The sequence below is a fragment of the Choristoneura fumiferana genome, chromosome Z (assembly GCF_025370935.1).
Source record: "Choristoneura fumiferana chromosome Z, NRCan_CFum_1, whole genome shotgun sequence".
NCBI lineage: Eukaryota > Metazoa > Arthropoda > Insecta > Lepidoptera > Tortricidae > Choristoneura > Choristoneura fumiferana.
In genome coordinates, this window is record NC_133472.1 from 2809011 (window position 1) to 2875212 (window position 66202).

The 66202-nt window shown below is 38.8% G+C and overlaps 1 protein-coding gene across 1 annotated transcript; it reads right to left on the reverse strand.

The window, feature by feature from the left end:
• Positions 1–1461: 1461 nt before the first annotated feature.
• Positions 1462–39986, reverse strand: LOC141436835 (innexin inx1-like). Its single transcript, XM_074099945.1, has 8 exons — positions 39682–39986; positions 34167–34274; positions 29639–29794; positions 7647–7804; positions 6160–6354; positions 3890–4051; positions 2999–3105; positions 1462–2473 (listed from the first exon to the last, which is right to left on the reverse strand). The coding sequence occupies exons 1-7, from the start codon at positions 39928–39930 to the stop codon at positions 3048–3050; spliced, it is 1086 nt and encodes a 361-aa protein (XP_073956046.1). The 5' UTR covers positions 39931–39986; the 3' UTR covers positions 1462–2473; positions 2999–3047.
• Positions 39987–66202: the final 26216 nt, after the last annotated feature.

The window sequence follows — 66202 nt, forward strand, 5'->3', positions numbered from 1 at the left end:
CCGATTTGAATGCGGTTTTGGTTTTCTAGCGATGTTTCTTAGACATGTTTTCATCAAAATCGGTTCGGCCGGTTTGAGATATTGAGCTTTGAAGTGACAAAGTCGGGGTTTTCAAACTTTTTATTGGTTAGGTCATTTAAATTCTCAAATCATCCCTTTCTACTTAGCGGGTGCTGTACTTAACCAGTCTCTTTACTCTAAAATTTAGTAAGAAAGATAAATATCATTTCCTGTCGTACATGCTGTGCTAAAACAACCTTAAATCCTAGTACCGAAGGATTTTGTACAATGTGGCCACGCTAAAAAATCGACACATATATAATTACGATAAAACTATAGGAAATTTTGAACTGCGCATACACCCAACAGTTCTGAATAATCAGACATATTTTTCTACGAGACGTAAAACGCGATCGCTTTTAATCAACTTCAAAAAGGAAGAATCTCTCAATTCGGCTCAGTTTTTAGTACATCATTTTACATTAATATCTTTTTGTCGGTATAATATGTTAAGTTGTAGGGTAACTAGAGCCCCTAGTTACAGGCTGCAGGGACGCGTTGCGAGGAAAGTGCTTGTCATCAGCCAATAGAACGCTTAATCAGCTCAGCGGTCTATGCGGTTATATAAATAGAATTTATAAAAGTGTAAACAAACCGATTTCATAAAAAATCTTATATAACCCAAAGGATCGAATTAATAACACATTTATCTAATTACCGTCTTTAACTAGACGTCTAATCACTTTTTTCACCTTAATTTACTTGAATTCAATGTTTAATTTTTTATTTGAAAAATCTTCGTCGAAATCTGATTTCTTGAAATGTAACATGTGTATAATCTGTACTAGCATAGACAAGCGTAGAGATGGGTGGAAAATATGACATTTAAAAAATCGATTAATGCTCGATTGAATAAGCGATTTTTATTTACTTACCTTAAAATTATAAAAATAGTTATTGCTTTTATAATTGAATAAACAACCTTGGAACCAAATCAAGTACTGTTAATAATAAAATAGACAAAAATACTTTGAACTATTCAAATAATAAATTAATCGATTTCCTGAGCAGATTATTTATTCTGCAATAGGTTCTAGGTTTTCACATCACTAGTCTGTAGTCTTGTTAATGGCGTCTTTGTTTACACTTTTCATAAATTGAATTGAAACACAATATAGTGGAAGCAACTCAGCGGAGCGAGAACAGGTAATTGAAGCGTTTCTATTGGTCCATAACAAACACATCGATGGGTCCTACGTATAAGGGCTTAAGTGTAAAATCCTTACTTTACAGGACGGGCTTTCAAAGTCAAAAACTGTCGTAACTTAGAGATGGTGTATCCGAGACTTAAAAGTATCAAACGTTTTTACGTTAAAATTGCATCTAGTTCGGCCATTTTACGTCAATGAAAACTCGAAAAATAATTAAAAAACCTATAACGCACAAAACTCAAAATTGAAAAATAGGACCCATCGACATTCTAAAACCCCTTAGCGGTTGAAAACATGTTATTAATTAACTCGATCAAAAAAAGTGCCTGAAACTTCAAGATGCGTCCAAAGCTCGATAGAGCTTAAGAAAGAAACGCGACCACGGTTTAATTCCGTATAAAACATGTCCAACATACATCCATGATTTATTTCTCCACGCCCAATAGAGAATATTACTGCAATGTTCTGCCGTCAGAACGCAGCACTAGCGCAAAGCGTAAGCTATTTTTTAATGTCTTAAATGTCTTTAAAATGTCCATAGCATTCTATGCCATAATATAATAATATTTAATTTAACTTTTTGTTACTATCTATGTACATAACATATTTTATATATTTTAGTAACAAAATAACAAGTTATTTACATCGATAGTAACGTCGGGTGATCCGTCAGGGCCATAAACTATAAAGGGAACTGACGTGGTCATGGCGGTTTGTGCTGGTGTCGCCCCCTATGCAAAGTTTTGCGTAATATTCCCTATTGCTAGACTTTAATACTCGTACATTTCTCAACACGCACTTTCACGTGGTATAAAATTGAGCTCATTACATTATAAAATGCAAAAAATGCTGCAACACGAAGGCATTTTGGCAGACTGTCGAGTTTCTACATCTAATATTTAATTGCACCCATTAATTTTGACAATGGAAAAGTCCATTTCGAAATTCTAGGCTAAGTCTTTGAAAATTGTGTAGTTTTGATGTAGATGATACTTTGAAAAACGTTCGCGCGGTAGCCCTCGTTGTTTTAGTTCATTATTATGGACCACCGTAACGCCTGATTAATCACAAGTATTACGTTTTCAAGGTACTTGGGACAACACTACACATTTTTAAAGTCTAAGCCAGAAGGGAATGTATCAGTCTAGTAAAGAACTTGGACGCCCAAGTCCTAAGTTTACACTAAAGGAAAGCATAGACTTAACTTAGTCTTATTCTGTTCTGCAGTGCGTCGAGATGCGTTACTTCAATTGCGTAGTTTCCTGTGGAAAAAAAATATTTTTCACTTTTCATGCTCGTAAAGTAGTAAAGACATAAAATGGCTTTTTATGCTCTAGTGCATAAAGTAAAATCTTCCTCAAGACGTAAGGTAATAAGGTGGCAACAGCCACAAGCAAAAAACTTCTTACATATTTTTTTTATAATTTTTAATTTACATAAAACTAAAAATCAATCAAAAAACAAACCAATAAAACTAAAATAATGCACTGTTGCTATTTCATTTACTCGCAATCGAAATGAAAATCAGAATGTAGAACTCTAGCATTAAACCCATTTTTCCCTCGACGTCTCCATCCCACGCGAGGGCGAGGGCGCTTTATTCTGTTTTTAGTATTTGTTTACAGTAATACGTAATCTGTGAAAATTTTAAGTGTCAAGAGATAGAGCCCTGTGACAGACGGACGGACAGACAGACATCGGAGTCTCACCTCCTTTGGGTACGGGACGCTAAAAAACGCTTGCTTGCCTGTTCTCCATCAGAGAGCCAAGGTTCCATCAGTACTTACAAAGCCCTCGTGATCACACTCCTACGTAAGATATGGTGGGTGCCGGCTGTCACGCACGCGACGTCGGCTTCTCTTCCATTCGTTTTGACAGCTCCTCCAAGAACTCCCTGTAAATTATATATCTAGTATCAGTCAAATTGACGTATATGAACCATCTATCCCAGCCTATACTGTTTTTTTAGCATTAGAAAAAGGTAAGCGATCATGACGTGTCTTTTTATTAAAAAACACTTTTGAAAAATAAGTCACAGCAAACATGTAACAATTAGGGGCTGTTTCACCATCCATTGATTAGCGTTAACCGACGGTTAAATGTGATGCCGTCTCCGTCTATTCGAACAAAACAAATAGAGGCGGCATCACACCTAACCGCCAGTTAACACTAATCAATGGATGGTGAAACAGGCCCTAAGTATTACTTATAATACCGGCCGGCTCGGGTGGCTATATGAACCTCTTGGATAAAATGGCTCGTTTTATGCTCCTGTTGTACAATCTACTATTCTTTCTTTCTAAATCGCAAAAATATATTTTTTTTATTTGACTGGATGGCAAACGAGCAAATGGGTCTCCCGATGGCAAGAGATCACCACCGCCCATAAACACCTGCAACACCAGGTGTATTGCAGATGCGTTGCCAACCTAGAGGCCTAAGATGGGATACCTCAAGTGCCAGTAATTTCACCGGCTGTCTTTACTCTCTACGCCGAAACTCAACAGTGCAAGCAATGACTGCTGCCTTCACGGCAGGATTAGCGAGCAAGATGGTGGTAGCAATCCGGGCGGACCTTGCACAAGGTCCTACCACCTGCAAAACGAATATACTTTTTGAAGAATATATTTTTGACTGACACGGCCCTATTACGGCCATGATACGGGGTACGCTTTTACCTGTATATGATTGGGTCCATGTTGCGCGCGAGCATGTACAGCAACCACCAATCCCCGACGTCAAGATGGCGGCTGACCGCCCACGCTGTTTCCATGGCAACGGACCGGGACCTCGCGTGCAACAGCCGCGGGCGGATGCCAGGCACGCACATGATGATCATTCTATGGAGCAACGAGATTAAGGGGCTGTTTCCAGGGTTCGAGGATATATATCAATGGATATATATACACAGACCTTATATCGAGATAGACCTTAACAGCCTTATTCATAAAAAATCCTTAATGAGGTTTGATCGGTCTGTTACTTAGCAGACTGATTAAGCTTGTTAGACGGTTGTCGAGAAGTATGATTCATAAACGCTTGCTAGCAGTCTGCTAGTTGTTGAGCAGCTGATAGACGATTACTAATATGTTGATAGACGGATTAGACGCGTTATGTTGGCCATCTTGACATATCAAAGACAAAAAATGGCCTCAACGATAATTAAAAAAAAAGACAGCAGTGACAGCAATTAGCAGGAAAAAAAAGCGAGATGTTTGGTTTTCCCGCCATTTCCGATCCGCATGTTTATGTTTAAGTGCAAAAAGCCGTAATTATGTTAATCATCCTAATTTTATTTTTTTCATGTTTATTGTTAGTAAAGTAGTAAAGTAGCAGTAATTTTAGAGGATTTAGAGGAATTCCAGAAAATAATTTTTCCTGTTTTTTTTTTAATCTTTGCGTAACTTCACCCTTCACTAAAAAATCTTCGTATGGTTTTTTGCTCTTGTCAAAGTCAGCTGTTCAAACTTGTGGCGGCCATTTTGTGACTTAGCAGGGAGATAAAGGAGGGTCTACGGTCCTCTAACTTTAGCAGAACCTTGATCGACTGATTAGCCGCTAATCATTAGCGCTAACAGACGTTTATGAATCACGTTTCTTAGCATTGGGCCTTCAAGGAGCCTTCAAGGAAGCTCTAACTTTTTATTTACCTACCTTGCGTGTAAAAAGTTTGATCCACGGTCAAAGTTTTGTCTGTCCAAAATGCGCGTTGCGCTTTGAAAAAGCCTTTGAATCGGTCCCGCGCGCCTTTGAATCGGTACCGTGCGGTCTTGGTTTCCCATCACTAAATCATCGTAGGTACGAAAAATTCGACAAGCTTGGTTCTCATACAGTTTGCAGCGCTCTTTTCGTCTATCTCAATATAAGGTCTGTTGATATATATCATGATATATATCCGATATATATCAAATGATTTTTTATAATATCTAATATACAAAAATTGGTTTAAAAAATTGATATTATTAAGTAATTTTTGGCTAGTTTTTGACCTTTGTTACTGTATTTCTATCTCAAATGTACACGGCGTTGGAGTAGTTAAAAGAACCTACTGTTCTAATCCATTTATGGCAACACTTCTGCCGGATTAATGGCGTCAGTCGTGTCGTCGTATCAGAAAAAAACCTTTACGAAAGAGTAAATTTTTGTTTTATTTATTCTATTATTTTTTACAAAGAAAGTAATTGATAAAGTGCACAAACAATTTTACCTAATCTATTTTACAAATAATAATATGGCTTTCATACAAAATGGATATATATCAAACTTTTGATATATATCGGATATATATCATAAATATCCGATATTTTGATACTTATAATGAAACTTTTTTCGAAATTTCGAACTGCGAAAATGGTTTGGGAAGTAATTTGGATCAATTAATTTACACCAGGTGTGTTATTCCGAAACTACATCCGATAATCAAAATAATACGAATACCGCGTATGCAGATCAGGAGTAATCATAATTTATTTAAGTGTACATGTTTCGTCGGATTCCTGTTTCATCGCATTCCTGATTCGTCGGTTTGTTGTTTCGTCGGAATTAACTATATATAATTAAATCTATGATGCAGTAAACCAGTATTTACTGGAAAGGAAGATTCATCATCATCATCCCAGCCTATATACGTCCCACTGCTGGGCACAGGCCTCCTCTCAGAACAAGAGGGCTTCGGCCATAGTTCCCACGCGGGCCCAGTGCGGATTGGGAACTTCGCACGCACCATTGAATCGCTTCGCAGGTTTGTGCAGGTTTCCTCACGATGTTTTCCTTCACCGCAAGCTCGTGGTAAATATCAATGCGATTCGGGTTCGAACCCACGACCCTCTGCTTGAGAGGCATAGGTCAAACCACTAGGCCACCACGGCTAATTAATTAAAATGAAACATTATCTCGGCTTATTTCGCTGTTAATCTGGGAGTGCTAGAGTAGCATAGCAACAACTCACCTGTAGATAACGAGCAATGCCAACACAACAGCTAGTATCAAGTACCAGAACCACAAGAATATATACGTCTTCTCGTTCACCATGTTCAGAGGGAGCACACACAAACTGTCATGCGTCTGGATGCTGCCCGACGAACCGTACTTGTGGAAAGTACATTTGGTGACCCGCGGGAATATGTAGATCATCGGGTCGTACCTGGAAACACGGTGGGTTCAATTGTAACATACTTAAAATCAAAAAGTTTATTTGCATAGGTATTTCTTTTGGTAGATAAACAAAGGTAGAGTTAGGTAAGGTTAGGTAAGGTAGAGTTAGGTAAGGTTAGGTAAGGTAAAGTTAGGTAAGGTTAGGTAAGATAAGGTGAGATAAACGCTGCTTTGTCTACCTTAACAACATTAGACTTTAACAAAAAATTGCAAAAAAAACACGTTTGTTGTAGGGCAGCCCACCTTAAATATTTATTTTATTTTAATTTAACTATTTATTTTTATAGTAAAAAACAACTACCTGTTGCCGTTATTAATATCGATCAAAAAACGGCAAAAAACATGTTTGTTGTATGGGAGCCCCCCTTAAATAATATTATTCTGTTTTTAGTATTTAGTGTTATAGCGGGATCATGAAATACATCATCTGTAGAAATTTCAACTGTCTAGCTATCACGGTTCACAAATACAGCCTGGTGGGTGACAGACAGACAGTAAAGTCATAATAATAATTTATTGTGTGTCGAATTCAGGTGACAATTAATTACAGATTCTTAGCAATAGGGTTCCATTTTTAACCTTTGGGTACGGAACCCTAAAAAGTAACCCCAATCGCAAAGCAAGCAAGCCAAGTAGAAAATTCAGTTCGCAATAGCAATACATTACACTTCGCAGCAAACTTATAAACGTTAAAAAAAAACGCAAGCGAGAAACATTAAAACCAATACTTTTAATGCAACGCAAATCAATCAAAAGATACAGCCATTTAAAAGTGTTCCACGGTATTCTCGCAGAAATTGCCGCAACCGAAAAACATAGAGGGTACTTCCAGTTTTAGAAACGTTGCATTTTTGTTAGTTTTTCTCAATTATTCCATAAAAATTGAATGAAAATTAATAAGGTTGTCTGATAGAACACTTCTATAGAGCTACGCGGGTTTATTTATAATTAGAACAATTTTGTGAATATTTTGCATTACCTGAAATTAATTATGGCAATTATGCGTTACAGGGCAATGAATGTCTGTGTTTTGAGACAGTTTTGTCTTTCGGAAACTTTTGTCCTCCCTTTTTTTCCGAACAAAACGGGACTAAGCAACACTGTGGTTGCTGGATATTTTTATGGTACGGTTTTAAGGTGTATTAAATATGATTTTAATCTAAAGTTTGTTTTAACGCCCGTAATAACAGACTCTGAAAGCCACACGTGGCCACACTTAAAAACCTCACGCAACAGTGCGCCATCTAGTGAGACAGAAAACGATAGCCCTCATTGCCTTACCTCTTCTCCTGAGGAACGTCACTGTAGCCCAGGACCCTGGTGCCGTAGTTCAAGAACTCTCCCCCTAGGAAGCTGTCCATCATCCACATCTGGGCGAGGATGTTCCCCAGGCAGAGCATCTCGCAGCCGAAGTAGCGGAGCGCGTAGAGTTTGTGCTCCTGAAATAATTACATAATACATAAGAAACTTCTTTTGGGCAAGTCATTGTACTCTGTAAATAGATTGTACAACGAGAGAATAAAACGAGCTATTCTACCCAAGCCGTTCATAAAGCCACCGGAACCAGTACGGCGAGGGTGGATAGACACGTCGAGTGGAAAATGGGTTCAATGCTCGAGTTTTTATACACTTTTCACTTAGATTGCGAGGAAATGAAATAGCAACAGTGGAAACAATTGTTCACTTTCTAGGTATATTTTATTTTTCATGCACTATTAAAAAAATAACCTATATTTTTTTAGTTTTATTGATTTATTGATAGTTATATAAAATAAAAAATTAGGTATAAAAAAAAATTTAAACTTTTTTCTTTGTGGCTGTTGACACCCTGATTGCCTTGGTTTTAGACAAAGATTTTACTTTATGCACTAGAGCATAAAAAGTCATTTTATGTCGCCTAGATCCAGCATAAACACGAACATTACGAGCATGAGAAGTGAAAAGAGTATGAGTGAAGGTGTATGTTGGTAAAAAGCGGTGCTCTCTCCCTACAATCTGTCAATAGCCGCACCCAAAATTCCGGGCCCTGGTCATTAGCATAAAGATGACAGCAGAGTGTCGTCCATTGGGCAGTAGCGTCTCGAGCACTGGGACGTTTACCTTATACAAATATGTGAATGGTACCCGGCGATAAGGATTGCACATCAGTCTTCGGAAAAAAAGACAATTGGCTGTTCAGTGTTCACGCCGATTTCCGAACACTGTATTTATTAGTGACGTTTTATATCAAATATGGTCTTAATTGGAATTCGATTTTGCTATTTCTGTTTCTTTGGCTAGTTGAAATATAATTTTGATAGTGTTTTATGCGGCGATTAACCTTAACAGTGAACAGTGATCACGAAATTCTATATTGCTCTCGTGTCTGACATTTTTTAATGCGCAAGTTGTCTCCACGTGGTTTCTGGAATTTTACTATCAAGTTGTAAAAACTACAATCACCGTACAACGTCCCTCTCAAAGAGAGTTTACCTTGACACTGGCGAAATTGTCCTATTAATTAGGACAGAAAAGCCATATTTTAAAAGAGAAGAAGAAGGACTTAACTAGTTTACGTCAAATTAATGACATGTAAACTTCGCACAATAGAGAGCTGTTGCAACTACTAGAAAAAGGAAAGTTCCCTCTTTTTCCTAAAGATGCCATCGTACAATTTAAAGTTTTGGGGGGTTTCAACAACTCTTTATTATATATTAATCATCTAAATGCGTCCATACTCTATTGCACCTGTACGACTGACAAACGTCACATAAGTAGTGTGTGACAAACGCTCTACAGAGCCGAAATTAGCCGAGTCTCTTTCTAAAGACCGATGTGCAATCTTTATGGCTGGGTACTGTATTTTAGTTTTTAAAGTTGGCAATACCACAAAGCATCTTCAATCGAGTTACGCTCGTTCCATAACTTACCGGTTGGGTATCAATTGAGCTCTAGTTACTCATGCAGTCAGCCAATTGATCCTTTATAGGACCAAGTGGTGACCTTATCTTGAACTGGTCAAATGACTGGCTCCTTTGACTGATATGCACGGTTAGATGAGCCTTTAAGAGTCACTTGTTGGTTCGTATTGCACGGAATATTGGCCAAGATGGCTATCGTGTCAAGTCATTAGGTACATACTCGTACATCAGAATTATGTAGCTTTTAAACAGATGTAGTGAACAATCGGTTTTTATCGTAAAAATACGGCACGTGTGTACTACATGAACGTGTGGACTACTTCTGAATGCTACCGACATGATTTTAGAAAGAGAGACGTGACGTCACGTGCTCCTAGATGAGAAAACATGTCGAGCTAAAGTTGATTTAAGACGTGAGTTATCGGTTTTTTTTTTTCATTATATATCATTTTCATCACACTTGCTCTTAAACAGTGTCGTAACAGCAGGCTACCTTGGTTGCAACCCCCCAAATAAAACCCTCGACCTACATGTGCTTGTCATGAAACCCGTGGTCGGTAAATGAGTCATTGCGCGTACAATTTTTCTTGTCATGAAGCCCAAGGTCGGTAAATGAGTCAGTGCCCGTACTGATACTGCTGCGCACGCAGCAGCAGGGCCACATGCACACGCACGTCAGGCACATGCTGCGGGAGGGGGAGGGCGGCGCTGCCAAGTGCGCAGCCTAAAGCGTCGCCAATATTTGGAACAATTATATTTTTTCTTTTACAAAAATACAATTTTACTCGCAAATGTGATGAACTACTTTGTTTGTCGTACGGGCGGTACTAGAATTACGAACATCGACTCATTAAAACCCTCAGTCTTCGGCTTCGGGCTTCTAATAGACTCTCGTTCGTAAATTCTTATTTACCGCCCTTAAGACACAATGTAATATTAAAATTATTGTGTCAAAATAATAGATGCAGCGTCAGCGGCTTGCAAAGTACCATGACCTTATTAGAGTCTGGCCAGCGAAAGTTGTCCAACGCATTTTTTACGAAACTTTAATCTGGTATCATTTTTGAGACTGCCAAAATTGACATATTGTCATTCTAGCCCACCTTCACCCCACCTTAGATAATTAATACCTCTGCTATAAGAAATATTTTTTTTTTGTGTAATTCAACCTCCTACCATCCTCAAAATGCAAAATGTTATAAGATTATGTTAGACTTAAAATAGAAGATATATTTAATCCCAATCTGGTCAAAATGGTCCAAAAATGGATGCGTCTGGACTGTACGTAAATGGGCACTGGACAAAGGTCATAAAATTTACCAAGGAACTCCTAATGTGCATCATCAACTTTCACACATTACTACATGAATTTTGACGCAGCTTGAAGAGTCCCGAATATAATTTAAATCTGGAAAATGTAAATAATATCTAAGTATCAATATCGTTTAATCGTACAGCAAGTGTAGCTAGCCTCATTTTTTAATTTGCCGCGTTATCTCGTGGACAGCTTTCGCTGGCCAGAGTCTAGCTTATGATATGGACCTCCGCAGAGCTCCGTATTTTAATGCAATCTTTCTCAAGAAGGTACCCTCCAAAGTACCCGCACACAACAGACAAGTTAGGATATTAATGTAAATAAGGATTATGTAATATGCTACGCAAGCTCTAGTTAACCGCATGTGTGTAAAATTAATAAACAAGTACGGTAAACGTTATCAAATGACGCGTGATTACCGGATCATAGCAGCACGTGGGTCGGGTCGCAAGTTAAACTGCGACTTGTTGTTTGTCGGGAAAAGGTCGGTCAAATGTGACGCGACGTAAGACCGCTAGCAAATTGTGAATTAAGAGTGGGTAGAGATTGCGATTCTTTCCAGAAAAGAACGATAGTCGAATCGATTCCAATCGAGGCCTAAAAAAATGATTAACAAAAAATCGATGGCTAGGCCTACACGTCAGCAGTACAAAGAATACTTGAGCAAAGAACAGCTAATATAGGCACCTATCAGTTGGTTCCAACTTATTATTATTATTGCCCCGTGTGGTGTCGGGTTAGAATTACCTACACCACTCCATTTCTTCCGTAGATGTCGTAAGAGCCAAGAGGCGACGAGGATATAGGTTACGGTATACCGTAGGCGACAGGCTAGCAACCTGTCACTATTGTACCTTTTTTGTCAAACTTTAAGCCTAAAATCTTAGTGTGCTCTGCCTACCCCATTTGGGAATACACCCGTGATGTTTGTGTGTTGTGTGAGTATTACTATTGCTACCAACTGCCTGCCCGATAATTTTAACTTGTTTGAGTGTGGCAAACTCAATGCCTAGAACAGCAGGCGTTTTACTGCGATCAGATAGGAGACTCAGCTCTGACGTCGTGGTACTAATTTCGACGATTCAGTTTAGGTGCCTAAATTGAACTGCTCTGCGTTTGGATGTTTGTGTCATGGTACGCCTGCAGAGTCGTACTATTAATCCAATGACTAAGTACCTGTCCCTAACAAAAGATTAAGTTAATCACAATTCTAAGTTACACATCGTTAGTTAGTTTCATTAGGGAGCAGCGCCATCTATCGGTGCACTCCTGTACTACAAATTCTAATAATCTCTTTTCGATTTGCTTTTCGAGCTCGTATTTTCAATATAAAAACAAATGAAAAAGAAACCTTCAGGCTCCGTCCACGCAGAGAAGTGGGAGGATTTGTTGCGAGGAAAGTGTTCTTCATGAAGCAATAGTAACGCTTCGTTTACCTCGCCTCGCTCCGCACAGCTGGTTCCACTACAGATGTGCTGTGCGAGCGAGAAAGGTAAATGAAGCGTCTCTATTGGTTCATGACAAACACATTCCTCGCCACAAATCCTCGCACATCTCTGGTTGAAACGTAGCCTAATAATCGAAATTTGAAGTTCATAGCATACCTACCACTTACTCCCTTTAAATACTATTAGCGTGAGCGGGGCGGCACGACAGGAAGTTCTAATTTTGAAAAAATAAACAAAACCAAATCTCCTGTCTTTATGGCTCAAATATCGATTCACTGGATCGATTCAGTACTCTGAATCCATGTTCAGGTTGGTCGTCCCAGGTATCGCTGGAGGGACGAGGTCCTGAAAGACCTTTTGGGTTTCTTGGGTCAAAGGCTGGCAAGAGAGGGCCCAAGGTTGTAAAGCATGGAGGTCAAGAGCCACATCGGGTCACTGCGCCCGGATAGTAAGTACTTTATGCATTAACATGAATTTAAGAATAAGAATGGTTTATTAGCTGATAAAATAGATACACCATACAGAAACACTGACAAGAGTGGCCAGTACGCTCGCCGCTGATCGCATTTTCATACAGAAGTAGTTTCGTTCTAATTTACGAACAACACACTGAAACAAAGTAAAACTTTGCGACTATAATGAGAGCAGCTATTTTGATGTTTATAATTAGTGTTCGTTCATATTCAATGTAACAGAATAAAATCACATTAACTTTAAGTTTTGTGTGAGAAATGGAAATTCGTTTTTTTTTTCGTTACATTTTATTTTAACCAAAACTAATTATAAGCATCGCAATGGTTGCTCCCATTATAGTTGCTAAGTTGCGTTTTGTACTGCTTGTAAATTAGAACGAACGACTCTTAATATACACAAATGCATGCCTATTCCTACCAGACAAAATGGCCGCCGCTCAGCATGTGTCGCGAAAAAATCTGACGATAATATCGCGATGGTTTTCAGTGACGCCAGTTACATGACTGTCACCAGGGACATATCCCAGTAAGTACGAGTACCTACTGTCTAATTTAAGAATTCATTTTTATAAAACAAAACGAGGATTACGTTACAAACATTCAGTTACAGTTCGCATAATTAGAATTTAGACCTAAATACTATTACTTGTTTGAAGCTGTTTTAAACTAATATTCAAATGTCATATCAAACAGACATTCATAGCGCGGGTGGCCGACAATACAAGCCACGTCTCATCTTACAACGATCAGTCTGTTAGCCGACTAACAATGGACAGACAGAGTGTGCGGTCGTACCATTCAACCCGGTATTTTTATTAGCTGATAGAAATACGGTCTTTGACAATTCCTTGCCACATCCTATATATTATTACGAAAATATATACAAGCATCAATTGTTAAGTGATTTTTTTATTGTATCGTTTTGTCGGCATAGTTTACATACATCATCATCACCATGTCAGCCGAAAGACGTCCACTGCTGGACATAGGCCTCCCCCAAGGCTCTCCACTCAGACCGGTCTTGTGCTTTCCGCATCCACCGCGATCCCGCGATCTTAACCAAGTCGTCGCTCCATCTTGTTGGAGGCCTACCGACAGCTCGTCTCCCGGTCCGCGGACGCCATTCGAGAACCTTCTGACCCCATCGGCCATCAGTCCTGCGAGCAATGTGCCCCGCCCACTGCCACTTTAGTTTCGCAATTCTTCGGGCTATGTCGGTAACCTTAGTTTTACTGCGGATATCATCATTTCTAATTCAATCCCGCAGAGAAACCCCGAGCATAGCCCTCTCCATAGCCCTCTGAGTGACTTTGAGTTTTCTCATAAGGCCCATCGTTAGCGCCCACGTCTCAGATCCGTATGTCATCACTGGCAACACACACTGGTCAAAGACTTTTGACTTCAAACACTGCGGTAATTTGGACGAAAAGACACTGCGAAGCTTCCCGAACGCTGCCCAGCCGAGTCGGATTCGACGAGTGATCTCTTTCTCAAAGTTGGACCTACCTAACTGGACCGTTGTCCCAGGTATACATAGTCGTCAATAATTTCGACCGCAGAGTCTCCGACTACTACGGGAGTTGGTACAACATGGACATTAGACATGACTTTCGTCTTGTCCATGTTCATTTTCAGGCCAACTCGGTCGGAAACTCTACTGAGGTCAGCGAGCATAGCACCGAGGTCCTCCATGGTCTCAGCCATGACTACAATGTCGTCGGCGAATCGAAGATGAGTGAAGTACTCGCCATTAATGTTGATGCCTCGTCCTTTCCAGTTCAAAACCTTAAAAGCATCCTCCAATGCAGCGGTGAACAGTTTCGGAGAGATCACATCTCCTTGTCTGACTCCCCGCTGCAGAGGAATAGGCTTCGTGCCCTGATCCTGTAGTCGGACGGACATAGTGGCGTTTTCGTACAGACACTTCAACACTTCGATATTCCGATAGTCAACTTGGCACCGCTGGAGAGCCTGCAGCACAGCCCAAGTCTCGATCGAATCGAAGGCTTTCTCGTAGTCCACAAATGCAAGGCAAAGGGGGAGGTTATACTCTTCAGTCTTCTTACATACATATCCGTGCAAAATTACAGCTTTCTAGCATTGATAGTCCCTGAGCAAAGCCGCGGACGGACAGACAGACAGACAGACATGGCGAAACTATAAGGGTTCCGTTTTTGCCATTTCGGCTCCGGAACCCTAAAAATGGTTCACTTTTGGATAATGCATATGGGGGTTACAATTATCGCAAATAATCACCCCTACCACCCCCTAACAGGAATATACGTCGAATTACCAATAACCCTGTACACGCTCGACAAACCACCGTTTTTCATGCAGTCGGGTCGGGCTGCCACGCACAGTCGATACTTAGGGGCTGTTTCACCATCCATTCATTAGCGTTAACCGACTATTAAATGTGATGCCGTCTCCGTCTATTCGAACAAAACAAATAGAGACGGCGTCACACCTAACCGCCAGTTAAATTAATCAATGGATGGTGAAACAGCCCCTTAGTAAGTATAGTAATTTTGAAGTGCGTAACAAAAAGTTTAATTGGCAACGCCTTTCAAGTATTACTTCATTCATAGCATTTTGAAGTGGCACTCGAATGAAGTAGGCAGTTTTTAAAACTCCTACTGGTTGCACTTTTTCATTTGAGATATTCATAAGTGGCCCTGGCGATTGTTGTGACATAGAATGAAGTTGAAAATCCACACTGGGCTGGCGTGAAAACTATAGTCGTTCCAATCGTTTAACTTTTGACAGATCACGCACGTGAAGTTCTACAATAATTTTCGGTACAATGTACTACAGAGAATACCGTACTTCATGGACAGGTACCGCCCACTGAGTGATTTCCCATTCGTAATGAATGACAATAGACTATAAAAACCGTTTTGAAATAAATCGATTTTATAAATAAAACATACATTTAAAATTATTGTGATTATATTTTATATCAAAATCATTTAAAAATAATAAATACATTAATATGCCTTTAGGGATTAAAAAGTTAAAACAACTAAAATAGGCACTGTCATACTATTTTTAATTATAGTGACAACAAACTGGCGTCGCTGCCGCGTCCAGTTTTGCCGCTTCATAATTGTCAAAATACTAAATTACCGTCGGAGGTGATAAACATATTAACTTGACATAAATGGTTTATTTTAATATGTAAGATAAAGTAACTTAAACACTTGTGAATGTTTATAAAACGATGCAAAATGTTGAGCAAAAATAAAATATGAATGTGTTAAATCGATTAAAACTTCTTCATGAATAAAATCGATTGTTAAAAGAAAACGAATCAGTAACGCATCAGGGCATCACTATTTCAATTAGTACTCGAGCTGTCAAAAGTTGATGTTGTTGTTTCTTTAAAAAAATATGGCTCTGTCCATCGGAGGACAATTTTGCCAGTGTCTAGTAGTTTTTGCCGTTGTACGGTAAAAAAATTCTAGAAAACCTGTCAAAAGTTAAATAAACGATTGGAACAATTATAAATGACAACTACTGCCACTGTCAAAGTGTACCTAATATGTCAGATTAAAAAAGCCACGTGTAAGTTGTGAAGAATTTTAATCAAATTCAATCACGGGTCAGTTTTATGTTAACAAAAAGTACAATTTGGACCGTCGTAGATAGGTAGGTACGTCATAGTTTTCAATATCAAATGATTTATTTGTGTAATAAATTGAATACTATAATACTAAAATCAAATAACTAGGTACAGGAAACGGTTTATAATAAGCAATTATCTCGAAATGGTTTTCGATTCGCTATAATTACTATATATTTAAAAAAAATAGACAGCCGCAATTATGTCTATTAACTAGTTAATTTAATAACTGAAAACCAGTAAGTAGTTTGCTCAGAATTGAGAGTAGAATCGATAACCGTTTTGCTGTCAATGTGTGATTTTCTTCTAAAATCATAACTGTACCTACAGTTAGAAATGAAGAAGATAGAATTACTGACTTAGCAAAAAACACGAATATCTTTTAAAGTAATGAGGGTATTCAAAACTAAATGCAATCAGCCAACTTTAAATGAAAAAATATTTTTAGGGTGTCTGAGGTTTTAAGTTATTTAATTAACACCATGTATTTACTTAGTGCCAACCCCTTTTGAGATACTTCACATCTGTCGAATACATATCCTCATCTACCGATTTGACACAACTTGCGTGATTATTTCGTCATTCAACACTTCAATACTAATCCGAGGGGTGAAGCAGCCAGGTGCGGCATGAAAGGGACAAAGCATCTGCCGATGCCCCCTCATCTTATAGGGAGCCACACTACCCTATTCCGGTGGCCGTATTGTCTATCTAACGCGCTGACGTTTGCGAGCGCATTCTCCGTCTCTTTCTACCCTCGTCTTATACCGTGTGACAGAAAGAAATGGCGAAAACGATTGTGATTCCAAATACGTGACAATAAGGTCTCGGGATCACTTAGGGTCCCGTACCCTTGCAGGTAAAATGGGATTACAACGACCACAAAGTTGAATAGTGGGTCCAAATCAAATACAAAGTCAGCTTAAAAAAAACCGGCCAAGAGCGTGTCGGACACGCCCAAAATAGGGTTCCGTAGCCATTACGAAAAAATTAAGTAATATTTTTCTAAGGATTTCGTATTTTATACGGAATCTTCCAAGTTTAGGTATATTTTATACCTTTGTCTGCTATTTAAGAGTAAAACTACTATTAATTCTCAAGCAAACTTAGACGTTATAGTTTTCCTTGAAAGTTTGATATACTTACTACCATCCTGAATTTTTTCAAATTTTTCCACCCACCGGTTTAGATTTTAGAGGGGGGGGGACGCTCGATTTTAATGAAAAATTGCACTTTAAATATTTTTTGAAATAATTAGGGTATTTGCAAGTATATGCATTAATGATACAACAACAAGAATAAAAAAAAGGCAGCTGGGGCGTCTGTGGCTTTCAGTTGGTGACGTCTCTATCCTGTCCTCCAATCGAATGTCCAATAAACAGAGGGGATTCGCGCTGTCATCGTTCATCCACCATTACCAAGATTGTTTTAACCGTACAATGGCAAAACCTACTAGACACTGGCAAAATTGTAGGACACAAAAACAGTTAGCCAAATGATTTCAGAGTAACCAGTTAATATCCTTAAACTGCCCAATTACAGCTTTCTTCGGTTAAACGCGTGGCATTACCGTACGTATCACGAAGGAACAAGAACCATTTTACTTTAACAACTCGCATAGCCCCAAGGTATACGGTCTGGGCAAGTTTTTTTCACAATGAGGGCTATCGTTTTTTGTCTCACTGGATGGCGCACTGTTGCGTGAGGTTTTTAAGTATGACTTTCAAAGTCTGTTATTACGGGCGTGAAAACAAAGTTTAGATTAAAATCATATTTAATACACCTTAAAACCGTACCATAAAAATATCGAGCATGACACAGTGTTGCATAGTCCCCGTTTCGTTCGGAAAAAAGGGAGGACAAAGGTTTCCGAAAGACAAAACTGTCTCAAAACACAGACATTCATTGCCCCGGAACGCATATTTGTCATAATTAATTTCAGATATTGCAAAATATTCACAAAACTATTCTAATTATAAATAAACCCGCGTAGCTCACCCAAAAACTATGAGATTTGACATTTCGGAGACCTCACGCTACACTAGCGCCTCTAGTGGCGAATTCATACGCGATAGCCCTCATTGCTTCAATTGTCGAAACGTTGCAAGATATTTCCATATGCTCAAAATTGCATGTTATTCCTAAAGGTATAACTAAACTACCCAAATAAACTTTTTTCATTTTCATTTTCATTTTTCATTTGCATAACTGTCCTTATTGATTGGCTTAATGATTGGCGTAAGTTTGCTTTAAGGCATAACATAAAGCTTTATATATAGGTAATGCTAAGGCTATCGTGCATTTCGTTACATTGCGCGGTCATGTAACTAAGGCTTTATAACCCACGGTAACCCGCGGTAATGTATTGTATCTCACGTGATATTTCTCGCACCTTCGGAGGCTTTTTATCGCAGTTTTTTGCGCGTCTACTTATACTCGGTAATGTAGTATTCATTTAACGATGTAATCTATAATCTATAGATGAGGTCGGCGACCTTAGCCAGGCATAGGTACACCATACCAACATGTTGGGTTAGAAATAACTAAATCAGTCTTGGCAATAGTGTACTGAGTAGTTGAATTTTGAACCGTAAAATGTGCTCTTGAAGTCGCATATTCACTTTTTTTTTGCCTTAATCTTCTCAACGGATTTTCGAATCGATTTTATTTATTTATTTATGGCTAATAGTACAATTTATCATTATAATCAACTGGACAGACAAGTGGTTATACTTGCTTTAGATAGGTATTTAACTAAATGTAAACAAACTACTTAGACTAGTGTATTTCAATTCAGAAATGTTTAGATAGTTTAATGGGGAAATTTCAATATTTTAGACACCAATTGACGTTGTTTTGTTTACATTTAGTTAAATACCTATCCAAATCAAGTATAGAGAAGCCGACTAGGAAGCTTGGGGTTCGATCCCCGTTGGGGCAGATGTATGTATAATATGAATTTATGTTCTATTTAAGTATGTATGTTTTTCTATATAAGCATGTTTATCCGTTGCCAAGCACAAGCTTTGATGTTTAGGACTAGATCAATTGTTGTAAATTGTCCCGTGATAGTTATTTATTACTTAATTATTATAACGTTCCGCAACATCTTATGGTAGCTACTCCTAAATACAAGGTACCGTACAACCCTCTCCTATTACGAGTATATACTGATAGCACAACTTGTCAACCCAAATGCTAAAATCACTAACGGTAAGCGTGTACGTGACAGAAATCACGTTCCCCGGATTGTGAGCGAGACGAAAGGATAACAAGGTTTATCTCTCTTTAACCGACTGCCCGAAAAACGGTTATATTTTTCGAGCGTAAGTATGTACTATCGGACCAACTGGATCGTGACCCAGTGCCGAACCTTTCCGTAGAAAGTCATAGTAACATCACATTGCTTGACAAGGGAATTCATTGTGACATTTACTGTACGAACGTTCTACGGTGGATCAGGAATATAATGGTTCGACTGGACTGTACAGTCACCAGCATTAATATCTGCCACAGCGGAGCGTGCAAAAATATCTGACACGTCCTTTCGGCCCTAGAAATAGAGTCGTATCAGATATTTATGCACGCTTGTTGTGTCAGATATTGGTGCTGGTGACTGTACGTAGCAAATAATACTTTGCCATTGTATTTTCTCGGGAACCGCACTAAAACCGACTGCCCTAAAACAAGTTTTAATAAAAGTAAAACACCGGCCAAGTGCGAGTCGGACTCGCGCACCGAGGGTTGCGTACAAATATTTTTATCATATGATTTAACTACAAATTTATGCTTATAGTCAAAATACCATAAACGGGACTTATCACGCTATTTTTACACGAGTAATATTTACCTCGACGTTTCGGCAACGTTACAGTTGCCGTGGTCGCGAGTAGACCACGGCAACTGTAACGTTGCCGAAACGTCGAGGTAAATATTACTCGTGTAAAAATAGCGTGATAAGTCCAGTTTATGGTATTTTGACTATGAGTGAGAATCACGTAAGTTTGAAACGTTAATTTATGCTTTTCGCGATTTTTCCTTTATCTGTGCTATAAGACGTTGCTTCGTACCTACCAAACTTCAAGAATCTGAGTTCACGGGAAGTATACCCTGAGGTTTTCATTCCCTTGCGAGTGTCGAAAATTTTCAGCATAAACGGCTGTATATTTTGATTGCGTTGGCTTAGAAGTTTGATTTTTTCATAGCTCCAAGGGACAGTAGACCTGAGTATTTAATAGAATTTTAGCTTGATACCTCCACGCGTTCCTGAGAAAAAGGGTCTTGACAGGCAGACAGACGGACAACAAAGTGATCCTATAAGGGTTCCGTTTTTTCCTTTTGAGGTACGCAACCCTAAAGAACGGTAAAACAAGTCTAGAACTCTGTTAAGTAACTTTTACTTCAGCAATCGGGATCCATAACTGTGTCATTCTTGTCTTTCTCTTTGTGTAGGCGTAAGATTTTATATTGTAATACGTATGTTGAGTAAAGATTTATTAATACATTTATTGATTTATTACTGGGAATAGCGAGCCGGTCAAAATATTGAAGGGGTTCTACCGCGACTAAATACCTACGGGGACTTCGCAAAAATATCCAAAAATACACCATAGTTTTCTTTAACGCGGCATAAAAAAAATTAAGTCTTAACTAGCTGAAAAAATCCTATTCTGCCTGTTGTCGGGGGTTAAAGCACCATTTTAATCGATGTTAAGTTGTCAAGACTCTTAAAAACACTCAAAAGAAACGGAAGCAAATTCCATTCGATTCGTTTCTAAGCACTTGGTTATAAAAAAGGCACCAACTAAAAAAACGTGCTTCCATAGACCCGTGAGTTAGACTTAGCCGGGTATCAGAGAAAGTGGTTTTTAAACAGTAACAAGTGGCACAGATCCTTTCGAGAGTTTTAAGCAATCTGGCGTCTTATCGTCAGTTATTTGACATTTCTTGAGTATGCCGTGGGGCCCCGGCGTTTGAATGTCCCTCTCTCCTCCCGTGGGCGCCGTAGAAACTGGCCGAGGGTTGATACGTGGATGATATCATAAGATGGGCAGCTGCGTCTTCTTGGTAACTTTAACATCCTATACTGCGCTCGCATCCGCTTGCCACGCGTAGCGAGCATTGGTTCACCCTCATGATGAGAAACTAGGGGTCTAAGGGGGAGGCCTATGGAGGCTTCGCACGCGTTAGCTATTCGATCTGGTAGTTGCCATTGAAATAACGGGATCTTACAAAATTCCCCTGGGAATTCTTAAAATTTATATCGTGGTCTTCATTGAGGTTGTGTTAAGAACAACTGTCCAAAATTTCATGACTCTAAGCCCAACGGTTGTTATTTCGAGATTTTATCCCTATCCCGTGGGAATATTGGGATAAAAAGTAGCCTATGTGTTATACCACACGTCCAGCTATCTACGAGCGAAATTTCATTCAAATGCGTCCAGCCGTTTCAGAGTGAAAGAGTAACAAACATGTACTCACTCACTCACAAAATTTCGCATAAGTAGGATTATTTCGGACACTATTGTCCATATCTGATTCGCCCGTAGGTACAATCAGCCAAATATATGGTCTACCACACTAAAGTTGATAATCGTTTGCATGTCATAAAACAATAATGCCAATAGACGTCTCTGTCAACTTGAAAGTTCGACTTTAATAGTAGATTATTGTCGTGGCCTGGAAGTAGGCAATTGCTGGCTGAGTATGAGTATTAAACGGACGAGCTTGCGAGTCCGTTTAACTAATACGAAGCCAGCAATTGCTATTCCAGCCGAGACTAATATAAAGCTTTTCTCAAAAATGGCGAATAATTTAATTTTATTCCAATATTTTTCTTATGCTTTCCCGCCTTTTTTCATTAAAAATAATACTACAGGTGTATTTTTCCACCGAAAACACCACAAGCTATTTCAGACCCAATAGAAAAAGTCCGGAGTTCCAACAAAATATCTGATACCGGCCATTAGACTTGGCTGTATACGACTTGTGCCATCATTTCCATGGCCTTTTTAACTTTAAAAAAAATGTGACTGATTGCAGGCGCGCTAATTCATTATTGTCGAGCTAGCGCGCCTGCAATCTTTTTAATTTTTCGCTGCCCATAAACTATGCACTTCACCTTCTGATATGTAAAGAATAATGTCAACTTTTACGGACATTTTTGAGAAAAGACATATTCATTTGACAGAAACTTGTTTTAAAATTGATAGACCACTTATTTGGCTGATGGTACAACCCTTATACCACCCGTAACATCTAAAGCCCGTACTTGACCAGTTTTATGTAGTTATTAGACAAAAACATCGGCAGATGTTGCTCCGGCCTCAAGGTCGCCACTTGTGGCAGTTGTGGCACCTGACAGGATGCGGTCCAGATGCCAATTCATGGCAAAAACACCATTCGTCAAGAGCCGCGTCAGATCAATAATGTGGATCAATGTCATAAGCAGGGGTCGGACAAAAAGTGCCGATGACGTAAAACCACTTATAGAATGATTTCAAATAGTATTTTTGATTTTTATTAAACGATATGAAATGTATTTTATTCACTGAATTCCATTGATTTATTTACGATTATTTTGTTACTTCATTAATGCTACTTTGATACTACATGTCACACGGAAGTTTAAATAAAAACATCATCTTGTGTGCATTCATCATCCGCACTTTGTCCGACACATGATCATGAGAAGTTTTTCCATGTCAGTCTTTATGGCATTGGCATATGATTGATTTTGACTTGGCCTGTGTAAAAACTTTTTTCACTACATCTATATCTCCGAGTGATTGTTTGTCCTATGTGCCGTTTTTTGTATTGTCGATTGTCCGAATTGTTTATATAATCGACGACCGAATGGCCGAGTGGTTAGAGAACCTGACTACGAAGCTTAAGGTCCCGGGTTCGAATCCCGGCCGGGGCAGATATTTGTATGAATAATACGAATGTTTGTTCTCGGGTCTTGGATGTTTAATATGTATTTAAGTATGTATTTATCTATATAAGTATGTTTATCCGTTGCCTAGTGTCCATAGTACAAGCTTTGCTTAGTTTGGGACTAGGTCAATTGGTGTCAAGTGTCCCATGATATTTATTATTTATTATTATTATTACTTATTATTAATCCTAAATCCTAGTTGTAATTTTTTGGTATATCCCCGAATTTCAATTCAAACGAACAATAAAGATAAACAACACAAAACAACAATAAACAGTACAAACAAACGCGAGCGAAAGAAGAAGAAAAAAATTGATCACACAAACTAACAGTTTTGAAGCAGTTATCTATCGGGTGAGCCTCGAACTAGGCCTTAGCCTGACCCTACACTACGAAATGAAAAATTCGAACTTCATATCTTGCCGTCCTGCTAACGCTAATATTATTCAATACGTGAGTGAGGGACGGTACGACACGAACATCGATTTTCGTATTTGTGTAGCCCCGTATCTTGGGGCACGTAGTAAAACTTATAAGTTAGCCGTGTTGAACTCGGATTAGCTTTATAGGGTTCTCACTAAGATATAAAGTACTCGTATTGCGTAACTAAGCCATTGACCGTGCCGGTATCCAATGCCGGCTGGCAACCGGCTGGGCCTGTCCTGACACAGGGCAACCGTCGATGGACAACTATTGCGTAAGAGGCAATGACCGGTAACAAAAATGCGTGTAACGATTGGTGTGGCTGTCACGATCTTGGTACCGGTTGGTATGCCTGTTGTTCAGCCAACAATGTTCTAAGGAATAAAGTTATTTTTCATACTTGCTTGTACTCGAATGTTGTAGTGTCGTTACTTGCAAGATAACTTGGTTGCAACCCCCCAAATAAAAGCCAAGGGCCTTTTTTAAGGTTCTGTACCTCGAAAAGAAGCAACGTTACCTTTATAGGATCACTTTGTTGCCCGTCCGTCGGTCTGTCAAGATCCTTTATCTCAGGAACATGTGGAGATATTGAGTTGAAATTAAAACCATATACTCAGGTCTACAGTCTCTTGAAGCTAATAAAAAAAAAAATCTAAGCTAACATAAAAGTTACGATTGGTTTTTTGGAGTCTTTTTGTATTTTTTATTTCAACTCCAAATTTGTTATTTTTACGGGTATCCCGTGAAACCATATCGAAAATACAAACTGAGACATGGATGCACAGAAAAACCAGAAAAAGAGACCAGCGCTGGGAATCGAACCCAGGTCCTCAGCAATCCGTGCTGCGTGCTATAACCCCTACACCACCGCTGGACAGGAATGTAGACACAGCAGCTACCTAGCACAGCACAGTAGCTAGTGCTGCTGCATAAGTAGCGTAGTAAAAATAAGCAACCTGAGATATGTATGCATAGGAAAAATTCGTGTCTAGATTCCTGTCCAGCGGTGGTGTAGGGGTTATAGCACGCAGCACGGATTGCTGAGGACCTGGGTTCGATTCCCAGCGCTGGTCTCTTTTTCTGGTTTTTCTGTGCATCCATGTCTCAGTTTGTATTTTCGATATAAAAGTTACGGCCACGATGTATATTTCGACTCGGGAATCAAAATTTGTAGGTTATTTTCCACTGACCTAGAACTATGTTTGGATTGGATATTCATAAATGCCTACAAATTTGTACGGAACCCTCTGTGCGCGAGTCGCACTTGGCCGGTTTTTTGCGTATTGCGCCTAACGGCGTAATGAGTTTGGTGTAGTACTGCGGAGCTACTCCGAAATTCGAAAATGGAAGTTTGTGTCGTTCCGTCCCGCTGACGCTTATACTATTTAATACGAGAGTGAAAGGGACGATACGATACGAACTTCGATTTTGAATCCTCTGGGCAAGAGATCAGACACACATATTATCGCGTTAAGATTGACTTTGGTATTAATGAAATCCAAAGGTTGTGCAATTATGAGTCACGCTTCCGTTTAAACTAAAGTATTTATATACGCGCTACTTATAATTCTTTGAATCTAAATGACTGGGCGTAAAGATTACCACTTGTCCTGGTAATACCCATTACTTCCTCTATCCTACATCCTCCTAAAGCTAAGGCTCCTCTAGGGGTTTCTTTGCAGCGTGCGTGCGTGCGTGCGTGTGTGTGTGTGTTTTTTTTTGGAATCTTTTTGTATATTTTATTTCAATTCCAATTTTTTTGTTACTTTTACGGTCATCCCGTAAAACCCATATAGAAAATACAAAAATATTCCAAAACCAATCTTAATTTGATTGCTTAATAACGACATCTCTTGTCCGGGTGAGCGGTTAGTTCCAATGGGGTGCTGAAAGTTTCTCGATGAGGGCTACAGCATACATGTCGCTAGTGTCGCTGCTTAAGTGACTAAATAATAAAACAAACAAGCTGAGATATGTAGCGCATAGGAGAAATTCGTGTCTGTATCACTGTCCAGTGATGGTGTAGTGGTATAGCACGTGACCGTAAAAGTAACAAAAAAATGGAATTGAAATAAAAAATACAATAAGATTCCAAAAAACCAATCTTAATCTAGTAAATCGTTTTTTTTAATACTTCATAAATCGTAAAGTAAAGAAAACTTTTATATTATGTTACTTGCTGCTACGGAACCCTTCATGGGCGAGTCCGACTTCCGCTTTTTAGTCCGCTTTTTAACACAGTACATTCTCTTTTTGAAGGGATTGCCAATGCGGATTCCTCCATTAATTATACAATATAGATAATGTCTTCTTGACAACGAGATATTTTGACTTTGTATTTGATTAATATTTAGTATGTTGGCAGTAGAGTCGTGTATAGTTTCGAGATTTACAGCCACGCATATTCTCCTGTTACCGACTGTACTGTACGAGGTAAGAATATATCACACGTAATGCATGGGAATATGCGTTGTATGTAAATTAGTTACATACACGTCTCGATGTCGGAGACTTCAAACTTAAAGTTAAGCAGAATTTTTGAAGGACAACGTCTTTTAGTAATATCAATTTATTTGGAAAAAAATATACATTTGTAGCCTAGGAGCAGCTTATAGACAATGTTAATTTGTTAATGTAATCCATACCAATATTATAAATGCGAAAGTGTGTGTGTTTGTATGTTTGTCTGTGTTTCACGTCGAAACGGAGCGACGGATCAACGTGATTTTTGCGTGAAAATCGAATCCCACGAGGGCCAAGCCACGGGCAAAAGCTAGTACTACATATATGATTTCAGAGACAGTATAATTTAAATAACAATAAAATGCCAGCTCGACATAGACGTCGACATCCCGAATGGATAGGTCAAGAAAGAAACCAATGAGGATCAACAAAAGACTGACAACACCCCACAGTCTAACGGAAGAATGCATGCTCCTCTCCCGGCTTTCCAAGTTGACATGGGTAATCTCGACTCCGACAAGGGATCTGATTCACTAAATCCAGCTCCGGTGTCGGTACCGAATCCGCTTATCAAAACTCCTTTATTGACTCCGGTTCTTTCGAGCGATTATTAAGTTATCTATGGCCGATCCGAGGTGCTGAAGTAACGATTCGTCCTAATGACTCTTTTGAATCTGTGAGTCACTTCGGATATACTTACTAACTGGCGAACCGGCTCCGGGGAGCGGCTCTGATATTGGTATCATGCTATCCCTCTTCCTCTTGTAATAAATGCTATTAGCGTGAGCGGGACGGCACATATCCGATCCGATCCGACGTGATTGAACAAACGAAAGTGAAGTGTGCTGAATCGCAGATCGCGTGTCGCTCGATCCAATAGGTTGGTCGGAGTTATTAACTCCTCGGAGTCGATAAGATTTGAAAGGAGTCAATAAGGGATTCGAATCCGCTTAAGGATCTGACTCTTTTGAATCTTCAGATCCGGATTTACTCATCTCTATTTCCAAGAAATGACTGAAGAAGTATGTGGGTATAGATAAAGAGACCCCTCCAACCCTCTCCTCTCCGTAGTAAGCTCCAGGAAGTTGAGGACGTGCAGCCGGGTTCATTAGAGTCCGGCACTCTCTGGGCCCTCCCTTCCACTATGGATTGTTCCCGACTGCACAACACCTCCTATAAAGCACCTCAAATAAAATTTAAAATACTAACCCCCCGTGTCACCATTCGTTGATTAAATTAATTTGAAGGATAAATGTGATACCGTCTCTGTTTGTTTTGTTCATATTAACAAGGAGAACTATTACGGCTAAGTCTGCTAAGAGAATTATTAAATCAGAGTAAAATAGACACAGTTAAACAACCTCATGGTAAAATAAGATCATCATCATCATCATTATCAGCCACAGGACGTCCACTGTTGGACATAGGCCTCCCCCATAGACCTCCAGTTGCCTCGGTTGGAAGCGGCTTGCATCCACCATGAACCCGCGACAACCAGGTCATCCGTCCATCTTGTTGGGTCCTACGCTGCGCTTGCCGATCCGCGGTCTCCACTCGAGAACCTTTCGGCCCCAACGACCAATCTGTTCTCCGTGCTATATGGCCTGCCCATTGCCACTTCAACGAGCTAATTCGCTTGGCTATATCGGTGACCCTTGTTCTTCTACGTATCTCCTCATTTCTGATTCGATCCTGTAGAGAAACCCCAAGCATAGCTCTCTCCCTCTCAAATAGCGAACATACTGTGTTTAAAATAAAGTTGTGTTAAATACTTGTGATGTATAGATATCATTTAATAATATTGTAAATTTGTTTAAAAAAATATCCCTCGTTGAGTTTCTTGCCGGATTCTTCTCAACAGAGGTTTTTCCGAACCGGTGGTAGATTTTTTTTGACATTCATATGTGCTTGTTATAGAATAAATTGAATAAAGATATTTTGACTTTGACTTTGAATTTGACTCCATATCTCGCTGAGCAACTCTGAGTCTATTTATAAGACCACCACGCACGTGAAGCACCACGTCTCGGATCCACATGTCATCACTGGCAACACATTGTTTAAAGACTTTCGTCTTAAGGGAAGTTAAAATAAGATATGCAATGTTTTTTCGTTTGTCGATATGCAACCCTGAAAATATAGACGTAGTGGACATTTTTGGCGGCCTGTGTTTTATAATGACGTAACAAGACTATAGCAAGACGTAATCGTGGTGAAATGTCTCCATAACAGTTGCAAAACTGTATTATGGAACTGTGTACTGTTGGCAACAAAATATTGTCTGTTACGAATAGATTAGAATAGCTATTGATGAACTATAGAAGTGAAAGTACACAGAAATGTATTCGTAACGTTTTCTTTGTATACATCGCACCTTTAGAATGAAACCGGCACAATTCGAAATATTCACAATACTAAAATAAAATTTGTATAAAACAAAACATGATTGAGTTTTATAATGAGAACATTTTGAATTATGTCAGGTTTCGTTCTAAATGTGCGACATACAACAAATAATTTATTGTAGATTTTTTTATTGTATAATATATATTTTTAGTATTATAAAATAATAAATTATTATTTTATTAATTTAGATTTTTTGACATTTTCTGGTAATTTATGATGTGTAATAAATAAAGTGATTGTTATATTAGTTTTCTTAAAATTAATAAGAGTATTCCAAGCCTATACCGACTAAAGAGACTATAGCCAACATAGCTTTGGGGTACTTAATCCTTGTAAAGTTTAATTTTTTTCTGTTTTGGAACCTTAAAATTGCGTCGGTTTTTCACTTAGCTAATTTGGGATCAAACTGCATATCCGTACCACAAGTCGGGACTATAACCATTGAGAAGTTCCCTCCTGCGGAGACGATCCTGGCAGGACCACCAAGATGTCACTACCACATTATTGTACGTCACCTTTACATAAGTATGCCAAATTTCAAGTCAATTAGACTGCTGGTAATGGGTCAAAAGCTTACAAGATTTGACTCAAACAAATAAACTCGAGTTAATAAATAAACAGGGCAAGGTAAAGAAAAGCTTGTATAAAACCACGAGAGTGTAAATGCAATATGAACTTTACTTTACTTTTTTTTATGACATCTCTTGTCTCGGTGAGCGGTTGGTTCCGAAAGAGTGCGAAGTCTCTCGATGAGAGCGGGACATAGATGTCGCTAGTGCTGCTGCATAAGTAGCGTAAAGTACAATTCAATAGAATCTGTCAATTTTCTACATATTTAAGACACCCTATCGTGGGCACACTTGATTATATATGTCCCTGTTGTTGCATTTATCATCTAAAAGGAATCAAAAAAGAATAATAGTCACATCACAAAGCCTTAGGCAGCCCGGTGTTTATATTAGTAGGCTGGAAGTGTCTACAGGATTGTCCGATTCTATTGAATTGGAGTTTAGTAGAAATAAGCAATCTGAGATATGTATGCATAGGAAAAATTCGTGTCTAGATTCCTGTCCAGCGGTGGTGTAGGGGTTATAGCACGCAGCACGGATTGCTGAGGACCTGGGTTCGATTCCTAGCGCTGGTCTCTTTTTCTGGTTTTTCTGTGCATCCATGTCTCAGTTTGTATTTTCGATATGGTTTCACGGGATACCCGTAAAAGTAACAAATTTGGAACTGAAATAAAAAATACAAAAAGACTCCAAAAACCAATCACAATATGAACTTACCCTCTTATACCGCAACAGGTAACCGATGAGCAGCTCCTTCTTTTTTTCCTTCTCCTTCCTGTTGCACACGCCGACATTCAAGCCCATCACTATGGTCCTCATCAGGCCGCCTTCGAATGCGTCCCATAGGAACTTAGGCGTGTAGCACATGATCGCCTGCCAATAAACGTTTATCATATCAATAGGGCCCAGAATTCTGGGACCCTAGTGAAAAGGGGGTTAAGTCTGCAAAAATTACATAGCTATTTTCTATTTTATGTGTAAAGAGGTTTAAGTCGAAATCAGCTGTTCAACTTCTGCAGAATTAACCCCTTTTTCACTAGGTCCCCAGAATTTTGCGAGCAGCTTTTGACAGATTGTAGGGAGAGAGCCACAGATATAGATTACACTAGATTACGCAAATGCATCTACTTCGCGTGTCCGAACCCTGACCAAACGTCGGGGTTGGCCCCATACACAGACGGACCGCTGAGTAATCATGACTAGTGGCTGACTCGAGCCCCACGGCGCGGGCAGGCGGCGCATTTGAATCGATTTTGCGCGGACATCGGGGAATTCACTTCGCTAATTCGCTCTTGAGACGTCACAGTAAATATAAAAAAGTGACACGGTTGGTTTTCATACAGATTAAGGTGTTAGCGTTATCTAGAGTAATCTATATCTGTGGAGACAGCACCGCTTTTCATCGATGTTATCGACAAATCGATAGTTTTATTTTAATTAAATAAAACCTCAAACTTTCCGATGATACGTACTTTTTTCAGCAGTCTATGATGAAAAAAAATTGAAATATTGGAAAGTTTAATCCGTTTAATTGCTTTATTGAAATCACTATAAATATCCCTCTGAGACCACTTAACGTCAGGTAGCTTGCTTGCCTACCCTTTCTGATAAGATAAAAGAGAAAATATTATTTTGTATTCCTTCAGTTCTTACCATAGCCAATATAAAGTGTTTTCTTTTTTAATGTTTATTTGGGTACAAACGGTAAAAATATGGCTAATTACAATGAAATCTTAGATTATACACCAACCAATACAGTTACCACAGGTATTATCCCTTGGAGTGGCAAGAGTTGCCCGAAATAAATGAATTTATTTAATAATAATATTCCAAGCAAAAATATATTTATAATTATACATATATTAAAAATACACCTTTTTTTTTTAACTATCGATTTGTCGATAACATCGATAAAAAGCAGTGCTCTCTCCCTACAATTTGTCAGTAGCCGCACGCAAAATTCCTTGCCCTACATATCAGTCACAAGCTTTGGCATCTGTTATAGCAGGGAAAGTGGGGTCCACGAACCCCTTAGGGGTCTGTAGCATGTGTATCAGGGGTCCGTAGGTCAGTCTGTAAACATATTTATTAGGAAATTAAAAAAAAAAATTTTTAGGGATCCTTGAAATTGTTTAAATTGTAATTCCCGTGGGAATTCCCAATACATCGCGGTTTTTATTGCCATTGTAGTTATAATTATTTGCTGCTGTAAAGGCCCGCCCGGTTAACAACGGATGAAATTTTTGAGGTTTTACCCCAATCCCGTACGAATTACGGGATGAAAAGTAGCCTATATGTTTTTACAGACGTCCAGCTATCTACATACCAAATTTCAGCCAAATCCGTCCAGCCGTTTTAAATAACTTGAAGGAGTAGGTAACAAAAATAAACACATTTTATGATGATCTTTCAATTTTTTTTCTTTCTCCGTGTATTTTAGTATCTCTCTCTCTCTTTGTCTCTCTCACTCACTTACAAACTTTCGCATTTATGTACAATTTCATAATACTAAGAATTATTGCAGCAGGCCCTAAGAGTTCAATCGATCTATCCAATGGAGCGTTGACCTCAAAGCACGATCTTTAAGGCAGCGAACGGTAGCCGGTCGAGCGTGGCTGTGAAACGCGCGACGTCGCCTGCGCAGGCTCCGACGTGGTAATTGACTCCTTGGGGCAACCTAGATTCGGCACGTGCCCCGTTGTCTTCGAATTCTTGATCATTTTTGTGATGGATCTTTAATTTATTGAATCGGCGTCACTTTGGCGCTTTGCTTTGATAAACCACACGGCGGCCACGACGTACAAAATACGCGTTCTTGAATCTACATACGCACGACGACGTCTGTACACGCGTCAATGTGTGCGTAAGATACACAGGGCTGACTATCGCAAAACCCTAGTACTATAAGTACGACCAATGAGATTTAAAGGTACTTATAATATGTAGGTATGGCTTAGATATGTGCAAATAAATGTAATCGTTAATCTTACCTATTAGTTTAAACCTACTTAAAATGTGTATTTAAGCATTATTATTTTAATTATAATAGATATACGACTACAAACTTAAACGAATTATTCGGTAGGTAGTTATAGTAGAGTGGTTCTTATTACAATGTCATTATGTCTAATTTTGACAAATTCACGCGTCTTCGTGAATGGCACTAGGATTTCATGTATTAATCGCGATAATTTTCAGAAATCATTATTTGTTTATAAAAGGAAGTACTAGGTAGGGTACCGTTACCATTTCGCAAAATTATTGCTCCCGAACTTAGTGCCGTGCGGCCGACATACATCGCGTTGCGCACCCGACTGCTTTGCTTTCCTGCGGTTTTCCTGCATTCTGCGCTTGAGGCACTTGTCCCACCGCCGACGATGAGCGAGAAGCGAGTAGAGCGAGTAACTAGAAACGAGTGGGCGAGCAGCGAGAAGCGAGTGTAGTTTTGTCGCTCGCTCCACTCGACTCGCTCGTGCGGGGCAGCCGCCAAGCTGACATCGCTGAGCGAGTATCTATAGCTCAGCGAGTTTTATAGCTCTTGTCGCTGCGACAAAAGATGTAAGTGCGAGTTCTCGCCGACAGTGTGAACAGCCAGCCTTTTACTCACACAGGATCTTATATCTTTTGTTCGCTTCTTGAGCGAGAACATAGTCGATAGCCAATCGTTTCCTCGCTGGCGGTGAGACAACTGCCTGAGGGGTGGGGTAACTCGAATCGGTGCGGGGCGGAGCGTGGCCATTCTGTACGTTAGTACTTATATATTCTGTGGATAAACTACCACTTGCTGAGCCTGTCTGGCAGCTCGGGATTGCAATCCAGCAAAACGGGATCAGGTATTCCGCGGGATCCCGCTGGTTTAAATAATCTGCTGGATTATATATTTTTTTTCTTATTGACTGTACTCTTTTCTGCCTTCATACAAAATTTCAAGTTTCTAGGACAGCCGCGAGTACCCTATTATTTTTCGGGTAAATTATGGCAACACCTTTTTTAATGACGGTATTTTTTGAAGTTTTTTTTTTCACAGCTTCAAGGGACTATAGACCTGAGTATATGGAATTAATTTCAACGCGATACTTCCACGCGTTCCCGAGATAAAAGGTCTTGACAGACATACAGACAGACGGATAGACGGACTGACGGACAAAAAAGTGATTCTATAAGGGTTCTGTTTTTGCATTTTGAGTCACGGAACCCTAAAAAAAACAGGTAGGTAATAAAGTAAAGGGGTAAAGGTCCAAATAGACCAGGTTATAACTGCCGGTTATATCTAAGAATATTTAATGAATCATAAGTTCATAAAAAACAGTTGCGCCAGTTCATTGAACCCGCGGAGCTGGTGACAGTGTCATGGCAGTCACGACTGTCAAATTATCACATGGGTGTCTGGGGCAACTGTAAACGTGTCAATTGGCGCTTCATAACATGCGGTAAAAATAGATGTAAATCGTGCACCATTGTCGTGAGCGAATATGTTTGCATAACAACAATTGTACTAATTTCACTTTTCATATATAAAAATGCATAGTCATTTTAAGAAAAATGCATAACAAACTACCAGATTTTTGGGAAAATAACAAACGGTTTACATAACTACTAATTGCATAATAAACCTTAAAAAAAATCTTAAAGTTTGTCAGTTGTATTTTGTTAATTTTCTATTGTACAATAAAGAGTTTACATACATACATACATACATACATAAACGAATAGTCTAATATTTCGATTGAATAATACTTAAAACGCATAATGTACTTTATACATAACGACGAAAAGTAAACAAAGTTGAGTTTCTTGCCGGATTCTTCTCAGCAGAGGTTTTTCCGAACCGGTGGTAGATTTTTTTTGACATTCATAAGGGCTTGTTATAGCCTAAATTGAATAAAGATATTTTGACTTTGACTTTGACATAATTATCTGATACGACTCCACCGGAAGGACGTGTCAGATATTAATGCTGGTGACTGTAGCTACCTATACATTTCGTTCCATTGCCATTATTCAAAATGGCATTATTCCATATAAACGTTACGGCAAAAGTTGTTATGCTAAATGAGTGCAAATATCATGACTCAAAACCAAGGAGTTGACTTCGGTATTTTAAACTCGTTTTTTTATTATAGTTTTTAAAGTGCCGTCAATAACAGTGAGGTGTCGAGGACACATACCTAACTCACTCTTGCCCCACTCACCTGAATGCCTTTCGAACCTCTATTTATCTCTTTCCTTGGTTTATAAGTCTTACCTGAAAGAAGAGGACGAAGCACACCCACTGGTAGTATGTGTAGTACTTCTTCTCCGACGATCCATCGTAGGGGTTCCGTACGCCAGGATGTGCCACGTCCGTGCCGACCTGTGAAAAAAGATTGTTATGTTGTTATTGAGAAGATAATGAATTTATTACAACAGAAAACAGTAACTAACAATTAAATTGTAGGTACCTATAGATATTTATCTACATGCATATCATAACTTCCCTATTATATGTTCAGAAACGACTATCAAATGGCCTTTATTAAGAAACCTGGTATCTGCGGGTGCATCTTAATGTTTACATTAAAGTATCGGTAATACTTTTTTTAACAATGCATATCTGTACATATTGTAGAAAACTTATGACATGCATGTAGATAATAATTCTTATTCAAAGTCAAAGTCAAAGTCAAAGTCAAGTCAAAGTCAAAGTCAAAGTCAAAGTCAAAATACAGGCCATATCTGAACATATTATAGAAAACTTATGATATGCATGAAGATAAAGTTATGTATGCGGCTATAGATACATAATTAGGCATTAAAACACTCGTGTGATCTTATTATGAAACTCGCCTTACACTCGTACTTTAATGCCACTCATTATGCACCAGCCACATAAATAACTATTACATAACACTATCCAAATCTTAAAACTCTTTAATACGAGTAGAAAAAAAACTTCTAACAAATTAGGTATTTAAAGCAGCCTCCTTAGCAAGGTTGTAACAGCGCGGCAGCGTTCCTTCTTTGAATAGCTAAGGTAATTTTTTGTCAGCTGGGTACTGACCAACGTTACGAGGTGAAATGTACATTCGCATCGAGCATGTTACGCATTGAGCATGTTCGCTGTGTTCCCAAAATCTGCGTAATGTTGCTCGTCAAAACTTGTGCTCCATATTCGCCAGCCACTCTCAGTAAAGATGGCTGACTTGTTACAGCGTACTGACTGAACCGCGTAACAGTCAAAGCATTCGCCAAAAAACCGACAGCCGGGTGGAGCACACAAAAGCGAGCAACGAGTTCCCCGTAACACTAAGTACTGACTGCACGAATGCTCGCTATGCAACATGTTACATTACACCTCGTAACGTTGGTCAGTACCCACCTGTCCGAGAAAGCTGCCAACTCTTCGGTGCCCTGTGACATCTACCAACTTCTTAGTCATTTCTTTGTAAAGTATTAAAGCCCCCACCTCTACTTCTGTGGCCCCCACGGACCGTGGGACAGACCGAACGGGACAAAGTCGCATTCGATACCTAGACTAAAACTAGATTTGGATAATTTCGCTTTTTCAGTTATTTCATATGCTGCACCAGCTCTGTTGCAGATTGCATGGAGATGAAAAGGAGCCAGCGAGTCAGTAGTAGCATCCCAATAAGCACTTGCTCGACCCATCTTCCATGGAATCAAATCCGTACCATCCCATCGGCACCGGCAGATTGTCTAAAACAGGGTTTCTCAAACTTATGGCTCCACGTACCCCTGTTAAAGTTTCTAGACGATGGCGAACCCCCCCCCCCTAAAGAAAGTAATAAAATTGACTGTTTTATTTCAATCATCATCATAATATAATGTATATTATTTATTTCAATAAAAGGTAACAAATATAGGTAAGAATCATCTTGCCAACGAAAATACAAACTGAAACAAACAACAACAAATAACAAACAAATAAGGAACAAATTTGGAGTTCAAATAAAAAAAAATCTAAAGGAATCCAAAAACCAATCTTATCATCTTGCTAGTCTTGCAGCCTGGTGGTTTTTGGAGTCACGTAAACCTTGTCGCGAACCCCCTACGGTCGAATAGCGAACCCCTAGGGGTTCGCTTACCCCACTTTGAGAAACCCTGGTCTAAAAGAAAGGTACCAGAGATCTACTTTGTCCGCTCGCACGAAGAACCAATCAAACGTCATTTAAATTGATCAAGAGAGCATTCCTTATGAATGCGCACGCAATCGCGAACCTTATTCCGCTGTAATAAGGTTTAGGTAAGTCTTGGGTGCTCTCAATTTATAAAGGCATTTCCTGCGCCCGCGCATATTAAAGCCACAATTACAACGGGAATATGCAATGTGAAAGATGTCTCGTGACGTCATAACCACAGTGGTCATGATGAACAAAGTGGTCATGTCCTATGGTAGGGAGGAGCGAAGTAGTCAGAGGCCTACTCTACAACACATGGAATCGCAATCGTTTTCTCCACTTCTTTCTGTCCTACGGCATAAGACTAGGTTAGAAAGAGACGGTGTATATGATCGCGAACGTCAGCGCATTAGATAACACAGTGTCAAGGATTGAAAATAAATATAATGGAGTCCGCCATTTTATGATGGCGGCCATCTTAAATTGGATTTGGATTTTCCTACAGTCAACTGTGTTCTATTAATCATGGCTTTATTGCATTTTACGACAGGGACAGGAAAAGTACGTCCGTACTATTAAAAAAAACCTGTCAACTAAATCTTCGAACATAAGAAGTTGGCTGAGTGGCTGACTGACATATCAACGCACAGCATATCTACCTATTGGGTCCGGGAGATTGACATTTTGTACAGGGACAGGGATACCTTTTATCACGTAGGCGAGCATCAAAAGTCAAGTTTTTGGCAATTCAACCTCTAAAAGGGTGAAATATGGGATCAAAAACACTTTGTAAATCAAGTGTTTTTGCTCTTATACAGGGGCTCATTTAGATCGGTCAGTATGGGAAAGTTTGAACCAGTCATAAATTCATAAATTTCAATAACAAGAAAAACTGCATTCATACATTTAAAAAGAACACTTTTACTTCGGATCATCAAAAATCTTGAACTCTTAGAGGTGATTAAGGGACGGAAAGTTGGCTCCGTAGTTTTTGTGATAAGGAGACGGGAGTTCTCTTCATCAAAGTTATATTCGTGTATAGCGGGGCCATACAGGCTGTTCCGCCGTCCATTGTTGTTCGTCATACGACACGCGGATCGCATTCCTAACGATGTCCCGGCTGCATATCAATATCAATGCAGGTGTGTGTGGATTAGCGGCCGTGTGTGTGAGATGGCGGAACGAAAATTCCTTTGCTAAACTGAGGTTTCCAAGCGAAATGGCTCGTTGAAGTGGCAATGGGCAGGCCATATAGCAGAGGCCGACACTTTGGGGCCGAAAAGTTCTCGAATGGAGACCGTACATGCTGAGCCTGAACCTTTCGCCTCATAGCTGGTCATGTATCTGCTCAATACCTAATATGGATGTGTTTTTATTTCATCATCATCATCATCTCAGCCGTAGGACGTCCACTGTTGGACATAGGCCTCCCCCACAGACCTCCAGTTGCTTCGGTTGGCAGCGGCCTGCATCCACCGTACACCTGCGGCTTTAACCAGGTCATCCGTCCATCTTGTTGGTGGACGTCCTACGCTGCGCTTGCGTGCTTGCGTTGCGCTTGTTTTTATTTACATGGGCAATAAATATTTTTTCTTTCTTTCTTTCTTCAGTACGTCTACCAACGAGATGGACCGTATTGTCTGATACGCTGACGTTCGCGATCGCACCATTCTTTCTACCCTCGTCTTGTACAGTCAACGTCATAAATAAGTGATCATTTCTGTACCTTGCAGTGCCGTAGCGTCAGATATTTCCGTGGTAAAGCCGAAGTAAAGATCGCCCACATCCTTCATAAATAATTTGCGTCCTGTTGTCGTATTTGGGCATTTTTACTTTAAATGACGCAACATAACTTTTTTTTCAGAAACTTTTTTTTTTTGGCACTTGAGGTATCCCATCTTAGGCCTCTAGGTTGGCAACGCATTTGCATTACCACTGGTGTTGCAGATTTTTATGGGCGGTGGTGATCTCTAACCATCAGGAGACCCACTTGCTCGTTTTCCATCCAGTCGAATAAAAAAATTAAAAATTAGGTTTTTCTGGATCCTCCTTAGTCAGAATCACGAGTGCTATTGATTTAAATGAAGAAAAAAGTGTCCCTAATTTTCTTGTCAGTTTTGTGACTTTTTTTCATATAGTTTACTATGGTCGTTACGAAATGGACACATAAAATATTTATGGAAAATTGGGGACGTCTTTTTTTCTTCGTCAAAATCAATAGTGCTCGTAATTCTGAGTAGGTACGGAGAACCCAGGATTACGCAATTCTGAAAAAAAAATAGGTTGCTTGCGTCATTTAAAGTAAAAATGCCCATTTTGTAAATATTGGGCAAGCCGGTAGGAATGGAGTTCTATGGCTTCGCCACTGGTACCTTGTCGCTTTCAGTCGTTACACAATTTCGTATGGCTTTTCAAACATGACGTTAATGTGACAAGGTACAAAAGTGATCTCTTACGCGACGTTTTTCAAACAATTGCAGATTTTTGTAAGTAAACATGTTTTTTCTGTAATTTAATAGATGCTGTACATGAATACATGCCATCCTACTCCTACGTAAGTTCAACCTATTAAACCGTGAAATATCTTGTTGGAAGTACGATTTTCTGGTAACGCCAGAGACAATTTTGGTAACGCAGGAGACGCCCAAAGTGTCGGTGAAATAGTTGATTGGCTCATTTATGACGTTGACTGTACCGTGTGGCAGACAGAAGTGGTGAAAGCGATTGTGATTCCAAGTATGTTGACAAGGCCAGAGGGCTGAAGCCACGGGCTCATGGTGAATGCAGGCCACTTACAACCGAAGCAACTGGAGGTCTATGGAGGAGGCATAAGTCCAACATTGGAAGTGGAGTGTAGCGATTTAGAATGACTGTTCACTTGTATTTGACTCCTGCTGACCCTAAACTTGATTGAGCGAGACTGATTCAATTCGCACTTCCTGATGACGTCTCAGCCTAACTTGGACTATACGTCCCACTGCAGGGCTTTCTCTCAGAATGAGAGGACTTGGTTAACAAATAACCTCATATGTTTAAGGACATCATGACTATAAATGTATTTATTATTGCACCGAGTGCCGATTGTGCCGAAAAGCACGAGGGAAATATAATTTTTTTAATGCGAATAATTTTATTTGATGTTTGTGATTACTGTATTTTATAATGTTTGTATTTGTATGTAAAGCCAGCATCAAAAGTAGCGGATCACTTTTTTACTCTGTCAAATTGACAATCTTGCAAGGCGTTTAGTACCTACGTGGCTATAAAACGACAAAGTAAGAAAGTGTACAGTTACTTTTTTTACTAAAATAAAAAGTAGACAATTGGTGTGCTGTTCCTGTACGATAATTTAACCTAAAACGTTCTGTATGGAAGTTGAGACATGTATGGAAATTTGAGAAGACTTTCAATTCATATAAACGATTTTCTTTGTTTTCCAATTTCAATTTTTTTCCACTTGTATCATACTCGTCACGTCATACATCCATAAGTAATCATTAGTCTTAATGTGTGCTAAATTATCGTACAGGTTTTTTTAACACCATCTATATACGAAATTGTTATTAACAACAGGGTAACCAAATCCTCACGAACAATAACTACTGACTTTCATAACCTAAGATATAGTATAGTCAGACTCACCTCTCTCGCAAAAGAATCCGGCATGGCGAAAGTGGACGTGATCCAGCAGAAAGTATTAACGACATGAGAGGGCACCCCACTCACTATACATTGTATCGGCTGCCCAACAAACTGGCTGGCGGTGATAATGACAGAGAAGGTCAGCAACAGCACGGTGGTGAAGATGTTGTGGAGACGGAAGACCGCATTGTCGGTCTTTATGTCCTGGTACTTGAAGTAGACGCTGAGGCCTCCTAGTAGCTTGAACATCTTGGTGGGGTCAGTGCGTCATTGGGTTGTGAGCTGCTTCGACAGTCTCCTTTGCCCTGGAACAAAGATCACCATCATTATTATTATCATAATAATCATCATCATCATCATCATCAACATCATCATCATAATAATCATCATCACAATCATCATCATTCATCATAGTGATCATCATCATCATCATCATCATAACCATCATCATCATCAACTAACTAACTAAATAACTAAATAACTTACTATTTTCGTATAATTATTTTTATTTATATACATTTGACATTTAATAATATTTTGACATAAACTTATTGTGAATAATAAAATGTAAGCATGTGATCTGTTAGAATTGATAATGTGTTTTTTTTAATATTTGTACGCCATACTATGGAATGGAACCTATGACATTATGTAAGACCAATTTATACCCTTGTTTATGCAAATAAAAATATTTGAATTTGAATTTGAATCATCATCGTCGTCATAATCATAATCATCATCATCATCGTAACCATCATCGACACACAATCAGCATCATGATCATTCATCAAAGCGATCATCATCATCATCACAATTATCATCGACATCATCATCATCACAATCATCATCATGACCATTCATCATCATCATCATTATAATCATCGTCATCATTTTTGAACGCAGAAATATTCAACGGGGTAACACTGAAGATATCGACATTTACTCTTAACAGCAATATTCACCAACTATGACGTTTATTCGTCAATAATTAGTGATGTAACTAAAATAAAACTATGTACCTTTTTTGAGTAGGTATTAAACAAATAACAATAATAAATTATGCAGAGAGGAGCCCAATTTATACTATTCAATGTTCTTTTTATTTATTATTTCCTCAGGTACATACCTCCTACTCGTAATGTATTTTTCTGTGTAAATAAGTTTCTATTTTTCTCTCTTTAAAAAATGAATTTTAAGGCAGTTTTAGGAGATTATAACAAAAAGAAGTACACATTTTTCACTTGTGACAGACATTTGACACTAAATAAAACAGTTCCATATTAATGGATACGAAAATGTCACTCATACAACAATTTGATCTTTTAAAAAAACTGGTATCTCAAAAGGGATAATTTTTCTGAGTGCACTTTATAACCATTAGGTCAAGGTTCAATTTTGTTGACGTATTGATTTGAGATACGAGATTTTTCAAAATAGTACATTATTGTATTCATTGTAATGTCATTGAGCGGAGCCATTCGAGAGAGAATAATGCGCCGGTGCCCATGACGTCAAACTCGAATCCAGGCCGTACTGTTATAACACTTAAACTTCACATCGTGCTTTACGACGCAACTGTCTGTGTAGGCCGCTGAAAGTGTTCAACGACAGTTTAAACAGAACTAATAGGAGGGCATATTCAAATAGCGCTTACCTTTTTTTCAGAATTAAGTAATTCTGGATCTCTTTACTCAGAATTACAAGCACTGTTGATTTAGACGAAGAAAAAAAGTTTATATGGGTCGTTACGAAATGGATTATTATTATTATTATTATGTATTTTTTTTCTTTAATTGTATAATATAGTTTTTAAGTATTTTATTTGTAATTATATTATTATGAAAAAATGACTTTCTGCCAAGTTTCTTGCGGCGCATTCTTCTTGGCAATGATGGTCTTTCCGAAAGCGCTGGTAGTTTAAAAAATGACGTGTAAAAGTGCCCATTGCGGCCTATTTACTGAATAAATCATTTGAATTTTTTTTTTTTTTTTTTATTTGAATTTGGACACAATTTATTTATGGAAAATTGGGGATATTTTTTTAGATGGGCGTGCCTTCAGTCAATTTTCAAATTTGACGTCATACCAATAAAGCTATTTTTACCCACGTTTACAGGTTATGTAAAAACTATTTTATTTGTATGACCTCAAAAATGAAAATTGACTGGAGGCACGCCCATCTGTCAAGTGTTAACTCTAACCCTACTGAAAAAAAAAGTGTTGCGCCATTTAAAGTTAAAATGCCCAAATTTTATGCTGTACAATTTTGTTATAAATGTTAACATCACTGGAGCCATCGAAATCGAGATAATCGCGAATAACTGACTTTTTTGACATTTGACCTTGAATAACTTACGACGCGGTCACAAGATTAAATGTGACTTTTGAGACAACATTTAGGAAACCAAAGTGAAGCTGTATCAAGCCTGGTCGATTGTTAAACTCTTCCTCATTTCATGTTTTGGTTCGTCTTAAAAATTCAATTCAAATTCAGCACTTTGTTTTTATGTCAAAATTCATTCTACGATCAGGAGCCGTACTATGAGGACGTGCTAAATATTTTTATTATTTTTTCTCAAACATGCTCGGAAATGTATGCGTTAATGTCACGAAATGGAGACATGAAGTTTCTCATTTATGGCTCCCTACCACCTCCCTACATGACTTCTTGGCATAGGTAGGCCATGAAGTATGTATGAAAATCCATTATTGTCCGCTGCTCTAACTTTTTAAATTTGCTTACTAACATTAAACTGACAAAGGAAAATTACGAACAGCCAACCACCACTACTCTGTAATGCGATGCGATTGCGATGCGACGATGCGATGCGATGCGATGCAATGCGATGCGATGGATGGATGGATGGATGGATGGAATATTTCCTCACATTGTTTGAGAAAAGCACTATACAAGCCTCGGCCAGAACAGGGATTGCTGGACTCGTTTTATCTACTCCTACCTCGTACGTATCATACGATACGACCACGAGAAATAGGGGGCTACAACGAAATTCGGAAACCGAAGTACGTATCCTACCGTCCCTTTCTCTCTCGTATTTGCACTTCGTAGTATACGGCCTAACACTCGACAGACAGCCTGACACACGAGGGTCCGTTTCTCTTTTTGAATTAAGGAACCATAAAAACACTTATATTGAATATTGTAACGGATAACACACGTCTTAAGTCGAGTTTAGTTCGACATGTTTCGGGCTTTTTCGCAGCCCTTCTTCAAGGAAGCACGCGACTCGGCGGCTGCCGCAACACGCGCACTGCGCGCCGCCGCTCTGCTCGATTTAAGACGTGAGTTATCCGTTACAATATCATTTAATATGAGTTGAGTCTCACGATAGTTTCATGTTCATAAAAACACTCAGACTCAATCAAAAAACAATATATTCAAATACTTACAAACATTGCACCATTCATGACACCGTTTTGAAATCAGAAAAAACAAATCCATTTGAAAATCTATTTCGAAATGTACAGTCGGAGTAAAAAAAGATTCGTCACCCTAAGATCTATTTTCCTTTGGTCAGTACGAGCGATAATCTGCTTTACCGATTGAGTAGGACATACTGCGTCAACCTGTCAACCTGCTAAACATAATCAGGTGACCATAGCAACCCTACCACTACACCTTGGCACTGACAAACACTGACAATGAAATAGAACATTATTTGATTGAAACTTTTACGAAGTTGTTTATTAAAAAGGTTTTGTATTGATATGAAACTAGATATATGTTAGAGGTGTATACTATTTTGACCCTTGTTTTCATGTCAAGTAAGTATAATTTGATATGCGCTTGTCTACTTAGTACTTTGGTCTATGACTTTGTAAAGGAATCAATTTAATAACTGACGAAGGTTTCCTACCCCCACTGTACCTCTGTTTGAATTTTGATGGACTATTTCACAAGTCAATTCCTGATTCAATCGAAACAGCGGTTTGACGTTGATCGAAATATTTACATGTGGTTTCACAAAGTGCATAATGTAATTCATTACATTACCGTGAATACGAGATTATATGGACTTTAAACGACTTCATGGAAACTGTAAACACAAACTGCGCCATTAATGTCTAACGGTTGAGCGCTGACGTATTGCTTTCTCGCTCCGCCGTGCTAAGTGACACTATTTACCACACAGATATAGATTACACTAGATTACGCAAATGCGTCTACTTCGCGTGTCCGAACCCCGAACAAACGTCGGGGTTGGCCCCATACGAAGACTGACCGCTAACTGACTAATCATGACTAGTGGCTGACTCGAGCCCCACGGCGCGGGCAGGCGGCGCATTTGAATTGATTTTGCGCGGACATCGGGGAATTCACATCGCTAATTCGCTCTTGAGACGTCACAGTAGATATAAAAAAGTGACACGGTTGGTTTTCATACAGATTGAGGTGTTTGCGTTATCTAGTGTAATCTATATCTGTGATTTACATGTATAATACCGACCCGATATTTCGTGTACACGCCCATACTAACCGGTGTCATACTGACAAGAGTTTCTATGGGCGTGTACACGAAATATCATGTTCATGTCGGTATTTCGTCGTCGTTTCTGTAGTCGTCGTCGTTAGTGGAATATCGTCGTTAATTGCATACGTTTTCATAATAAAATTCCAAAAAATATTATAAATGAAACAGATACAAAATTCAGATCTATTGTCCCATAATTATTATTATTAATATCTAAGGCGTATTATAAAGTTAATGATTATATCATGGACAGGGATATTTGGAAATAATTCCGATCCGCATTAGCGATCACTTCAAATAGCGAACCTACTGTGTTAAAAATAAAGTTGTGTTAAATACTTGTGATGTATACATATCATTTAATAATATTGTAAATCTGTTTTAAAAATATATATATACCTCGTTGAGTTTCTTGCCGGATTCTTCTCAGCAGAGGTTTTTCCGAACCGGTGGTAGATTTTTTTTGACATTCATAAGTGCTTGTTATAGCCTAAATTGAATAAAGATATTTTGACTTTGACTATAGTTTTCACGCCAGCCCAGTGTGGATTTTCAACTTAATTTTATGTCACAACAATCGCCATGGCCACTTATGAATATCTCAAATGAAAAAGTGCAACCAGTAGGAGTTTTAAAAACTGCCTACTTCATTCGAGTGCCACTTCAAAATGCTATGAATGAAGTAATACTTGAAAGGAGTTGCCAATTAAACTTTTTGTTACGCACTTAAAAATTACTATACTTACTAAGGGGCTGTTTCACCATCCATTGATTAATATAACTGGCGGTTAGGTGTGTCCCATAATTATTATTATTAATATCTAAGGCGTATTATAAAGTTAATGATTATATCATGGACAGGGATATTTGGAAATAATTCCGATCCGCATTGGCGATAACTTATTTCAAATAGCGAACCTACTGTGTTAAAAATAAAGTTGTGTTAAATACTTGTGATGTATACATATCATTTAATAATATTGTAAATCTGTTTAAAAAAATATACCTCGTTGAGTTTCATGCCGGATTCTTCTCAACAGAGGTTTTTCCGAACCGGTGGTAGTTTTTTTTTTGACATTCATAAGTGCTTGTTATAGCCTAAATTGAATAAATATATTTTGAGTTTTGACTTTGACTTTGTTTACCATGTCCCGCTGTGCTATCTAGCTCCAATACGGGCGGTGTACGGACAGACGCAGTCCGTAACTCCGCTCCGTATAAAGCTACAAACACACTGACGCTGATGCCGGTTGTAATATTCGAGCCAACGTAAAAGAGGGCACACAGAGCGCCCCGCCACGCTTATTTCCCGCGCGGTGTTCTGTGTGCCCCCCTTCATGTGAGCTCGAATATTACAACCGGTACCGCCACCGCGCCGCGCCGCACCTCCCCACCACCGCTCTCTGTGTTTCGCAGCGCTGAAAGCTGGACTCTTGCGACTTATCCCGCGTCATGATGCCCCTGAGCCTTATAGGGCCCACAGACGCTAGGAAAAATCCTGACGTTCAGACCACCGTTCGACCGGTACCGTTTAGAACAGTGTACAGTTTTCCACGATTTTTAGGGTTCCGTAGTCAACTAGGAACCCTATTATTATTATTTTTGTATTTTTTTTTCTTTAATCGTATAATATAGTTTTTAAGTATTTTATTTGTAATTATATTTTAAGAAAAAATGACTTTCTGCCAAGTTTCTTGCGGCGCATTCTTCTTGGCAATGATGGTCTTTCCGAAAGCGCTGGTAGTTTAAAAAAATGACGTGTAAAAGTGCCCATTGCGGCCTATTTACTGAATAAATCATTTGAATTTTGAATTTTTATAGTTTCGCAATGTCTATCCGTCTGTCTGTCCGTCCGCGGCTCAACTCAGAGTCAGAGACCGTTAGTACTAGAAAGCTGTAAATTGGCATGAATATACATATCAGTCACGCCGACAAAGTGGTAAAGTACATTTTTTCGGGTACCTCCTAAAGACGTAAAATGGGTGTTTTTTTTTTAAACTGTACCGTTGAACAGAAATTTATCAAAATTCAAATTATTTAAATCGTAACGAATGAATAGGGATATACTTATAATAATTCAACCCATATATTAAACTTATTACCGTTATTGCATTGTCGGTATGTCGGTCGCCATCGGAACTGCAGGGTTACTACGAAGTGCGAAATTCGAACTTCGTATCTTGCCGTCCCGCTCACGCTTATATTATTTAATACGAGAGTGAGAGGAACGGTACGAAACGAACTTCGATTTCGAATTTCGTAGTAGTCCCCCTGATCATAGGATTTTTCGTAGTGGCTATGGGCTCTATAAGAAATTGTCATTATACACTCTATGTTTTATGTACTCAAGTGTTTCGATGGGTTTTCTCAGTCACTGAGTCTTGCTCCAAACTATATTTAGATGAAAAGTTCATTGCCCGCTTATCATTACACCTGTGCGATACGGAATTAGGTCGAACACCTGTACTAATGTGACCAAGAATCTCGAAAATTGATGGAATCCATACTAATATTATAAATGCGAAAGTGTTTGTGTGTTTGTCCGTCTTTCACGCCTTAACGGAGCGACGGATCGACGTGATTTTTGGCATAGAGATAGTTTATGGGCCGAGAGTGACATAGGCTACATTTTGGGAACAGCGCGCGATAACCGAATATCACGCGGGCGGAGCCGCGGGCAAAAGCTAGTTGACTATAAACAATTTGTTGCAGGTGGTAGGACCTTGTGCAAGGTCCGCCCGCATTGCTACCACCATCTTGCTCGCTAATCCTGCCGTGAAGCAGTAGTGCTTGCACTGTTGTGTTTCGGCGTGGAGAGTGAGACAGCCGGTGAAATTACTGGCACGTGAGGTACAATACAATACAATACAATACAATACAAAGACTCTTTATTGTACACCAGACATAGTAAGCGGTACAGAAAACAGATACACAGAAAAAAAAAATTACAAGGTGAGCAATAGGCGGCCTTATCGCTTAAGAGCGATCTCTTCCAGGCAACCTTTTTACACCATCTTACTTTTTATCCCATTGAGGTACCCCATCTTAGACCTCTAGGTTGGCAACGCGTCCGCAATACCCCTGGTGTTGCAGGTGTTTATGGGCGGTGGTGATCTCTTACCATCAGGAGACCCACTTGCTCGTTTGCCATCCACTCGAATAAAAAAAAAAAATAAAAAAAAAACTTTGCTCACCTGCGACCTTATGGCTTGGCTACGTCTATGCAACAAATAGGTATGCATGCACTCCACCTCCACATAGTAAGAACACACACAAATTGCACAAACTCAACTATCACCACACTGCACTGACAAACTCAATCAGAGTTTATGATCAAAGCAACATAAAGCATTCACAAACCAGAGGCCGTATTGCCTAAAGTTTTTGACGGTCGCGATCGCAATCAATGACAGATTTCGCATACAAAAACTGTCATTTCATTGCGATCGCGAGCGTCAGAGGCAATACGGTCTCAGATGTTAGACTCACACCTCTCTTGTTTCTATCTATCTCTTGATTATGCTATCAATGTTTATTATGTCATTAAATTTTATGCGTAATGATTTATGCCTGGTGATGTTTAGGGTCTTCAATATTTCGGCTAATAGGAATTATGTCTAACTTTAATATTACTATTACATACTCGTAAACTTGTATTTTTATTTCGACACCGCACAAGATCTTACAGCGTAGAGGGTTGCCATTGCCAGGTCCTCAAACGTAATAGCCGGACGGACCGGCCAGTTTGGCCGGACTTTTGGGCAAAAAGGTAGGACGCCCCTTTGTTAGGATTAGCTTATGCCCGAAGCTTCAAACGCGTACATCTTAATCGGTTCAGTAGTTTTAGCGTGAAGAAGTAACAGGCAGGCAGACCGACAGACAGACAGACCGAGAATTACTTTTGCATTTATAACATTAAGTAGGGATTTTGTGTCTTAGTATACTTACCTTTTTTATTTTTTTATTCGACTGGATGGCAAACTAGCATGTGGGTCTCCTTATGGTAAGAGATCACCACGCCCATTTGCAACACCAGGGTATGCAGATGCGTTTAGAGGCTAAGATGGGATATCAAGTGCCAGTAATTGCAGCGTGACCGAAGTAAACACAACAGTTCAAGACTGCTGCTTCACGCAGATTACTAACATTATAGCAGGCGGATTTTGTGTCTTAGTATACTTACCTATATGACAAAAATGTTGTATGTAATGTCTATGGTTATTATAATTTTTATTTTTATGAACTTATAGTCACTGGTCAGTTGTAAAAAGCCTAACAAAAGCCGGACAGACCGGACACCGTTTAATTTGGCCGGACAAGCATTGACAAAGCCTAACTATGTCCGGCTTTATCCGGACGCCTGGCAACCCTGCGTAGTACAGAGAACAGAATGTTGCTAACCACAAATACATATATTTTTTAAATACATTAGTAGGTATGTATTACTAACTCTCACCTGTAATATTAGTAGAATAAAATTATCCATTCAAAGACATAAAATGGTCATGATCACCAATGGGAATCGGACATCATGGTCACCCGAGTGTCGAACGCGGCCTATTTCAAACCTTATTACAAAACAATAGAGTTTAAATCACTAGCGCAATTGTGCAAATTTGTTTAACTAACCATTGTTTTGTTTTAGGTTAACAGGCAGCTTAACGGAAGATTAATGAGCAGTTAAAGGTAAATATTTCTGTTTTAATTATCGAATGTTAAGTTTATGAATAGTTCAAGGATATACTTACATACAAACAAATTCGGAATACAATGTATGTATCGAAAGGAAAGCCATAAAATACCGGCTAAGGGCGATTCGGACTCGCGCGTCGAGGGTTTCGTACAAATTTGTAAGTACAGTCGAGTGCGAAAATATATACCACAGACTCTTATTCCGATTTAATAAGGCCAAGGTAAGATAGTTTTAAGTGGTTCGAATAGATACATATACATACTAATATTATAAATGCGAAAGTGTGTGTGTGTGTTTGTATGTTTGTCCGTCTTTCACGTCGAAACGGAGCGACGGATCGACGTGATTTTTGGCATAGAGATAGTTGATAGTTTATGGGCCAGAGAGTGACAATAGGGTAATTTTATCCCGGAAAAATGCACAGTTCCCGAGGGAACAGCGCGCGATAATCGAATTACACGCGGGCGAAGCCGTGGGAAAAAGCTAATGCATAATATAAGTATAAAACATGATACGTAAACCACAAAAAAAATATTGTTAGGCTCCCACTAAAATAAAAAAATAACGAGTCGTCTCGGATAAATCAGTTCGTAATTTAGTTATTTCGCAGAAGGGAAAAAACATGGAGATATCGTTTTTAATACTTTTTTTTTTTTAACAATTACACAGTTGTATACATGAACACATTTTTTCGCCAAACTGCATGACAGTTTGTTGGCGAAATGAAACACTCAAAACACTTCCATATATAAATACTGTGCAAAACTTAACTATATAACTAACCTATTAGAAAAGTATCCTAATTTACATTTATATGTATATCACGAGTTATATAAAAAAATATGAGAAATAGGTGGGTACTTATTCAACTTGATTGATACTATGCGATAGTGGGTACATTTGTTGGTGATATCTATAATTACTTATTACATAGACATATTATCAGATAGATATTCTTATAGTGGTCAGAGAACCTGACTACGAAGCTTGAGGACCCGGGCTCGATTCCCGGCCGGTGCAGACATTTGTATGAATAATACGAATGTTTGTTCTCGGGTCTTGGATGTTTGAAGCAACTTTTCCTGTGGGCAGGCAGGAAGGATTTTATAATTTATACGAATGAGCAAAACTTTTACAATTCCTCAGCAGATTGGGAAAGAGACTGCTAATTTGAAATTAAAATGAAATTTAGACGACCAGATGGCCTAGTGGTTAGAGAACCTGACTACGAAGCTTGAGGTCCCGGGTTCGATTCCCGTGTCGGGGCAGATATTTGTATGAAAAATACGAATGTTTGTTCTCGGGTCTTGGGTGTTTAATATGTATTTGAGTATGTATCTATATCTATATAATTATATTTATCCGTTGCTTAGTACCCATAACACAAGCTTTGCTAAGCTTACTTTGGGACTTGGTCAATTGGTGTGAATTGTCCCGTGATATAAAACATGATATAAAAAACATTTGAAATGGGACACAAAACAGGCTGATTACATATGACTTTGGCCAACGATTGTGTTGCTGGATGAACTGTGGTTGAATTCGAAACGCGTGAGTATATTGTAGTGATGATACTTTATTTTGTGTGATTTATGTGTGTTCTTACAGTGTGGAGGTAGAGCTACATGAACACTCATTCGTTGCATAGATGTAGCTATCGTATCGGGAGACTAAAGTACTTGTTTCAGTTAATTTATTGTGGACCTCTGCGAAGTAACGCCTGATTCAATAAATTATTTAAATAGAAATATTGAAAAAACCAGAGCTGCGATCCTGGGCTTGAACAGTGTTGCCAGGTGTACGGTATTTTACCAAACCGTTCGGTACTTTTAGCACTGTGTTCGGTGTTCGGTAAGTATAACAAAAATGCCGAAGTACGGGCGGTTAGGTATTTTTTTCTGATAAATTTTTCTCCCTAATAAACGATTAACCTGTCAGATTTTACGCAATCGATGTGGCTGCTTCGTGCGCGTTGGAAGAGTTTTTTTTTGCTCACTGTTCGGTATTTATTCGTAAAAGACCTGGCAACACTGGCTTGAACCCTCGACCATTATACATGAGAGGTAAGCTACTGCGACTAAAATTTCTTTCTGTTCCAGAATCTAATTACCTAACCACTGTTTTTTTACCCCCGACGTAAACATAGGGGTGTTATAAGTTTGACCGCTATGTGTGTCTGTACGTGTCTGTGGCACCGTAGCTCTTAAACGGGTGGACCGATTTGAATGCGGTTTTTTTTATTGAAAGCAGGTTTTCTAGCTTTTATCAAAATCGGTTCAGCCGTTTTTGAGATATTGAAAATTGAAGTGACAAAGTCGGTTGTTTTCCAACTTTTTATTGGTAAGGTTATTCATTAGTCATTCTTTTTAATCAAGCAAATTATGTGACCATGAACATTCTGAATAGGAAATTAAATACCAACATGTAATTGACATCGGATATTAGGTATGTTTAACTTCCTGGAAACCGCAAACTTGATCGACAAAACGCGAATTATGTTGTGCCCATTTCCTTGTTTTATATCGACACAATCAATTAAAATACCACAGTGAATTTGATTTTAAACTAATCATGTTTTACGAACGATATAATTAGTTTTTTACTGTACCTATTTATCTATAGTGCCTAATACAGTAAGCCAGTCCAATAAAAGACACCATTTTCTGTTTGTACGAATACATTTAGACCCACACATAGACCTCCCCCATAGACCTCCAGCAGGGTAATGTGATGATGATGATTATAATGATGAATACAATTGGCACAAACTCAAAGTCAAAATATCATTATTCAATTTAGGCTATAACAAGCATTTATGAATGTCTAAAAAATCTACCACCGGTTCGGAAAAACCTCTGTTGAGAAGAAGAAAATCCGGCAGGAAACTCAACGAGCTATATTTGTTTTTTAACAGATTTGCAATATTATTAAACGATATCTATACATCACAAGTATTTAACACAACTTTATTTTTAACACAGTAGATTCGCTATTTGAAATAAGTTATCGCCAATGCGGATCGGAATTATTTCCAAATATCCCTGTCCATGATATAATCATATTTTTTTATAATAAGCTTTAGTAATTAATGTCTTTTTGACAATAGATTTGAATATTTTATCCGTTTCATTGGTAATATTTTTTGGAATTTTATTATATGTATAAACGTATGTACAACGTCCCAGAAACGACTTTTTGGTTTTAGCCAGTCTGTAAGATGGAACTTTAAGCTTCCCTGTGCTTTTAAGCTTTGACTTATCGACGTCAGTGGGAAAATCACATATGTTCTTCCTAACATACATGATTGATGACTACACACAATATCCCCAAAATCTTTATAAACGAGTCTATTTTTTTTTTCAAAGGGCCGGCAACGCATCCGTAATTCAACTTATGTTATGTGTGTCCATGCGCGGTGATGCTTACCAGCAAGTGACACGCCTGCTCGCTTGCCTCCATCATTTAAAAACCGGCCAAGAGCGTGCCGGACACGCCTAGGAAAAAAAATCCGTATTAAGCAAGTAATAGTTTACTAAGGGTTTTGTGTTTTTGCTACGGAACCCTAAAAAGAATACAAAAAGTTTAAATAAAATAAAGTATCGTACATCTAGTATCATCGTATAGTATAGTATATTATGAGCGACTGTACTTTTACGATGACGTGTCGAAATAGATAGCGACAGAGACTTGTTTTTAATTTGTTTTTTAATAACATTTACTGTTAGTTCAATTAAACTTATTGCAAAACTTTATCGTTCAATTGCTCTATCCAGTTGGTATATTGTAAAAGTTCTCGAACTAACCTATAAGTACTTGTATACTAACGAATAGCCGTGGCTTCGCACGCGTAAATCATTAGAACCAGTAGTTTATTAGGGCACCGTACCCTAAGGGTACTAACGGAACTCCGCTGTCTGTCTGTCTGTCCGTCCGTCTATCACAGGGCTCTATCTCTTGAGCCGTAATAGACACTTGAAATTTTCACACATGATCTATTTCTGTTGTCGCTATAACAACAAATACTAAAAACAGAACAAAGTGACAGGGTCCCATGAAGAACAAAACCCTAACCAAAAAATATTCCACTGTAATATGACGACAAAAAATTCATATCAGGGTCATATTCTCTAATTAAAAAAACTAAACAAAGCATCGCGTTGTCAAACACTGCTAGATGTTATCGGGGTGGCCTCAGAGCGAGGACGTGGGTTCAATCTGTGGGTTTCACAACTAACTGTTTCAACATCCCCCCCCTCCCATCATCATCATCCCAGCCTACAAACATCCCACTGCTAAGCACAGGCCTCTTTTCAGAATGGCGCCTTGTAGTTCCCACGCGGGCTCAGTGCGAAATGGGAACTTCACACAAACCATTAAATGTCTTCATGTCTTCGCCGGCGTGTCCAGGTTTACTCACGGTGTTATCCTTCACCGTAAAGCTAGAGGTTGTAATTAGGCACTTGAATTTCGAAAAGCTCACAGGTGCGAGCCTGGATTTATTTATTTATTTATTAATAAAAATAACATTTACAGGCTTGCAGTATGAACCAAAGCGCCTATAAAGCTAGTACCTAATTAGTTAAAAAAATAAAACTATTAACAATATAAATTACAATAGAGACATATTTTGATAAACAAGGAATGCCAACTGTCGGCGAACACAATTTGAACCCACGATCCTAGGCTTGAGAGGCCATTGGTCAAACCACTAGGCCACCAAAGCTTTTTAGACTAATATTGTAAATCTGAAAGTAACTCTCTCTAACTCACAGAGAGCGGTGGTAGGGCGGTGCGGCGCGGCGCGGAGGCGGTAGCGGCGGTACCGTAATACCGTTGTAATATTCGAGCTAACATGAAGGAGGGCACACAGAATACCGCGTAGGGCCGCTGCTTTCGCATTTTATATTACGTATCCAAGTGTCATTCGGGCAGCGTAACGCCCCGTACCCAGTACGCCCTGAACACGTTCGACTCCAGTGACACAACGTCTGTGACTTTTTAGTTCTTACCCCTGTGCCAGTGACACGTATTTGTGACTGCTGTGGGATATGTGCTATGCCTAGCGTAACAGCTTAGTGGACTGCATTCGGCTCCGGAAACGTTCTGCTAAGCCCTTACGCTATGCTAGCCTTTAGGAGGTACGAATTATTTTGACACGACATGCGTGTCACTGGCAAAGGAGTAAGAACTAAGCCACAGTTGTGTCACTGGCACTGGAATGTATTACGTCTGTGACACGTATACGTGTCAATGGCATAGAAGTGACCGCTGTGGGATATGCGTAGGCATAGTATAAGAGCTAAGTGCATCGTTGCCGGGGCCGAACGCGTTAATAACGAGGGTCACACTGAAAGTTTCGGGAATAGATAAAAATATGCAGTTAAATTGGATAAAAGTATTTCTATTGTTTCTCAAAGTATTCGCCCTTACATTTTCAAACCAGTCTTTAAAGCACTTATTGAACGCTGAAGTAGGGGTCGATGAAATGGCCTCTTTAAAGGCCGCCACTGCTTCTTCCGGCGTCTGAAACGGCTGACCACGCAACTTATCCTTGATTTTGGGGAATGTGAAAAAGTCGTTGGGGCTTAAGTCGGGGCTGTATGGAGGATGGTCCAGGACGACGTTTTCACCGTTCAGACACTCAGTTGTTTTCCGAGCGATGTGGGAGCTGGCATTGTCGTGGTGAAGGATGATGCGGCGATTAGGGTTATTCATTCATCAAAGATACTCCGCAGACAAATAGTTGTGTACCAATCGGCATTGACCGTTTTACGATCTTCGAGAGGAATAGTACCTACATGACCCGATTTGGGGAGAAACGCGGCCACGATCTTCTTGGCCGTGCTGCGAGAGCGAATAACTTTTGTCGGCTTGAGCTCATCTTCGTAGACCCATACTCGAGACTGGTTTTTAGATTCAGGCTTTTAGAGTCACCCGATACGACACTAAAAACTGCATTTGAGCCTCCTCCGTTGAATTTAATCAAAGTTTTGCGGCACCAATTGTCACTAGTCGCTTTTTGCTCGTCAGATAGTAAATCAGGGATCCAGCGGGAAAACAACTTTCGCAAGCCCAATTCTTCCCGTAAAATAATTTGTATGTGGCTCATTCCAATACCCAAGCACGCTTGAATTTCCCGGTATGTCACATGCCGGTCTTCTTTTATCATTTGACGCACAGCATCGATGTTTTCTTGAGTGACGGCCGATTTTGGTCGACCTTCACGCACGTCGTCCGTGAGTGATACACGGTCGCGTTTAAAATCTAAATACCACCTGTATATTGTAGTCTTTGGGTCTCCACATTGTTTTTGTGTTAATCCACTATTAGGGGCTGTTTCACCATCCATTGATTAGCGTTAACCGACGGTTAAATGTGATGCCGTCTGCGTCTATTCGAACAAAACAAATAGAGACGGCATCACACCTAACCGCCAGTTAACACTAATCAATGGACAGTATGGATGGTGAAAGAGCCCCTTAAAGTCGTAATAAATCATAGCTCTTAAGTTTTCACGGGACAATTCCATTTTCATCAGCGACTCGACGACTTCAAAAAACAATGAGGGCTATCGCAAATGAATTCGCCGCTAGAGGCGCTAGTGTAGCGTGAGGTCTCCGAAATGTCAAATCTCATAGTTTTTGGGTGAGCTACGCGGGTTTATTTAGAATTAGAATAATTTTGTGAATATTTTGCAATATCTGTAATTAATTATGGCAAATATGCGTTCCGGGGCAATTAATGTCTGTGTTTTGAGACAGTTTTGTCTTTCGGAAACCTTTGTCCTCCCTTTTTTCCGAACAAAACGGGGACTATGCAACACTTTGGCATGCTCGATATTTATATGGTACGGTTTTAAGGTGTATTAAATATGATTTTAATCTAAACTTTGTTTCCACGCCCGTAATAACAGACTTTCAAAACCATATTTAAAAACCTCACGCAACAGTGCGCCATCTAGTGAGACAAAAAACGATAGCCCTCATTGAAACCGAACCTTTACTTTTTTTTCTATGTGGCCAGTGTGTTAAGATACTGAAACTTTAGAGATTATAAAAAGGTATAATATGTGCCAAAATTAAGTTTCTAAGTTTTGGTGTCCCGAAACTTCAGTGCAGCCCTTACGAGCGAAGGCGCGGGTAAACTACTCATCCAACTTCCCGGTTCACCGTTGAATCAGTGCGGCATCATCACTATTTACATTAAAGCTAAACATAGCGTTGCGTGTGGAAGGAATCCATTGTCATCTAATGTTTATGGTCAACGCACTGTGTTTGGACAACATGACAGATATAACAAATAATATGATCCATTCCGATTCCGCGATTTATTTGCGTAGTAATTGTCGCGATGGGTTTAATAATTTCATATTTGTATCGGTAGAATACGATTAGATCATGGTGTATACATAGGTGTAACTAGAAGAAATAATTCTTAACTAAGGGATCCATACATCAATTTTTTTATGTAATTTTCCCTTTAATTTTATATTGTAATTTATATGCACACATTATATTTGTAACACATTATTTTTTTATGTTTTGAAAAAAATACTTTCTGTCAAGTTTTTCGCTGCGCATTCCTGGCAATGATGGTCTTTCCGAAAGCGCTGGTAGTTTAAAAGAGCGAGCATCAGAGCCATTTGCGACCTATTTTGTGTAGTAAACGTTTTGATTTTTGATTATGTTGTGCGATTCTGTATTTTTCCTGACATACGTTCAGGCTGTGCTTTTTATGATAGTCAGACGTTTCTCTTTTATAGGTACACAGTTTGTTCAATATAGGAATGGACAGAAGGAAAATAGGCTCTTCATAATGCACGCTTTAGGAAGTCATTTAATAAATTATTATTTTAGCACACGGTCTTAGCCTATACACGTCCTAACTAGAACTATAACTATCTTCGCATTAAAAATTAAATCGTCAAATGTAATACATGAATTTCGTCAGAGGTGTTCGATTTGAGTAGGTTTACACGGTCTAACTAAACTAAATTCTAATTAAAAATCGATAACGTCAATGTTAGCTTCAATACGGTATTTGACAACTCCTGAATTTGCCATATCTTAATATTATTATGAAAATATAGATAAACAAATAGTGTTTAGCGAAGAGAAATCTTAAATCGGTTGAAAATTGGATTTATAGTGATTTTTCGATAAATCTATATACCTGTCTCTTTCTCAAACGCTTTTCTCTATGCAGCAAGTATGGCGCTACTGGCGTGTGACGTCACATGCCAGTATGTCTTTCTCTGTCTAATCTAGAATTTCAAACCTTTATAACTTTGTTATTTGTAAAGGTAGCTTAATAATTGTTTCTCTATTCGATAACAGGCATTGTGTAGTTTTAATTTATAAAACATATACAAAATAGTCAAATACCGTATTATTCATTAACTAACTGTTGCCCGCGACTCCATTCACGTAGAACTCGTTTATTGCTATCCCGTGGGAACTATGCTATTTTCCGGGATAAAAACTATTCTATGTTCTTCCCCGGGACTTGCACTATCTGTATAGCGAATTTCATCTAATACGGTTCAGTGGTTAAGACGTGAAGAGGTAGGTAACAAACAAACATACAGACTTACAAACTTTCGCAATTATAATTAATATAGTAAGATTAACTTTGCTATTTTTCATATCACAATTTAAAAAAAATAAAAAACTTTTTCTATTTTGTTAAAAACAGAAACGTCTTCCTATGAAATACCTAAAGAGGCAGAGGTAAAGAACATTCTGCAAGAAACGGAACATTTATAATGTTGATAACTCAAGAAATATTCTGTACATTATTTATAGTTTTTAATCGCCAGTCAAAATATATCAATAGTTAACTTTTCACAACTAAAGAGCACTGCACCAAATTTGATGAAATTTGGAATGGAAAAAAGTTTGAACTTTATAGTAGTAACTACGAGTAGAATATTTTTAAACAGGGAATGAGAGCGGATGAGTCCTCGAAACACAATTATTAAATTATCCACCATCGAATTTATATTATGTAGCAAATTACGTAATAATATTGTGTTATTTTGTAAGTGCATTACGAATTAATTCAAAATTCAAATCATTTATTCAGTAAAAAGGCCGCAATGGGCACTTTTACACGTCATTTTTTAAACTACTTACAAAGTAAACAAAATTATGTCTTCATCATATTACTTCTTTTATTCATCATCATTATTATTGCGACTTCACAAAAAATGTTTAGAACCCCTCCTTCTGTGACCTTCTAGAGTCCAATGTTATCCTGAATGGACTATAGTCTATAGGTCGGTATAAATATAGATTTATTATAAATCCAATAAGTTGATATAAATATTAGTTTAATCGAAACTTATTTCAACTACGCTATCAGTCGCTTTAGGTATTTTAGTTGCTCATTAGCAACTAAAACTAATCATTACGGCATCAGAGGCGTCTTTACCTATAGTGCACACGGGCGCAGCAGTGTAAGGGGCGCCAGCCACGGCTCTTTGTACCATCAGCCAAATATGTGGTCTACCACCCTAAAGTTGATAATCGCTTGAATGTCATAAAACAATAATGCCAATAGACGTGTCTGTCAACTTGAAAATTCGACTTTAGTGACATATTCATTTGATAGGAACTTGTTTAAAAATTGATAGACCACTTATTTGGCTGATGGTACCTATTCCATTTTAACCGCGCGCTTCCTAGATGGCGCTAAAGCTATGATTGCACACGGGCGCTACATGGGCTAAAGACGCCTTTTTTTATGGTATTGGGGGCAAACGGGCAGGCGGATCGCCTGATGGTAAGCGATTACCGTCGCCCATGGACACCTGCAACGCCAGAAGAGTCACAAGTGCGTTGCCGGCCTTACGGTAGGAGTACGCTCTCCTCTCCTCTCTCGCCTCTGACGAGTATAACTCTGTATGATAAACTTTAAATTAATAATGGAGCGAGAGCGACAATATTCCACTTCATACGAAATATTGCACTAGACGTATTTTTCTGGAAGGTAATTTCATGAATGTTGAGGCCGAAAAGTTAGCAAGCGCAGCGTAGGACGTCCACCAAGATGGGAGGGACAACCGCGGGTTCACAGTGGATGCAGAGGGCCTATTTCGAAAATCGCAGTTCGTGTCGTTCCGTCCCTCTGACGCTTATACTATTTAATACGAGAGTGAGAGTCACGATACGAACTTCGATTATCGAATTTCGGAGCAGGCCCTCAGGCCGCTACCAAACAAACAGTATTAAGCAGCGTCTCCACCAATAATGTGCGAGGATGTGTTTTTATTAACCAATAGAAACGCTTCATTTACACATCCTCGTACCGCACATCTGGTGGAAAGCTGAGCGTAGCGAGGCGAGGTAAATGAACCGTTTCTATTGGTTAAGGGGCTACCCGAGGTGTTCATCGATTTTTGACAAGTTTTGAATCGTATCTCCTACTTTTGCACTACAGTTAGAATTATAAGTCAAACGGCTATCGGTTCTCCAATATTTTATCTCCATTTTTATCTACCGGATATCAAAAAAATATTACTTAATTTTGTATGATTTTTTTAAACATTGTCTAAAAAAAACACTTATTTCGTATCTCTTTTGACGTGAAAGATCTAACATATACGAAATGTACATATTTGGGTTCGTCTTTGACGTCCCTAAAAACGTGTCGAGGGTTTTCATTTGAAACTAATTAACACAAAAGTTATGGCCAACCAGTTTTTTAACCTAAAGTCGTTCAACTTTGATGCCAAATATCTCGAAGACAATGAACTTTGAAGTAAATATGGGATACTACATTGCTTAAAGCCGTTGTTGTTAATATAATAAGCTACAAAAAACATTAGAAAACTAAGGAATTCAGATCGAAGGTCATTGGGGCATGGGATCTTAATAAAAAACTTATTCCTCGCAATACATCCTCGCGCATCTCCGGTCGAAACACTGCTTTACTATGGATCGAGCTAACATGAAAGAGTCCGCAAATACCGCGCCACGCTTATTCCCCACGCCCGTGCGGTGTTGCCGTCTCTTTCATGTTAGCTCGAATATTCCAACCGGTGCCGCCTCAGCGCCGCGCTCCGCCACCGCTGGATTGGGGCCATTGGGGGGATATAATGATGACTAGTGGTGGAAGACTTCAGCATATCCTCGGCTCCATTTAAGTGAAGTGGGTGTCAATATCCCAAAAGGCTCCGCCACACGAGCCGACCGCTAGGTACTTAACGACTGGATATTTACATAACACGCCACCCGACTCCGCTCTCAGAGTGTAACGTGATCCTTATGATAAAAACGGCAAAATATTATACATTCATCTGCGGGAACTGATTGAAGCTTCCATGTGAATTGATGTCTTTTTGTTTAAACGTTTCATTGAATCAATCTGTAGACGTGTAAGACGTATTGTACACGGGAGGGCGCTCGCGACAACTCCTATTTTACAAGCTTTTATTTAGTTCCACCTGTCCCGTTGTCTGTCTGTCTATCTGTAATCAAATCTTGCATGTTAAAGTTGACCAACTTCCAGTAGTCAGATTGACTTGAAATTTGGAATACTTATGTAAATCGCATGACAATACAATACAGTAGTGACATCCTGGTAGTCTATCCAGGATTGTCACCGCAGGACGGAACTCTTCAAAGGTTAATAGCATCGACTTGAAAGGTATGCAAATGTAATTTGGGTGACAATGCAAGTACAGTCAACAAAAAGTACAATCACCAAAAAACTTCTATTAAAAATGATTTTTTTATGGCTAGGCTATTTATTAACATTTTACTAAGGTTATTTTGAAAGTGTGTGCAATTTCAAGAAATTAACTAATCCCTTAATTAATTTTGGAGTCATATTACCTACGAATTTCCGAATTTCTCACGGGAAGTCCAAAAATTACATCGTGGTCCTAATTTAAGTTGTACGATCAAGGGCTTTAATTCATGCGTCACCAGGGAACCATTTCACAGTAAACGTCATAGTGACATGGCATTAACTAACAAGGAAAGTCGTAATGACGTTTCCTTTGAAAAGGTTGCATGTGGGCTGATAAATTAGTCTCTGACCGTACGACAACTCGTGCAAAATTTCGTGTCTCCAATCAGCGGTTAAGATTTTGGGATTTTACTTGTATCTCATGGGAATATCGGAATAATGACACTAATCCGTCCGATCCCTGGAGATTCCAATCGACTATCGATTAGGCAGGGTTTCTCAAAGTGGGGTACGCGAACCCCTAGGGGTTCGCTATTCGATGGTAGGGGGTTCGCGACAAGGTTTTCGTGATGGTGGCTGCAAGACTGGCAATATGATTAAGATTGGTTTCCAAAGTTGGGTTCAAAGACTCCAATCTTTTTGTATTTTTTAATTTAACTCCAATTTTGACACTTATTTGTTTGTTATTTGTTGTTGTTTGTTTCAGTTTGTATTTTCGTATATTATATGGATGATTGAAATAAAAATAAACTTAGTTTCTCCAACAGCCAGTTTTATTACTTTCTTTGGGGGGGGGAGGTAGGGGTTCGCTGTCTAGAAACTTTAACAGGGGTACGTGGAGCCATAAGTTTGAGAAACCCTGGATTAGAGTATACATAAGATCGATACAGAAGCTAGAGGCCAAAATCTGGCAATACAATCGTTCGAACCGCTATGAACTAACTGAACTGCGTACTATCTCATGGTAATTGAGAGCACAGGCACACATTGGACGAATAGGGCGTCCTCGCCACAATGCCAAATCAACCTGTTGTAGATCTTTGTCAACGAGACATATAGCATAGCTATATAAGCTGTGCCCTTAGTGTTAGTTTTCGGTTACAAAATACGTCTCGATCGCGTTTGCGTTAAAATCTCAATTTGTATGCAAACACGAACAGCGCCTCTAGCGGAACGTTTGGGGTGTTCGAGTTTCCATACAAAATGAGATTTTAACGCGAACGCGATCGAGACGTATTTTGTATCGAAAACTTACACTAAGGGCACTGTAGGTAGCCTATAAAAGTATGACTTAGAACATGAAACTACCGTGAGACTCAACAATACGAGTATTGATATAATACCGGATAACTTAAGTATTAAATCGAGTTTAGATCATGTTTCAAGCTAATTGGGTACCTTAAGTTTTCTGGGGATGGTCCATGTTATATTTTTTATGGATAGTAGACTTATAATGCAGCCCACTCCGTAGATAGATATTTTTTTCGCTTGACGACTTTTTGTAAAAATAAATTGAATCTTTATTTTGACAAACCACACGTTTTGTGCCTTGGTCTGTTTGATTTAAAAAAAAACGGTCAAGAGCGTGTCGGACACGCCAGAAATAGGGCTCCGTAGCCATTATTTTGATGAAAATTTGCATTTTAAAGTTGAATATTTTCCAAACAAATCACTGAATCGAAAAATCGTTTTAGCAGCCCCCTAATGGTTTTAAAACCTATCCAACGATACGCCACACTACAAGGTTGGATGAGCCAAAAAATCACCCCCACTTATCTGTTTTTTTTTTTTTATTGCACCATTTTGTCGGCATAGTTTACATATACTCGTATATATTCGTACAGCTGTCAATGCGACCTCTTTTTTTTCACTAATACAAATATTCAGCTCAAAATAATCTCGTTCACCATTTCAAATTTAGACCTACATTTAATTTCTAAGGGCCTATATTAAAATTCGTCGTTGGACGTCCTACGGTTGAGATGATGATGATGATATTGAGGTATAATTTGAGTTAATGCCCCTTCAACCGCTGTGCTAATTTAATCAATTTCGATCTTTGTATATTTTGCAGGCGGGTTTTTGATTTTTTATATTATTATTTTTTGTATAGAATAGTCAATTATTAAAAACCGATTTCGATATATTTCCACGTTGTATTGTAATTTTCCACATAAATATATAAATATCATAAATATTAACATTGGACAATTGACACCAATTGACCTAGTCCCAAAGTAAGTAAAGCTTGTACTATTTACATAAACCAAATATTACTAGCGTAAATAGACTAACAGTGGTGCGAGTGAATAAACCGATCCTTATGGCATAAGCTATGTGTGGGAAAGAGATGAAATCAAAATGACAGCGTGACCCGTTTTGAATCAGTGAGCCTCCTTTCGCTTCCTGTCAAAATTTTCTTCGTACTTGTTGTGTTTTTTTCTGCAATCAATTGCATAAAACGGTAGGATTGGTGTCGTGTTCTGTGTTGAGCTGTGATACAACCTCCTGCAATAACCCAAATTAACGTACATTTCACAGGTAAATATGATTGTACAAGTACCATTTTCATAGCTCTTATTTTCATTGAATGTACTCTCAAATTTACTTATTAATATGCTAATATGAAGCGGTAAACAGTCTGTTTCATAAATATGGCTGGATATCTAATAATTATGTGTTAAGTAAAAATATGTTGTATCCGTGAACTTGAGTACTTACGGCGTAGAGTTCGAATATTTTTTATCGATACCTATATCGATATTCTTCCAATAAAGTTTTGTACTAAAATTTGTAGCTGCTTATCTCCGATTTAAAGATTTGAGAAAATAAAAGTAAAATAACTTAACATTGAGAATGTAATAAAAGAATTAAATTGAAAAGTTAATTTGGGTGTTACGTAACGTTTAGGAAGGGGGAGAGGGGTGCAGAAAAATGTTACGGCGCATTACATGGGGGGGAGGAAGGGGTCAAAAATCTTCAAAATTGCGTTACGTATTACTTGAACGCCCCGTTACGGCTAATGAAAATGAAGTAGGCAGTGGTTTTAGACCAATGGTGGTCATTCTCCCGTCTTTATGCAACCTATGTCTGCCATTGGTAGACTCGCCAGATTGAACTTGCCCCGGATACCAAGATGAGGTAACATTGAACGCAGCCGGTCCCCTACGGTCAAGGCGAACCGCTAAATGCACGCGTTGAGTTACAGAAATAGTGGAACTAAGTAAGATCGCTCCTGTACTGAGGCCAGAGCCATAATATAGTAAATTGTACAACGAGAGCATAAAATAAGCCATTTTACTTAAGACGTTCATATAGCCACCCGAGCCGCTGCGGAGAGGGTGGATAGACACGTCGAGGGGAAAATGGGTTTAAAGCTCGAGTGTGTCTGCTTTTCAGATTGCGAGGAAATGAAATAGCAACAATTGAAACAATTATTCACTATAATATCTATGTACGTTTTTTTTATGCATTATTATATAATTCATTTTTTTTTAATTTTACTGAATTATCTTGATTGATTTTTAGTTTTATATAAATTAAAAAATTATTAAAAACATTATGTAGAAACTTTTTTGTTTGTGGCTGAACACACTTGATTATCTTGGCCTTAGACGAAGATTTTATTTTACATATGCACTAGAACATAAAAAGTTATTTTATGTCGCCTAGATACACCATAAACACGAACTTTACGAGCATGAGAAGTGAAAAAGTTTTTTTTTAACCCGTCGCGCGAACTGCGACTTTTTTGGGTAATTTTGGACTAGTACCCTATGTTAAAGGGTGATCGAAACTAGCAACAAAAATTGACTAATCACGAGTAATATACGTGGCTCTGTGGCGCGCAGGGCGTTCGACGGGTTAATTCATATTTAATACAAGCTTTTTTTGCTGACGGTACTTTTTGTTGACTGTACTTGCATTGTCATTAAAACTACAACGTACCTTTCAAGTCGATGCCATTGACCATTCAGGAGTTCCCTCCTGGACTCACCACCAGATTATTTTATTGCCAACTGATTTACATAAGTAATGCAGAATTGTAAGTCAATGCGACTACAGGAATTGGTCAAATTCAACTTTCAAGATTCAGCCCGCAATACATGCATACAGACATACATCGCACATTAAATAAAAGCTTGTAAAATATAATCTAAACAAGCAGCAGTGGCGGCCTAGTGGTTTGACCTATCGCCTCAAGTTTTTCCAAATTCATGTGCGGAATTACATTTGAAATTTACCACGAGCTTTGCGGTTAAGCAAAATCTCGTGAGGAAACCTGCACAAACCTTCAAAGTAAACAAAGTTCAAAATAAACCAAGCAACTCAATGGTGCGTGTGAAGTTCCCAATCCGCACTCGGCCCGCGTGGGAACTATGGCCCAAGCCCTCTTGTTCTGAGAGGTCTGTGCCCAGCAGTGGGACGTATATAGGCTGGGATGGTAAAATATAATCTCGAACAGGGTTTCTCAAACTTATGGCTCCACGTACCCCTGTTAAAGTTTCTAGACGACAGCGAACCCCCCCCCCCCCCCCCTTTTAGTACCTAATGACCGCGGTATTCTATTTCTTGTATTACGCTATGGCTGTATTTACATTTATGCCCTCGACTGTACCTAACGTTAATAAATATTCAAGTTAAATAATAGTCCTGAGTTACGGTGGCGAGCAATCAAGTAAATTGGTGTTAAATTACTAATAAAATGGGTATTCTGTGATTGTTTGACAGATTGTCTTAAATTATAACCGACTACTTTTTAATTACAACCATCACAAAGTCGACCTGACTCTACCTGACTAGAATCCTCAGATGCAAAGCTCAAAAATCTATTCAATGTAGCGATGCGACTTGAGACGTTTTTTAGTCGAGTTCGTTTGCACGCGAGTTACCTAGTCACCTCGGCGGAAGTCATTTTGTTTTTCTTTGTTGATTAATGACATAAATAATATTTTCTCATTTATGTCTTATTACCAAATATTAATAATTTAATAATGGTATTAAAAAATTCTAAATCTAAACTAATCGCAACTCATCTCGAGTGATAAATTCTTATTCGAGTTGTAAGGAGTGTAAGTAGTTTTAGCGAGTGACTCGAAAACACGAGTACAATTCGAGTGACATAGTAAAATTACTCGAGCAACGCGAGTCACAAAATCCGACTCGAGTCGCATCAAATTCAATAATCTGCCACAGGCTAGTTGGCGCTAGCATCGCAAGGTCCGTTTGACAACTTTGACATTTGCGTCACGAACTCACGAGTGATTGGTTAATATTGACTGGTACATGAACCAGCTTGTTCGACTGTACCTCTTGAATATCCATACTATACTATACTTACTATACTAATATTATAAATGCGAAAGTGTTTGTATGTTTGTGTGTTTGTCCGTCTTTCACGCCGTAACGGAGCGACGGATCGACGTGATTTTTGGCATAGAGTGACATAGGCTACTTTTTATCCCGGAAAAATGCACAGTCCCCGAGGGAACAGCGCGCTATAACCGAATACCACGCGGGCGGAGCCGCGGGCAAAAGCTAGTCTTGCATAAACGAGCTATCATAAGGTCGCGGGTGAGCAAAGAAATTCTTTTAGTTCATCTGTTAAACGCTCGTTCAAGCAATGCGCCCGCGCATTAAC

Coding starts and splice junctions, on each gene's coding strand:
- LOC141436835 (XM_074099945.1), bottom strand. CDS start 39,930: ATGTTCAAGCTACTAGGAGGCCTCAGCGTCTACTTCAAGTACCAGGAC. Junction 7,805..29,638: donor ACCTGTTGCGGTATAAGAGG/GTAAGTTCATAT, acceptor TAATTATTTCAG/GAGCACAAACTCTACGCGCT. Junction 4,052..6,159: donor GCATTGCTCGTTATCTACAG/GTGAGTTGTTGC, acceptor GTTGCTCCATAG/AATGATCATCATGTGCGTGC.